The 70,158-nt window shown below is 45.6% G+C and overlaps 4 protein-coding genes across 4 annotated transcripts; 2 read left to right on the top strand and 2 right to left on the bottom strand.

Annotated features, from left to right (window-relative positions):
• Positions 1-16,474: 16,474 nt before the first annotated feature.
• On the bottom strand, positions 16,475-33,196 carry LOC116522349 (EH domain-containing protein 3). The gene is made up of 6 exons (XM_032237227.1): positions 32,870-33,196; positions 26,700-26,876; positions 25,267-25,364; positions 20,213-20,625; positions 18,091-18,255; positions 16,475-17,101 (listed from the first exon to the last, which is right to left on the bottom strand). Exons 1-6 carry the CDS (start codon positions 33,094-33,096, stop codon positions 16,574-16,576), a joined length of 1,608 nt encoding a protein of 535 aa, XP_032093118.1. The 5' UTR covers positions 33,097-33,196; the 3' UTR covers positions 16,475-16,573.
• Positions 33,197-33,969: 773 nt separating this feature from the next.
• NDUFA4 (NDUFA4 mitochondrial complex associated) lies at positions 33,970-39,568 on the top strand. Its single transcript, XM_032237992.1, has 4 exons — positions 33,970-34,154; positions 34,590-34,678; positions 38,450-38,510; positions 39,324-39,568. Exons 1-4 carry the CDS (start codon positions 34,041-34,043, stop codon positions 39,378-39,380), a joined length of 321 nt encoding a protein of 106 aa, XP_032093883.1. The 5' UTR covers positions 33,970-34,040; the 3' UTR covers positions 39,381-39,568.
• Positions 39,569-43,574: 4,006 nt separating this feature from the next.
• Positions 43,575-48,709, top strand: TMEM129 (transmembrane protein 129). The gene is made up of 4 exons (XM_032237803.1): positions 43,575-43,944; positions 44,782-45,259; positions 46,149-46,308; positions 46,822-48,709. Exons 1-4 carry the CDS (start codon positions 43,725-43,727, stop codon positions 47,068-47,070), a joined length of 1,107 nt encoding a protein of 368 aa, XP_032093694.1. The 5' UTR covers positions 43,575-43,724; the 3' UTR covers positions 47,071-48,709.
• Positions 48,710-55,391: 6,682 nt separating this feature from the next.
• On the bottom strand, positions 55,392-65,626 carry ADIPOR1 (adiponectin receptor 1). Its single transcript, XM_032237846.1, has 7 exons — positions 64,898-65,626; positions 61,393-61,509; positions 60,750-60,921; positions 58,915-59,101; positions 57,291-57,478; positions 56,993-57,186; positions 55,392-55,607 (listed from the first exon to the last, which is right to left on the bottom strand). The coding sequence occupies exons 1-7, from the start codon at positions 65,036-65,038 to the stop codon at positions 55,479-55,481; spliced, it is 1,128 nt and encodes a 375-aa protein (XP_032093737.1). The 5' UTR covers positions 65,039-65,626; the 3' UTR covers positions 55,392-55,478.
• Between the last annotated feature and the right edge of the window lie 4,532 nt (positions 65,627-70,158).

Here is a 70,158-nt window from a genome sequence, read left to right as displayed (position 1 = left end):
ATAAAATAATAAGAAGCTGATGAAACTGTTGATCACATACTCAGCTGCTGTAAAAAAATTGTGCAGGCTGATTATAAATTGCGGCACAATTCAGTAGCACAAATGATCCATTGGAATTTGTGCAAAAATTATAATATTGAAACAGCAACAAACTGGTGGGAACATCAGCCTGAAAAAGTCACCGAAAATCAGATGGTCAAGATCTTGTGGGATTTCCATATACAAACGGACAAAATACTGGCGCATAATACACCAGACATCACACTGGTTGAGAAAAATAAGGTCACAATCATAGACATCGCAAAACCAGGTGATAGCATAGTCGATGAGAAGGAATATGAAAAAAATCGCAAAACACCAGGACTTAAAAATCGAAATTCAACGACTATGGCACAAACCAGCAGTGGTAATTCCAGTGGTAATTGGCACACTGGGTGCTATTCCAAAAGCACTGGAATTACATTTAAAACAGTTAAAAATGGACAAAATCACCATCAGCCAAATGCAAAAAGCCGCACTGCTTGGATCTGCACGCATATTAAGAAAATACGTTACGACGTCCTAGGCCCCTGGGTGGGGCCCAACTAGTAACCAATCCCAAATCCGGCGAAACAACTGGCCGCTGTGATACAATTCTGTTGTTGCGAATAATAATAATAAAATAATTCTAGGAGAGTCCACAAATGTGGAATTCTAAGGAAGGGATCTAAATATTTTGCTTTATCCAAACTTTTCTAACAAACTCATTTATTGCCTCACGACAATGAACTATATAATTTGCCAATTCGAATGTTCGTGAGACTCCAACTCCCAGGATTCCTTAGTCTGGCATGCTGCCTGGGGAATTCTGGGAGTTGAAGTCCACCACTCAAAATGGACAAGGTTTGAAGAGCCCAGATTTTAGAAGACCAACATCGTATCGCAAACTAACCATCTTAGTTTTAGCCAAGAAATTCCCCAACTAGGTTACTTTTATAAGGTCCGAAGAGTCATGGGAATCGAGCCGGTGAACGATTTTCGAAACTGGTTCCGGTGGTTTCCTGAAAATGGCGGAAGGGATTCCTGGCGCTCAATTATGGAAGGAGGTAATATCATCAGTGCTAAAAGCACTGATGAGGTGGCGCAGTGGTTAAATGCAGCACTGCAGGCTACTGCTAGATCAGCAGGTCAGCGGTTCAAATCTCACTGGCTCAGGGTTGACTCAGCCTTCCATCCTTCCGAGGTGGGTAAAATGAGGACCCAGATTGTTGGGGGCAATATGCTGACTCTCTGTAAACCGCTTAGAGAGGCCTGAAAGGCCTATGAAGCGGTATATAAGTCTACTGCTATTGCTATTGCTATTGCTATTGCTAAAAGGGATTGGGATATATGGAGAAGAGAAGGAGGATTGTTCTCTTGAGGTGGATGGCTTTCTTACAGACGTTTCAATGACCCAGCTTGATACCATCATCTGTTAGTGGGGAGTGTGGTGTAAGGAAAGGAAGAGGTGGAGCTCAGCCAGCCAAGAGCATCAAGGACTCAACCATCCTCTCTACGCAGAATCAGACTAAAATCACAGAGCTTTTGCTTTCCCACGTAATATCCCTTGAGTCCATCACCCCAAACTGTGCCATCAAGTTGAGGTCAGTTCTTGGTGACCACACAGATAGATCTTTTTCTCCAGGAACTTCAGGCCCAATGAGGTCCTTCAAGTCTTCTACCCGATGGAGACCTTGTCACTGCTGTCCCCGAGTTCTTCCCTTTTGCTGTTGATGAGCCTCTTCTCTTCTACTGTCCCACCATCCTGAACCTTCTCCAGATGGTTCACTCTTCATACCATGTGTCTGAAGAAGGATAAATTTGAGCCTGTCCCTTCATGACTCAAGTGGGACTTCTTTGGGGGTCCGTTGAAGTTTCTTAGTGGTCTAGGACAGTGTTTCTCAACCTTGGCAACTTGAAGATGTCCGGACTTCAACTTCCAGAATTCCCCAGCCAGCATTCGCTGGCTGGGGAATTCTGGGAGTTGAAGTCCAGACATCTTCAAATTGCCAAGGTGGAGAAACACTGGTCTAGGATACCTTCAGGTGTCTTCTACGATAGGACAACAGACTTGGAAGGGACCTTCAAGGTCTTCTAGTCTGACCCCCTGCTTGAGCAGGAGACCCTTATAGAATCATAGAATAACAGAATTGGAAGAGATCTCGGAGGTCATCTAGTCCAGCACTTTGCTCAAGCAGGAGACCCTACAACATTCCGGAATATATGGAACTGTTGTAAGCCAAGGACTGTATTTTCTGATGGTTTTATCCACAATCTGGCCAGCAGATGGCAGTGTTTGACCGGTTTAATCCATTTTGCTGGACAAGGTTCTCATGCCATAAATCCTTATGACAGATTGATGGCTCTCTCTTCTCCGGAAACATATATCTAGATGCCTAAGCTTAAAATATATTTAACATATACATTAAAATAGATTTCAAGGCATAACATGAAATAGGAGGCACACTTCCTTCACTGGCAAGGACATGCATTTTCTAAAAGTCTTTTGTCAGTGAACAAAAAGGAACTTTGGATCAAACTTTTAAAGTAGGGATTTTTTGGGTGTTTTTTTCCCCCCAAGCATTCTGGATGATCTTAACTCAAGATGGTTAGTTTGTGCCAGAATCCTTGTATTCTAAATCAGGGCTTAACCATGGCACCTTAAGACCTGTGGATTTCAACTCCCAGAATTCCCCAATCAGCAGAGTTTTAAGGAATGTTTGGATTTTTCTCCAAGGTCAACTCTCACCAAATCTTTCCTGACGTACCAAATGCTTGTTGCCTTCAAACAGGATTTTCCAAAGTTAGAAACTTGTGGACTTTGTCACCCAGAATTCCCTACCTGGCTCCCAGAATCCCCCATGCTTGCTGGAGAATTCTGGGAGATGAAGTCCATCTATTCGTGCAGTTCAGCTGGTCTTCTAAGGCGGAGCCTCTCCAAAATTGGAAAGTTTAAAACTTGTGGCCTTCAACTCCCAGAATTCCCCAAGCTGGTCCCAGAATTCCACAAGTCGAAGCATACCGGCTGAGGAATTCTGGGAGTTGAAACCCAACCCTCTTAAAGCAATGCTGGCTGGGTGATTTTGGAAGATGAAGTCCACCAGTTGTTGTCACATCAGCTTATCTTCTAAGGATGGGATCTTCGACTTGGCAAGTTGAAAAGTTATGGACTTCAACTCCCAGAATTCCCTAGCTGGCTCCCCAAAAATCCCCCAATGCTGGCTGGGGAATTCTGGGAGTTGAAGTCCACCACTCTTAAAGTTATTAGGTTTGGAGATCCCTGGCGTATGAGGCCAGCATTGTGGCGCAAACTAACCAAAGTCACCCAGCCAACTTTCATGCCTAAGGCGGGACTAGAACTCCCAGTCTCCTGATGATTGGCCCAAAGTCACCCAGCCAGCTTTCATGGCTAAGGCGGGACTAGAACTCCCAGTCTCCTGATGATTGGCCCAAAGTCACCCAGCCAGCTTTCATGCCTAAGGCGGGACTAGAACACACAGTCTCCTGATGATTGGCCCAAAGTCACCCAGCCAGCTTTCATGGCTAAGGCGGGACTAGAACTCCCAGTCTCCTGGTGATTGGCCCAAAGTCACCCAGCCAGCTTTCATGCCTAAGGCGGGACTAGAACTCCTAGTCTCCTGGTGATTGGCCCAAAGTCACCCAGCCAGCTTTCATGCCTAAGGCGGGACTAGAACTCCCAGTCTCCTGGTGATTGGCCCAAAGTCACCCAGCCAGCTTTCATGCCTAAGGCGGGACTAGAACTCCCAGTCTCCTGGTGATTGGCCCAAAGTCACCCAGCCAGCTTTCATGGCTAAGGTGGGACTAAAACTCCCAGTCTCCTGGTGATTGGCCCAAAGTCACCCAGCCAGCTTTCATGGCTAAGGCAGGACTAGAACTCCCAGTCTCCTGGTGATTGGCCCAAAGTCACCCAGCCAACTTCCATGCCTAAGGCTGGACTAGAACTCACAGTCTCCTGGTGATTGGCCCAAAGTCACCCAGCCAGCTTTCATGGCTAAGGCGGGACTAGAACACACAGTCTCCTGGTGATTGGCCCAAAGTCACCCAGCCAACTTCCATGCCTAAGGCTGGACTAGAACTCACAGTCTCCTGGTGATTGGCCCAAAGTCACCCAGCCAGTTTTCATGGTTAAGGTGGGACTAGAACTCCCAGTCTCCTGGTGATTGGCCCAAAGTCACCCAGCCAGCTTTCATGCCTAAGGCGGGACTTGAACTCCCAGTCTCCTGGTCATTGGCCCAAAATCATCCAGCCCGCTTCCATGGCTAAGGCAGGACTAGAACTCCCATTCTCCTGGTGATTGGCCCAAAGTCACCCAGCCAGCTTTCATGACTAAGGCGGGACTAGAACTCCCAGTCTCCTGGTGATTGGCCCAGAGTCACCCAGCCAACTTCCATGCCTAAGGCTGGACTAGAACTCACAGTCTCCTGGTGATTGGCCCAAAGTCACCCAGCCAGTTTTCATGGTTAAGGTGGGACTAGAACTCCCAGTCTCCTGGTGATTGGCCCAAAGTCACCCAGCCAGCTTTCATGCCTAAGGCGGGACTAGAACTCCCCGTCTCCTGGTGATTGGCCCAAAGTCACCCAGCCAGCTTTCATGGCTAAGGCGGGACTAGAACTCACCGTCTCCCTCTTATGAACCAGATGCTTTAACTATTAGACCAAACAGATTCTCTGCTACAGTGAAATATCTGATATTTGCATTTTTTCAACCCTGTGTCCTACAATCAGACCAGTCAAAACCTTTTAAAACAAGCCATTTGAAAAGTTGAATTGTGATGAATTAAATTACTAATTGAATTCAGTGATGGTCCCTTTAATGGCTTTGCCAAGGGAAGTTGTACGATTCCACACAGGGGGAGGAGGAGGAGGAGAAAAAAAGTCATTTTTTTAAAGTGTGAAGGTCATGGAATTTTTCGAGTCCTTTTTATAGCTCCCCATTCATCAAGGAATATTTTTACTTTTATCTCCTGGAGGAAAGGGTAAAAAAAAAAAAGAGAGAGGAAATTTACTCCCATCGCTATCAGGAAGGTATTTTCGTGGAGCAGAACATTTTGAGATTCATCAAGAGCTGTCAAGTCTCCTCCTTCATCCCTCGGCTGAAAAGCTAAAAAAAATAAAAATAAAAAAATGTGCGACACACCCTGGATGGGTTCACACTCGTTCTGCCCTTGACTTCGACTCTTCTTGGAGTTCACGGCCTCAGAAGCAAACGAGGGCCAAAGAAGAACAAAAAATTGACACGAAACCTGAGCTGTTTCTTCTAGGGATAATAAAAGGAAATATAAGTAAGGATATTCAATGTATAATTGCTCCATATAATTATCGCAGCCAGAATCTCATTTGCCCAGAATTGGAAGGAAAAAAAAACCATTCCTTCAAATGCAGAGATCATAAAAAAAGTGCTAGAATGCATGGAAATTGATAAATTAATGATGGAACAACGAGAGGAGAAACAAGGGTACTATAAGACATGGAATAGGTGGTATAATTGGCTTGAAAAGAGTTGTAAAATCAGTGCATAATGAATACATAGAAAATATAACAAAAGATGCTATATATCCAGAAAATAATAGAAATATAATATAGTGTGTGTGTGTGTATGGTTAAAATTAGAAAGTATGAAACAAAGAGAATATGTATATGACAATATGTTGTACAATGGAAAACCCGAAATTAGAAAAAAGAAATACCGATAATAACTGGATTACTGTAACACACTCTACATGGGGCTGCCCTTGAAGAGTGTTCAAAGACTGCAGTTGGTCCAGAATGCAGCCGCGCGAGCGATATTGGGTGTACCTAGATACACCCATGTTACACCCATCCTCCGTGAGCTGCACTGGCTCCCCATTGGTCTCCGGACGCGCTTCAAGGTGCTAGTCGTTACTTTTAAAGCCTGAGAGACCGCCTCCTGCCACATACCTCCCAACGACCAACAAGATCGCACAGGTTGGGCCTCCTCCGGGTACCGTCAGCCAGACAATGCCAGCTGGCGGCCCCCCGGGGGAGGGCCTTCTCTGTAGCTGCGCCGGCCCTGTGGAACGATCTACCCGCAGAGATCCGGATCCTTCCCACTCTCCCTGCCTTCCGTAAAGCCGCCAAGACCTGGCTGTTCCGGCAGGCCTGGGGCTGTTGATCAATATCCAGCCCCACTTAGACGGAATGGATGGTGTGTTATTTTAATATTGTATCTTGCATTTCTAATTTTTAATGCTTTCTATCTTGTCTGTAAGCCGCCCAGAGTCCCAAGGGAATGGGCGGCATACAAATTTTATTAAATGGAAAAATTGAAATTGATAACGGAAAGCTGTAAAAGTGTAATTGTGATTTTAATGTTTGAATAAAAATATTATTTAAAAAAAAACAACTTCAACTCATGCGGTTTCTATTTGCCTCCCCCTTTCTTTCTGAGTGTGTGAAATGACGCAAGCTGTGAGCAGCAAGGAGCCCTCCGTTCAACCCCTAACTACAAATATTCTTCTATCCTTAACCCTCCTTCCACTGGTTACGACCCAGGCCTAGCTAGATGCCTTGAGATCGGTCCACACCCCTTGTGTAGTTGTCTGGTTGTGGAGACTCAACACTTTTAAACTGTGTATTTGGTGAAAAGTCAAATCTTTTCCTTTAGATGGCACAATCTCAAGATTAAAGGGAATGAGATATCACCACTTATATTTGCAGGAGTCATGTTCTTCTAGAAACAGGACCCACCCAGGAAAACTGAAGGCTGAATTTCCCCCCCCCCCCCACACACACACACATACAATACACCAAGGCTAGATTCCAAAATACACTGCAACACGGAGCAACCTGTGTGAAGAATTCCAGAGAGTTACAATGACCATTTTGTTCTCGGCATGTCCGCTCGCCAGCTGGTCAAAGGAGGTTGTTATTGAAACACAATATCTGTGGAGCCCACTCCCATTCCTTCAGAGGGTTCAAGAGTGTGATTGTGTTGGATGGAGGCTGGCTGAAGTCAACTTGCGACGTTCACCCACGTCTTCCTTGAGTTAACAGTTTCTAATGACCAGGAAACAGTGAACTCTAGTTCTGCCTTAGGCATGAAAGTCAGTGACTTGGGTGACTTGGGGCCAATCACCAGGAGAATGTGAGTTCTAGTTCCTGTTAGGGTTCCAAGGAACGCCCCCAATGAAAGAAGACTCCAAGACTTGAGTTTCCTCAAAGTTCCTTTTTATTAGAGTTGTCATATTGGCACATCTGGGGAATCCCGAATCTGAAAGTCTCCAGATTTTCCCCATCCAAATGAAAATTCAAGACCCTTCCCCAGCACCCACATGCCCATCACATGGTCCAATCAAACCAACTGGAGATGCCTCCCAGTTACACCATCACAGCTGCAGGGCAAGATGCCCTTGACTCTTGGAGAAAAGAATGTTGTTATGCCTAAATATTTCTACCAACCCCATGCAATCCCCCTCCCAGTTCCCCACAGCACTAAGTGTGGCTGCCCTGTAGATCCAAAAGAAAAGATGGCCTCCCGGCCTGACAGTTCCACCTTAGGCATGAAAGCCAGCTGGGTGACTTTGGGCCAATCACTGGGAGAAAATGAGTTCTAGTTTAGCCTTAGGCATGACGGCTGACCGGGTGATTTTGGAACAAACACCATCAGACGATGAGTTCTAATTCCATCTTAGGCTTAGACTGGCATCCCACCAGTCTTAAACTGGTGGGATGCCTTTCGGCCAATCACCAGGAGACAGTGAGTTCTAGCTCCACCTTAGCCATGAAAGCCAGCTGGGTGTCTTTGGACCAATCACCAGGAGACAGGGAGTTCTAGTCCCTCTTTAGACATGAAAGCCAGCTGGGTGACTTTGGATCAATCTCCAGGATATAATGAGTTCTAGTTCCATCTTAGTCTTGAAAACCGGTGGGGTGACTTTCGGCCAATCACCAGGAGGCAGTGAGTTCTAGTTCTACCTTAGGCACATAAGTTGATTGGGTGAACTTGGTGAATGACCAGGAGATGGTGAGGTCTGGTCCCACCTTTGTCCTGAAAACTGGTTGGCTTTGGGCTAATCACCAGGAGACGGTGATTTCTAGTCCCAACTTAGGCATGAAAGTTGTCTGGCTGATTTTCAGCCAATCACCAGGAGACAGTGAGTTCTAGTTGCGTGTTATGCATGACAGCTGGCTGGGTGACGTTCGACCTTAGTCCTGAACGCTCTCTGGGTGAGTGTAGACCAATCACTAGGTAACAGAGAGTTCTAGTCTTCTATTAAGTTTTTAAGTATTTAATAAATTTATAGGCTGCCCAATCCCGAAGGACTCCGGGCGGCTTACAGAAATACATTTTTAAAAAAAGAATAAAAAATTTTCAAAATAGAGAAAAAACAGATTAAAAGATCACTTCATGCACTCAATCTAGGCGGGGCTGGACCTCATTCATGAGGTCAACAGCCCCAGGCCTGCTGGAATAGCCAGGTTTTGGTAGCCTTTCGGAAGGCCGAGAGAGTGGGCAGGATCCGGATCTCTGGGGGGTAGATCGTTCCATAGGGTCGGAGCGGTTACAAAGAAGCCACCCCGCCGGGAGCCGCCAGACAACATTGTCTGGTCGATGGCACCTGGAGAAGGCCCACCCTGTGTGATCTTATCGGCTGTTGGGAGGTATGCAGCAGAAGATGGTCTCGCAGATATCCGGGTCCTAGGCCATGTAGGGCTTTAAAGGTAATAACCAGCACCTTGAAACGTGTTCGGAGACCGGTAGGAAGCCAGTGCAGCTCGTGGAGGATAGGTGTGACATGGGTGTATCTTGGTACACCCAATATCGCTCACGCGGCTGTATTCTGGACAAATTGTAGTCTCCGAACACTTTTCAGGGGCAACCCCATGTAGAGCGCGTTACAGTAGTCAAGTCTTGAGGTGACAAGGGCGTGAGTGACCATTTGAAGTGCCTCCCGGTCCAGGTAGGGCCGCAACTGGTGCACCAGGCGAACCTGGGCAAAGGCCACCCTGGTCACAGCTGACGCTAAGCACAAAACTAGCTGGTTGACTTTGGGCCTGTCCCTCCTTCTTAGACCTATGTCTGCATTGTCTTTGAATGAGCTTTTACCCAGTCACTTTCATCGGGCCTTCAAAGTTTGAGCTGACAATTCGACGGTCGCTAAAAGAATTGTTGTAAGTTGAGGACTACCCACAGCAAGTTTACTTTAGCAAACGGGAAATTATTGGCCCCGTAAAACCTGGGAGCAGAAGGAGACTTTGTCTGTTCCTAATCAATGGCCAATTATGTGCTATCTTTCTTCCGAATGAATGGCGACATACTGGGAAGTGTTGCGGTCGCCAAAAATACGCAAACCGATAAAAATACAAAGCTTGTGTTATCTTAACTTGGAAAAAAAAAACCCTTTTGGAGGTTTAAATAGCTCCCAGAGAAATTGCAAATGACCCCATAAATTCTTCCTTTCGCTTGGCTAAGCATGACATACAGGAAATCCACTTTCTGGACAAGATGCGACCACGCCGAACGTCCCCGTCGTAAATTTCGGTGTACGGGCACAATGGGTGAATTCGTTAGTGGTTGAGACTTAATCTTCAATGTCATTTTTCTCTTTCTGCAAGCTATAATCTCCTTAAGGAGAAATTAGGGATGACCAGAAGTGTAATATAAGTAGTCCTCAATTTATGACTGTTTTGTTTAGTGACCCTTCTAAATTAGTGCTGAAAAAAAGTGTCTCGTGACCATTGTTCATAGTTAAAACTGTTGCAACATCCCCAGGGTCATATAATCAAAATTCGGACTCTTGACAACTGGTTCGTATTTATGACGGTCGCAGTGTTCCCGAGTCACGTGACCCCTTTTCCGACCATCTGACAAGCAAAGTCAATGGGAAAGTCAAATCCACTTTAAAAATAGTACGTTTTTATTATTTTATTCATTTTATTTTATTACATTTTATTTTACTTGTTTCATTTTGTTTTGTATAATTTAATTTAATTTAGTTTTAATTTTATTTTAATTATTGTTTTATTCCATTTGATTTTATTTGTTTCATATTATTTTCTTTAGTATAATTTTGATTTGTTTTAATTATGTATTACATTCATTATTCTGTTTTATTCCATTTGATTTTACTTGTTTCATATCATTTCATTTTGTTTTATTCAGTATAATTTTATTTTCTTTTAATTTGGTTTTACTTTTTAAATTCTGTTCTGTTCCATTTTATTTGATTTGACACAATTGCAAACTTTTATTTTATTTTGATTGTTTTGATTTTATTCATTTAAATTTAATTTCACTTCACTTTACTATTTTATTTTATATTTTGTTTTCTTTTCTTTTACTTTAGTTTGGAAAAAAAAACCTTAAGCAGGAGAACTTTTATTTTGTTTCATTTTATATTTATTTTATTTCATTTTATTTTCTTATTTCTTCCTTGATTTTTATCTTGGTCGTTTCTATTTATTTTATATTATACTTCATTTTATTGCGTTTGTTTCTTGTTTTATTTTATCTTGGACGTTTTTATTTCATTTCATTTTGATCTATTTTCCTTTGCTTCTATTATATTTTATTTTGTATTTTTCATTTCATTTCCTGTGTTTTTATTACGGGTTATTTATATACATTTTAAAATTTATGATATTTGATTTCGGTTTGTTTTATTTTGTTTATATTTCCTTTATGTTATTTTATTTCGTGCCACTTTTTCAATAGGAAAACCCTCAAGCAGAAGGAGAATCTCAAAATTATTTTTCTTTCCCTGCTTCGGTTTGACACGAGTCAATTATTTTTTGAAGACTTCCAAAACAGGAAAAAGCTTTTATCAGCAGCTCAGGAAATTCCTATTATTCTTTTTTATTATCGGAGGTGGAAGTGGCCTGCCTGCGGTTAATGGATGGCTCTACCCTCAGCCTTGAGAAAAGATGCTGGAAAAGAGGGGGAAGAGAAAATATTTTCAATTATCTGGCTCTTCCCTTCCTTTTTGTGGCCGAGAATCTTCTCCCTTGAATGAAGGAGCTAATTAAGGAAACTCCTTTTTTCATTGTGAGCATTTTCCAACCGGAAGTGGCAAAACTTCTCTAATTTGGCTTTTTTTTTCCAAGCAAGCATTTTATGTTATTATTACCTTATATATTTTGTTTTATTTTACTTATTTCATTACATTTTGGATTTTTTTATTTCATTGTTTCATTTCATTTAATTCCACTTCATTTTGTTTTATTTAAATATTGTATTTACTTTTTATTTTATGTTAGATTATCTATTTCATGTTATTTTATTTTATTATTTTATTTTATATTATTTCATTCAACTTTATTATTTTATTTTATTCCACTTTATTTTTATTTTCTTTCATTATTTTAATTTCATTTATATCACTTAATTTTATTATTTTATTTTATATTATATTATAATTTTATTTTATTATTTTTATTTCATTTATTTCATTTTACTTCATTTTATTTTTTTATTTTATTTCATTCCACCTTATTTTTATTTTCTTTCATTATTTTAATTCATTTATTTCACTTTACTTTATTTTACTATATTATATTATTATTATTTTATTTTATTATTTTTTATTTCATTTATTTCATTTTACTTCATTTCATTTTATTATTTTTTCCCACTTCATTTTTTTCTTTCAATGTTTTTCTTTTTCCTTGTCTTTTATTATTTCATTTTACTTCATTTCATTTTATTATTTTATTTCCTTCCACTTTATTTCATTTTATTATTTTATTTTATTTCACTTATTTTATCTTTTTATTTTATTTATTTTATTGTATTATTTATTTTATTTCATTGTACTTTATTTCATTTCATTCCACTTCATTTTATTTTATGTTTGTTTTATTTTATTTATTTTAATATTAATGTTAATTTAATTTAAGCTGAATTTTTAATTGATATTTTATTTTATTTCATTTCTTTTATTTTATTATTTCATTATTTCATTTGACTTTATTTTACTGTATTTTATTTTATTTTCATTTGATTCCATTCACTTTATTTTATTTTTTTATTTCACTCTATTTTAGTTTAATTTTTCTGTTATTATTTTATTTTATATTTTTACATCTTCCTATATTTTATTTGAAAGGATTTCTCATTTATTTTCTCAAAGGAAAGACTCCGTGATTCTCGTTGAATCTATCTGGAGGCACCGTCCTGTCCCTTGGCCAACTCAAGACAACCTCAACAAGAGTTCAGCCTCAACGGAATGGATATATCAGCTTTTGTTGACTTGCCAAATTGTCGTTCCTAATTTTCTTTTTCTCCTGGGTTAGCCGTTTCCCAAAAAGCTGATAATCCTTCCGGGTCACTTCCAGGTGAGAAGAAGTAGGATATGACTCTTTTCCCAATCAGGAGACCATTGCTAGAAGAAAACGAGGACTGGAGAGCCAAGGGAACTCTTCTAATCCAACCTTCTGCTCAACAAGAGAGTTGGAAGGGACCTTGGAGTTCCTCTAGTCCAACCCTCTGCTCAGTAAGAGAGTTGACAGGGACCGTAGAAGTCATCTAGTCCAACCCACTGCTCAAACAGAAGACCCTAGACCATTGCAGACAAATCATTGTCCAATCTCTTCTTCTTAAAAACCTCCAGTGATGGAAAACCCACCATTATGTCAACGTCCTGCCAGGACAGGGCCACAATTTCAAGATGGCCAGCTAAGAGGTCCACTTTGAAAGATCCTCAGAATGTTGGGGAGATGAAGAGAGAGAGACTGCTAGAGAAACATTGTTCTGAGGCCTCTCAACTCTGGCAAATAACCCTTGGATGATGGGAGACCTAGCACACCCTTTCAGAAGATGGAGGAAGTCCAACTGAATACATGTATGATCCTGGATCTAGAACCCAATTGCGTGATATGAGACGTCCACACAACTGTTTTTGTCATTTTGTTGCATCTCTGGAGGGCTGTCCAGCGCCCCCATTTCATAGATCATGGACTCAATAAAGCTGGAAGGGACCTTGGAGGTCTTCTAGTCCAACCCTTGCTCAAGGCAGGAGGCCACACTGGTCAAATGGTTATCAGTATTGTCAAAGTGATGGAAGAACGACAACTCCATTGACTAACTAATTAGTTAATTAATTATTTAATTATTAAGGGGACACCCAATGGGAAAGGAAGGAACATCTTCAGATCTATAATTCCCTGGGGGAATTCCGGGAGTTGAAGCCCACAAGTTTTAAAGTTGCCAAATTTGAGGACTCCTGATCTAGGTGGTGTTTGAAGTTTTGCAGACTCTCACAGGAGGAGACAATCTTTTAGCATCCAATAGTCTCCTCCAGGCCACCTTTGTGTCCACCTTGGCTGGTCAAGGCTGTCCAGAAGACATGTGGTTGGAGTGACTTCAGTCCCCCCTGCTCGAGAAACCTATGTTAGATCCACCATCAATGTTCACCTGGTTCCCAATTGCCTCTCTTTGGGGGACGAGTAGGAGAAATGGACCCCAAGAACATTATGGGAGACCCATCAAAGAAGGACCTAGGAGGAAGGAGCTAGAAGCAAACTTGAGGACGAAGATCGAAACCATCTCCCCTTGGTTTTGCTTGGAAGATTGGAGAAGAGAGATAGATACCACTTTGATGTTCATATACCTTACAACAATTAAGTAAAATTTTTGGAACCGAATAGTGGGATTTCAGGGTTGAACTGTGAGGTTACTCAACTAGGTAACATCCTCAATGCTGGGAGTGTGGTTTCCTGTTTATATACTAGTGGCTTCCCGTTAGTGTTGGGCGGAAGTGTGGTTTTCTACTTGGTAGTTCCTACATTAGGGTACAGGTAAGTCATTGACTTATGACTACAATGACGCCCCAAAATTCTGTTTGTTCAGTGAGATCTGCCCCATTTGATGGCTAAGTGAACCCCTAGAGTTGTTAGTCACCCGGTTGTGGAGCGAGTGCGGCTTCCCCATGAACTTGGCTTGTCAGATTGCAAAAGGGGATCCTGACATCACCATAAATATAGTTGCCAAGACACTGAATTTTGATCTTAACTGACCTTGTGTGAAAATTGGTCATAAGTCAATTTTTTTCATTGCTGGATCACTAAATAAACCATTGTAAATTGAGAACTGTATTGTATTTCTTGTTCTCTGACTCTGTCATAAATGATAGTATAATAACCTGCAAATAAAGTAGTTAGTAGTTAATTAGTAGTAAATTATTAGTAACCTAGTAGTAAATTAGTAACCTAGTAAATTATTAGTACCCTAGTAGTAAATTATTAGTAATCTAGTAGTAAATCATTAGTAATATAGTAGTAAATTAGGGCCGGTTTTAGAAACTAAAATAGTTGTAAAATATTAATCAGTATTCAAGTAAGAGAGACAATATGTGTATATACGTGTGCTGGTTCTTTTTTGAATGCACTTTTTAAAAATACCTCTTTTGTTTTTTCTGTTTTTTCTTTGGAATTTTTTTTTGGGGGGAAAGAAAATAAAAACGGAGGTTTTTTTAAAAAAAGAAATTAACACACAGAGAAGGTTATGCCCCATTCTCTTTATTAATAAAGACACTTTATTTTTTTCTAACTTGTCGGTGAATTTCGGCTTTGCGAAACACATAAGTTTTGCCATTTCCATTTCAAATGCAAGACAGGATCGCACAAAAAAACTGGAAAGCTAGAGAGATGCAGAAATAAGCTAACGAGAGAGGGAGAGACCCACACATACACACAAACAAAGCTTTAAGGAATGGAAATTCTTTTTAAAAAAAATGCAAAATGTAAGGGTGGAAACGTTCCTCATAATTACGCGCTGGTCCAGAGATTTTTCACTGTGAATGCACTGATTTTTGTTCACTTCTCTGACTGTATTTTTAAATTTAAAGTTTTATTATTTAACCGTGCAACGTGTGTAAGACTTAAAATCTTTTCTCCCCGCTTTTTACGATAATAAAAACACTTTTTAAACAAATAAATGGGATAAACTAGCTTAAAACCCAAACCTACAGAAATCATGGATTCTTGATTATTCCATTCAAAACCCCTGGTGCGGCTTTCCTATTTTTTTTCCTATAAATCTGATTAATTTTCTTTTTTTTCCTTTACAGGTAGGTTAGTGATTGGGAAACACAGAAAAAAGAAAAAGAGCGAAATTGCAGAAAAATGAACAATTTCAGAAGTAACCGAAAATTCCTTCTGGTTGTGTACAACAAATGTTACACAAAAACTCCTTCCGGCCTTCGCTCCTTTCCTTTCATAATGCGGGGTGATTTTCTTTTTTGCTATTTTTTTTAGACACATGATAAATGCATTGCGATAAGGATATATACATCCTTATCCTAATATATATATATATATATATTTTTACACACACATGGGATATATATCTTTCTATGTATAATATTAAAATAAAATAAGTTATAGGTGTCTGGATTCTCCGATTGTCGCGCTCTTCAAGGGAAGGACAGTAGAAGTTCGTTCTGTCCGAAGCGACAAGAAGTTGTGGGTCTTAACACTCCCCTGCGCCCCCCCAATGAGGCTAACAAAATCACAAAAAGGGGTGTGAAATGAGAAGCAGGAGTTTGGCTCAGCTCTGGGTTCACAGTTTCACATTTTAAACCTCCAGCAGGGGGCGCTGGGGAAGGTGTAAGATGTAGTTCGACCCGCCTGAAGACCATCCAAAAGGCAGATGGTCTCCTCGCGGGACAGGTTCTTCGGAGGCAACATTGGGATAGGAAGGTTGCGTTTTATTGTAGGATTGGCCGACAACGAGCAGACACCACAGAGCTGGCATGCGGTTCTTAACAGTGTATATGTGTAGGATGAAAGGCAACGGTTGCAGGTCCATCTTATCTAGAGGGGAAGATCTAATTCATTTTATGGGTTGGAAGAGGTTGGCCATGACTTAAATTGGAGATATCCTGTTGACATCCATCATCTAGATGAGGTTCAACCTTCCAGAAACACTTTTGATCATGAACTTTTGGGGGTACACCAAATCCAACCTTTGTTGTTCCTTAAATCTTAGAGGCCTCCTTTTCATGACCAAGGATGAACCTATAAGTTCTAATTTCCAACATGGTCTTCTGGGACATCCCTAGAGGAGACTTTGCATCATCCTTAAAGATAAATGCAAGGAGAAGACATTTCTGATGGACCCGATGGGCTGAAGGCCAAGTCATGGGGTAGATGTATCGGTAACCCAAGTCTTCACCAAAGGCCAGGAATGTTGACCATCAAGACGTCTTCCCAATACACTGAACTCTAAATATGAAGTAAGTCCTGTATTTCATCCAAGGGGTTGACTTGGTTTACAAGGCTCAACTGGTTGAAGATGAATCCAGTCCAATTTAAGCCCTTGGTTGAAGGCCAACGGACGTTCTTCTTGAATTTTTACCATGACTTTCCTTTGATAGACATGGACCAGGCCACAAGATGTGATATCAAGAAGAGAGAGTTGCATAACATGACGACAAAGCACGGTTGAGGTCTATTTCCGATTTTATCTTCTCAGGTAGGGTTGTCCCCTCAAGAGGTGGACCTTGCGCATCTCCAGAGGTTCAAAAAAACCAAGACAGGAACCTTTCCCATCTCTCCCGACGCGTTCCAGAGGTCGGTCAATCTGCCATTTTCCTCTTGGACGGCGGGACAAGGTGAGGCGGTAGCTCGCTGGGAAGCTCATGGCCTTCCAACTTGACCTTGATGAGATGGTTGGCCAAGGCAAACTCTTCATCGTCCAACATCCCGTCTTTGTCGATGTCGGAGAGTTTCCAGATCTTGCCCAACACAGTGTTGGGAAGCTTGGACCTCACCATCTCCCTCTTGGCGTTGGCCCCGGTTATCTTCCCGTCGACAGGGGACAAGGTGTAGAAGATCTCGTCATACATGGGCTTGTCACGGGCCACCACCCAGGTGGCGTCGTCGATGCCTTCTCCGGCTCCTTCTCCGTAGCCGTGTCCGAAGGGGCCATGGAGGGTCCCTTCGAAGGCGCCGCCTTTTACCATCTGGGCTGGCCGCTGGGATTCTTCCTGGCGCACTAAGACCATCAATTGGGCGATGTCGTGGGCCAACATGTCTTCCACCGCGTCCAACAGCTTGGCCTTCAGGGGTTGGAATTTGCTGAAGTCTTGACCCTGGAGTTGGTCCTGGAGAAGGGAGGTTAAGAGAAATGGACACAGGCTGAGGAAGAGGGCGGAGGTGGCAGAGACTAAATAAAACCCTGGTCAAAAAGGTTACAGGGTCTCCTGCCTGAGCAGAGGTTGGACTGGAAGACCTCCCGGACCCCTTCCAACTCTGTTATTGTGAGGAGGAGGAAGTAAGGAAGGGAAAGGAGGGAGGGAGGGAGGGAGTAAAAAGGACAAAGGGCAGAAGAAGAAAGGAGAATGAGAGAGCAAGGAAGGACACAAGGCAAAGAAAGGAAGGAAGGAAGGAAAGAAGGAAGGAAGGAGAACACAAGATGAAGGAAGGAAGGAATGAAGGAAGGAGGGAGGGAGGAGGACACAAGGCAAAGGAAGGAAGGAAGAAGGAGGGAGGGAGGGAGGAAGAAGGATGGAGGAAGGAAGGAGACTGAGGGAGGAAGGAAGGACACAAGGCAAAGAAAGAAAGGAAGGAAGGAAGGAAAGAAGGGGGACACAAGATGAAGGAAGGAAGGAATGAAGGAAGGAGGGAGGGAGGAGGACACAAGGCAAAGGAAGGAAGGAAGAAGGATGGAGGGAGGAAGAAGGATGGAGGAAGGAAGGAGACTGAGGGAGGAAGGAAGGACACAAGGCAAAGAAAGGAAGGAAGGAAGGAAGGAAGGGGGACACAAGATGAAGGAAGGAAGGAATGAAGGGAGGAGGGAGGGAGGAGGACACAAGGCAAAGGAAGGAAGGAAGAAGGAGGGAGGGAGGAAGAAGGATGGAGGAAGGAAGGAGAATGAGGGAGGAAGGAAGGACACGGCAAAGGAAGAAAGGAAGGAGGGAAGGAGGAAACAAATGGGTGTAATTTGAGGACTGACCATGGGATGCTGCAAACCGTCGTAAATGTGGGCTGGGGCATTCTGGGTGTCAAAGTCTACACATCAAAAGACTGCTCCCTCCCCCTCCCCCTCAGAAGAACTAATGTCCCTTTTTCCCTCTTTTTTCCCATCACTCACTTGCATTTTCTTTAAATTGGGGAAATCTCCTGGCGAGATCTGATGCTCTCGCTCGATCCGGCCGTAAATCTCGCCCAGGTTGTTGACCAGCTCTTTCTTTTTGTTGTCTTTGCCAAAGACGGAGGGCATTTCTTTCTTCAGAGAGCTGATGATATAGGCCTGAACCTAGCGGAAGGAAATAAAAGAATTAAAATATAATAATAAAAAAATAAAAATTCAGATCGGAACAATATCGGTAGGCGGGGAGATTCTGACATTCTTGGAGTCCCTCTGTGAGGGAGTAGGTGTGGCTTGGCAGTCATGTGACCGGGCGGGTATGGACAACTTGACATCACTCACGCACACTCAGTCACATGACCACCCCCCAAGCCATGTGGCAAAAAATTTTGGGACTCCTATGAAGGGATAAGGGAAAATGTTCCAAAAATCGACAACCGGAGGATTAAGAGCCGGAATTAGGGAGATCGGAGAAGACAGGACATGGGGGAATCCGGGAGAAAACTCCTGAGCTTGCTGCTGTTGTCTTGTGGATTGTTCCACTGGACCTCTCCATGCTTCTCCGTTCACCGATCTATCTACCTAGCTACCTTATCTATCTGTCTGTCTGTCTGTCTACCTACCTACCTCTACCTACCTACCTACCTACCTATATCTATCTATCTGTCTGTCTATCTACCTACCTACATACCTATCTCTTCCTACCTACATCTATCTATCATCTACCTACCTACCTACCCACCTACCTACCTACCTACATCTCTCTCTACCTACCTCTACCTACCTACCTACCTTCATCTACCTACCTACATCTACCTACCTACCTACACATCTTTCTCTCCCTACCTCTACCTACCTACCTACCTACCCATATCTACCTACCTACATCATCTATCTGTCTGTCTGTCTACCTACCTACCTCTACCTACTTCCTACCTATATCTACCTATCTACCGGTCTATCTACCTACCTACCTACCTACCTACCTACCTCATCTATCTGTCTGTCTGTCTCTGTCTGTCTGTCTGTCTGTCTACCTACCTACCTCTACCTACCTTCCTACCTATATCTACCTATATCTACCTATATTTACCTATCTACCTATCTACCTACCTACACCTACCTACCTACCTACCTACCTACCTACCTATCTATCTATCTATCTACCTTATCTATCTGTCTGTCTGTCTACTTACCTACCTACCTACCTACCTACCTACATCTATCTGTCTGTCTGTCTGTCTATCTACCTACCTACATACCTATCTCTACCTACCTACATCTATCTATCATCTACCTACCTACCCACCTACCCACCTACATCTCTCTCTACCTACCTACCTACCTACCTTCATCTACCTACCTACCTTCATCTACCTACCTACCTTCATCTACCTACCTACCTACCTACCTACCCACCTACCTACCTACATCTCTCCCTACCTACCTACCTACCTACCTACCTACCCATATCTACCTATCTACCTACCTACCTACTTCATCTATCTGTCTGTCTGTCTCTGTCTGTTTGTCTACCTACCTCTACCTACTTTCCTACCTATATCTACCTATATCTACCTATCTACCGATCTATCTATCTACCTACCTCATCTATCTGTCTATCTGTCTCTGTCTGTCTATCCACCTACCTCTACCTACCTACATCTACCTATCTGTCTGTCTGTCTATCTACCTACCTACATACCTATCTCTACCTATCTACATCTATCATCTACCTACCTCCCCACCTACCTACCTACATCTCTCTCTACCTTCCTCTACCTGCCTACCTACCTTCATCTACCTACCTACCTTTATCTACCTACCTACCTACCTATCTTTCTCTCCCTACCTCTATCTACCTACCCACCTACCTACCTACATCTATCTATCTGTCTGTCTGTCTACCTACATCTACCTACCTACCTGTATCTACCTACCTACATCTATCATCTACCTACCTACCTACCTACCTACATCTATTTAACTACCTACCTACCTACCTACCTACCTACCTACCTATCTCTCTCTCTCCCTACCTACCTACCTACCTTCATCTACCTACATCTACCTACCTACGTATCAAAACATCCCAGGACACAAATCCTGGGAGCGATTTTCTTACCTTGGCCAGGCGGGCCCTTTTAATCAGGTCATTCAGTTTCCGGAGTGCCGCGTTCCTGGGGAGGCTCTGGATGTCGTGGAAGAGATCCTGCTCCTCGGCCTCGAAGAGTTTACGGTTATCCGGGATCAGCAGCGGGTGAGACCAGAAGGACCCAATGTAAACCCGGATGACTTCGGGGGTGTTGACGATCTTCCCCAGAGACCACATCAGGGCCCCGTAGACCCGCATGAGCTGCTGGGTCTCAATCTGGTCGGCCTTGTTGAGGACGACTCTCATCTTGTCCTCATGGTTCTTCAGGGCTTTGATGACCTCCGAAAACTCATCAGAGATGTCAAGCTTGTGGGCGTCGAAGAGGAGGATGATGCGGTCTACCCGCTCGGCGAACCACTCCAAGACGGCGGCAAAATCGTAGCCTGTCCAGGGGTGGGAGGGAGGAACATGAAAGAACCAGGCGTTGGGAGAGTTCTAGTTCTGCCTTAGACATGAAGCCAACTAGGTTTGACTTTGGGCTACTCCCACTCTCATAGGCCAGCCTACCTCACAGAGTAGCTATTACTGGGCACGAGGGTATATTTGCCTTGTTTAATTACTGAAAACGCGATAAAGTCCTCATATAAACAGGGAAATAAAAAAATTAAATAAACAATACAATAAAGTATTCATAATAAGTAATAAAATTAGAATGTTTTGATCATTCTATTTCATAAAGTGAGCATTTGCATCGGAATAGTCCTTTATTCTTCTAAACATGTAGTTTGTCTGTAGTGTTATCCTTTTTAAGAATATAAGCCACCCCGCATTCCCTAAGATGGGCGGCCAAGAGATTTCATAAAAATAAAGTAAAAAAAATTAAATTAAATTAAATAAAAATTAAATAAGAACAATGCAATAAAATTATATAAATAAAATAAAACAATGAATCAATTAAAAAAGTTAAATCAAATTAAAGTAAAAAAGGTAAATTATTAAATAGATTAAATTTAATAATTAAATTTAATAATTAAATTTAATAAATAAATTTAATAATTAAATTTAATAATTAAATTTAATAATTAAATTTAATAATTAAATTTAATAATTAAATTTAATAACTAAATTTAATAACTAAATTTAATAACTAAATTGCATAAATAAATTGCATAATAAAATTAAAATTAATTAAATAAAAGTACACAATTAAGTTAAATTACAGTTAAATTTAAATAAATGAAATAAAGTAATCAAATAAAATTAATTAAATGAAATGAAATAATTAAACAAAATAAAAACAAAATACTGCATTTTTTAAAAATCTATAAGGTGCTCCAGAGCATAAGATGCACACTAGCTTTACACGAGGAAAACTAGGGGGGAAAAAATCTTCCTCTGCCTACCAGCATCCATTGGTATTCATCTGGTTAGAGTCCTTGCAGGTAAATTAAATGAAAATTAAATTAAATTAAATTATTAAATTGAATTAAATGAAATTGACTGGAAGCTTTCCAAAAAAAGACTGAAACTGCCATCTGTTAGAAATGGTCTCCTGCTCGGGCGGAGGGAGGGCAATGCGTGTTTGGACTAGATGACCTTTAAAGGTCCCTTCCCGCTCCACTAGACCTCCACTAGACTGATTAGATCCCACAGATTAGGCCTCCTCCGAATTCCATCCGCCGGCCAGTGTCGACTGGCGACTACCCGGAGGAGGGCCTTCTCTGTGGCTGCTCCGACCCTCTGGAACAAACTCCCCGTGGAGATTCGGACCCTCACCACCCTCCAGGCCTTCCGCAAAGCCCTTAAAACCTGGCTGTTCCGACAGGCCTGGGGCTAAAGAGCTGTTGCCCCCCTCCTCGAATGGTATGGTTGTTGTGTGTTTTTAAATTATGTATTGTTATGTTTCGTCTTTTTATTTTTTGTCTGTACCCCCCCCTTCCCTGATTTGATTTGTTAGCCGCCCTGAGTTCCCTTCGGGGGAAAAGGGCAGCATATAAATAAAATCAACATTCAATATTCAACATTCAACATTGTTCCTTTGTGTTCTCTGTGTTACTATTGACGTTAAGTTCAATTAAATATTGATCAGCAATCCTGCTCCAAAGATCTGGAAGCTCTTATATCGGCTGGCCCTATCATAAGCATGAGTCACCCCCCTTAATTGAATTCCGTATGTCACCAAATTCCGGTAAATCTAATCATCAGAATGCTATCTATTATTTAATGAACCCACAATGAAGCTTTTGTAGGAAACAAAACATCGTCTTACATAATTTAGATTTTGGAATGAAACTCTCGGGGGGGGGGGGGCGGGAGAAGGAAATTTGCTGATTCAGAATTACACCAAGGGCAACATTAATAATAATCACTTTTATTCACTAAACATGAAACTTAGTCAACTGAACAAAAAAAAAATGGAAAAAATAGATCCAGGAAATTACAGACCTATCAGCCTGACCTCAATACCAGGGAAGATCCCGGAAAAGATAATCAAGCAATGAATTAGCGAACACCTAGAAGTAAACAAAGTAATAGCCAAAAGCCAACATGGGTTTGTCAAAAACAGACCATGCCAGACTAATCTTATTGCGTTCTTTGATAATGTGACAAACTTGGTGGACCAGAGGAATGCCGTCGATATAGTTTACCTGGACTTCAGTAAGGCATTTGATAAGGTAGACCATAACCTACTACTAGATAAAGTAGAAGAACGTGGGTTGGACAGCATCACCACCAGATGGATTCGTAACTGGCTGACCAACCGCACTCAACGTGGAGTCCTCAATGGAACTGCATCTTCATGGAGGGAGGTATGCAGTGGGGGACCCCAAGGCTCTGTTTTGGGCCCAGGACTCTTCAACATCTTCATCCATGATTTGGATGAGGGGATAAATGGGGAACTCATCAAATTTGCAGATGACACCAAGTTGGCAGGAATAGCCAACACTCCAGAAGACAGGCTCAAGATACAGAAGGATCTTGACAAACTTGAACATTGGGCACTATCTAACAAAATGAAATTCAATGGTGAAAAGAGTCAGGTTCTACATTGAGGCAAGAAAAATGAAATGCACAGGTACAGCATAGGTGGTACTTTGCTCAACAGTAGTAACTGTGAGAGGGATCTTGGAGTCCTAGTGGAGAACCATTTAAATAGGAGCCAGCCGTGCGCAGCAGCTGCCAAAAAAGCCAACACAGTCCTAGGCTGCATCAACAGAGGGATAGAATCAAGATCACGTGAAGGGTTAATACCACTTTACAAAGCCTTGGTAAGGCCACACTTGGAATACGGCATCCAGTTTTGGTCACCATGATGTAAAAAAGATGTGGAGACTCTGGAAAGAGTGCAGAGAAGAGCAACAAAGGTGATTAGGGGACTGGAGACTAAAACATAGGAAGAATGGTTGCAGGAACTGGGTATGTCTAGTTTAATGAAAAGAAGGACTATGGGAGACATGATAGCATCTTCCAATATTTCAGGGGTTGCCACAAAGAAGAGGGAGTCAAACTACTCTCGAAGACACCTGAGGGCAGAACAAGAAGCAATGGGTGGAAACTAATCAAGGAGAGAAGCAATCTAGAACTTAGGAGAAATTTCCTGACAGTTAGAACAATGAATCAGTGGAACAGAAGTTGCCTCCAGAAGTTGTGAATGCCCCAACATTGGAAGTCTTTAAGAAGATGTTGGATAGCCATTTGTCTGGAACGGTATAGGGTTTCCTGCCTAGGCAAGGGGTTGGACTAGAAGACCTCCGAGGTCCCTTCAGACTCTGCTAGTGTATTGTTCTGTATTGAACATTTTAAAATGTTATCACAAACATCATTATTATTACTATTACTATTATTAACATTTTATAGTATTATTATTATTGTTTAAAAAAACCTTGCCAGTCCAATGAAGAGAAATTCGTTTGCAGAATGAGATATATTTCCTGCAAAACCTCCCTCGCATTTCATGATCGATCAAGTATTAATATTCCGACAGTCCTAGCGGGAAGAAACTGATATCTGCTAAACGGAAGAGATGTAAGTCGCTACCCTACCCTTGCAACGCGAATAATTTAGCGGCCGTTCGAAGCGAAGGCAGCGCTGGGGAAAAAAAAGAGGGGCGTTTTTCACAGTGATGACCGTCGTAGCCTCCCCCTTAGTCCTGCGATTAAAATTCAGATGCTTGGCAGCGGGATCGTACTTACCACAGCGTCCCAGGGTCACGCAATCCCCTTTTGTGACTTTGCGATGACCACTAGACCCCCTTAACGACCATATTGCTAACTTTTCAACTGTAGGGATTCAGTTCACAAAAGTTGTAAATTGGGGCCAAACTCACTTAACAAATGTCTCCCTTAACGACGGAAACGTTGGGCTCCATTGTGGTCATAAATCGAGGACTGCCTGTATTGCCAATGTTCACTACAGGGATTTGCTTCCCTTAATGACCATGTTCCCGACATATCAACTGCATTCACTTAACAACGGTGGCAAGAAAGGCCACAAACTGACTGAAACAATGTCTTGCTAATTTGTGACTCCGTCGTGGCCGTGAAGTCGAGGGCTAACTGTAGCATGTCTGCCTGTTGATGAATGAAACCGCCAAGGTCTCCCCCGATGAAAATGAAACAGTGAGAAAAATCAGATTTTCCAAAATTGGACGACCTCACAATATGACCTGGTCACACCCACCCAGCCACACCGGAGACACTCAGATGGCCACCCCCACTCAGCCACGCTCACTCAGGAACACTCGGATAGCCACCCCCACTCAGCCACGCCCACCTGGAGATCACTCAGATGGCCACCCCCACTCAGGGACACGCAGATGGCCACCCCCACTCAGCCCCGCCCATCAGACCTGCTTTGGAGACAGGGTTTAAGACAAGCTTTTCAAAACTATTAGGGGAACGACGACAAACTGCAGGCTGGTTTACGCACCCCGCCCAAGCCGAGATCGAACAAGACGGTGGGGTACACAACTTCACAGCGTGCCAGATTTGCACGGCTGGACTAGATGACCGCCAAGGCCCCTTCCAATTCTCTCTTCCGATGAACTTGTCCTTGTTAAAAGGCAGAAAGAAAATGATAATCACCTCGGCTAATCCTTTGCTTCTCTCCGGAGAGGATTCCCGGGGTGTCGATCACACTGATGCTGTCGAGGACCGCATTTGGCAATTGGGCACACACAAATCTGAGGGGGGGGGGGAAAGGGGAAGAAAAATTTGAATTATTGGGAGGGAAAAGCACATGGCTCATTTGCACCATGGGAATGGATCGTTCCCCATAACCGCCTACTGCCACATACCTCCCTGCATCCGGTAACATCCCACAGATTGGGCCTCCTTTGGATGCCGTCAGCCGGACAGTGTCGGCTGGCGGGCCCCCGGAGGAGAGCCTTCTCTGTGGCTGCTCCGACTTTTTGGAATCAGCTACCCCCAGAGATCCGGATCATACCCACTCTCATGGCCTTCAGGAAGGCTGTTAAAACCTGGCTGTTCCGGCAGGCCTGGAGCTGTTGACCTCATTGTTGGGGGTCCAGCCCCGATTAGAATGAATGAATGTTGGGTTTTTGATTTTAAACTGTCTTTTTTCTTATTTTTTTTCTTTCTTTTTTCTTCTTTTGTAAACCGCCCAGAGTCCTTCGGGATTGGGCGGAATATAAAATTTAATAATAAATAAATAAATAAATAAATAATAACATTCTTGAGCATGACTGTTAGGAGCTTCAAGCTGCTTCAACGCCCAGAATTCCCCCAGCCGGCTATGCTTTAAGAGGGGAGGACTCCCACTCCCAGAATTCAACTCTATTTCGCCTGGGGATAAATCTGTGATTTCCCAAGTCTTAAGCATGTTATAAAAGCACTCTGGCTGGGGAATTCTGGGAGTGGAAGCCCTCCCCTCTTAAAGCAATAGCAATAGCAGTTAGACTTATATACCGCTTCATAGGGCTTTCAGCCCTCTCTAAGCGGTTTTACAGAGCCAGCATATGGCCCCCAACAACAATCCGGGTCCTCATTTCACCCACCTCGGAAGGATGGACGGCTGAGTCAACCCTGAGCCGGTGAGATTTGAACAGCCGAACTGCAGAACTGCAGTCAGCTGAAGTAGCCTGCAGTGCTGCATTTAACCACTGCGCCACCTCGGCTCCAAAAGAGACGGAGAGAAGAGGAAAGAGAAAGAGAGAATGGGAGATGGGGAATGAGAGAGGGAGAATGGAAAAGAAAAAGAGAGGAAGAGAGAGGGAGGGAGGGAGAATGAGAGAGAAATAGAGAGACGGGGAGAGAGAGAGAGAGAGAGAGTGAAAATTTCAAAATCAGGTCCATGTCCAGTCCAACTTTAGCCCTTAAGTGAGTGGTCATTAAGCGAGGACCACCTGCAGTCAGAAGTAATATTTCTGAAGCTGAAAATGAGTGATTGACAGATAAGAAAAACAAGAGAACCAACAGTAACTGCCTGACCCCGGGCCGCCAAAAACCAGTTTCCCCAGTCAAACCAGTTCAGAATGCCGCTCCAGTAGCCGACTGACCTGTTCAAGAAGGCGTTGCCGAAGGCGTTAAGCTTCCGGAAGGGCTTCTTGGGATCTACCACCAGGGCATTCCCAGGGATGATCCCTTCCACGTCCCCCTGCATCACTGCAATGAAGGAGTCCGTGGTGGGTTCGGGTCCGATCCGCATCCCGGGGAAATCCTGCTCCAGCAGGTACCTAAAAAACCAGATTTCAATCAGACAAACCATGATTGGTCCCTGAAAGCAGACAAGCCACCATTGGCACTAAACACCAGGCATCAAACAGATAGGTGGCAAGGCAGGTCATAAAGTGAGGCAAGACTCCCTTAACAAATGTTTCATTTTAGTGATGGAAACTTTGGGTTCCACCCTGGTCGTAACTCGAGGACTACCTGAAGTAAACAAGGCAGCTAAGATTTACTTAAACGTGCCACTCACTCAACCCCTGACAGGGATCCACTCAACAACGGTGTCGAGTGAGGGGGGTCCAACTTGCTTAACAATTGCCTCGCTCAGTGACAGAAACGGTCATAAGTTGAGGATGACCCATATTTGAGCCGAATCGGCAATGAGGAATGCGGCTTGTGTTGCAGCCAAAGGAGGCTGAATGGATCTGACTCAGCAGACAAACAGACCAGGTTAAGAGGAGAAGGAGAAACAAGAAGTCAGATTTGATTGAAGAGACTTTTCATTTTATTTATTTTTCCAGCAGGAGAAGAGCTGGAAAAGGCACAGCTGGAGAATCCCAGAGCCAGATGGGCCTCTCCAGCTGTGCTTCGCTGGCCTTAAAAAAACAGACCGACTCTGATCGCGGTTTCTCAGATACTGGAACAGGGTGTGTCCCTCTTGGCAGCTGGAAGATGGATGGATTTCCAACTCCCAGAATTCCTCAGGAAGCATATCTTGAGAAGCACAGATCCCTCTTTCCCTCTCCCCTTCCTCCCTCCGTTTCTCACATAAAGCCACATAAAGATGGGTGGACTTCAACTCCCATAAATCCTCAAGCAGGTTGAAAAGCACTTCTCCCTCTCTCTTCCCCCCTCCCTCCGTCAACCTTGGCCAAGATCAACTCCCAGAATTCCCCAGGCAACACACAAAAACATACACACACACTCTCTCTCTCATTCACTTTCTTTTCTCTCCATCCATCTATTCCTCAATCATGGCCAAGATGGACGGACTCCCAGAATTCCCCAGGAAACTCTCTCTCTCTCTCTCTCTCTCTCCATCTATCTATTCCTCAATCATGGCCAAGATAGACGGACTCCCAGAATTCCCCAGGAAACTCTCTCTCTCTCTCTCTCTCTCCATCTATCTATTCCTCAATCATGGCCAAGATAGACGGACTCCCAGAATTCCCCAGGCAACACACACACACACACACTCTCTCTCTTTCGCTTTCTCTCTCTCCATCCATCCATTTCTCAACCATGGCCAAGATGGATGGACTCCCAGAATTCCCCAGGCAACACTCTCTCTCTCTCTCCATCATTTCTCAACATGGCCAAGATAGACGGACTCCCAGAATTCCCCAGGCAACACACACTCTCTTTCTCGCTCTCTCTCCATCCATCCATTTTTCAACCATGGCCAAGATTGATGGACTCCCAGAATTCCCCAGGCAACTCTCTCTCTCTCTCTCATTCCTTTTCTTTCTCTCCATCCATCCATTCCTCAACCATGGCCAAGATGGGTGGACTTCAACTCCCAGAATTCCCTAGGAATGTTGAAAAGCACTGCTTATTCTCTCCCAGCCCCCGCTCTGTCCATCCTTCTATCTTTCCATCCATCCATCCTTGGCAGCCTTGGAGATGGGAGGATTTCAAACTCCCAGAATTCACCAGCCGACATGCTGGAGTCTGAAAATTTTTCCTTGTCCTCAGAACCCAGTTTAAAACCTGCATTAAGCAGAGATCTCTGCTCTCGGTTGTTTCCTCGGTTCAACTTAAAAGCCCCCCCGATTTATGAACTGGGGAAACCTCAAACCAGCAGGGCCCCCCTTCAAAGCCACTCAAAAGACCATCATCCTTATTCTGTGCAGTAGCACAGGGGGGAAGAAAATCTCTGATTCAGTGTTTCTCAACCTTAGCAACTTGAAGATGTCCGGACTTCAACTCCCAGAAGCGAATGCTGGCTGGGGAATTCTGGGAGTTGAAGTCCGGACATCTTCAAGTTGCTAAGGTTGAGAAACACTGCTCTAATTAAACCTGGTTTATTTGAATCCCTACATAACCTTCCGCAGGGCAATTGTACGTTGACGTCGTAAAAGATCAAAGGATGGGGGGAGAAAAAACACACACAAAGGTAAGCTCTTTTATTAATCACCACTAATTTGGCTAATCATTAACCGTGGTTAAAGTGTAGCCTGTACCTGAGAAAGGAAAGTTTCCAAGGTTCAAGTAGCAACAATAAACCTGGTTCAAAGATCACAAGAATTATAAAAGAATAAAGATAATAAGATTATCTGGTATTAACGATAAGGCTGGTTTTGTCATGGCGAAAACGCTGTTGCGCGGAATTGGGGACGTGCGATCGGAGCCGAGCTACTGCTGCTCGCTTAGCGAGAGCTTGATGTTACAACAGGGCTGACTTTTCACACTTACGACCCCTTGCAGTCATAACGGTCCCCGGGTTCATGTGATCAAAATTTGCGTGCTTGGCAACTGACTTGTGTTTATGACAGTCGCAATGTCCCGGGGGTCACGTGGTCTGGAATTTCGGCCTTATGATTGCGGTGGTAAAACGAGGACTACCACATGATGACTGAAGAGATGGGGGTTGAGTTTGATGGGGATTCATGGAGTGACTCGGCCCAGTCAGCCTCACCCACCTAAAGAGATATACAGGTAGTCCTCAAAGTTACGACCGTGAATAATATAAAGTCACAATAGGAATGGTCGTTCGCAGGATTCCCATCAACATCTGATCACAATTTACATTTGCGCTGAAAACCAGGAATTATTTCCAGTCCTTGGCAAACACACCCGCTATCCAACAATGGATTTGCTTAACGACCATGGTGCTCATTTAATGACAAAAAAGGATAATAAGAGTGGAACAGAAACTGGACCAGAACAGTTTAATGAGCAATTGGTTTGTGTTATTATCCTTTATTTTTTGCGACGGTCATTAAATGAGCACGATTGTCATTAAGCAAATCCATTGTTGGATAGAGGGTGCGTTTGCCAAGGACTGGAAATAATAATTCCTGGTTTTCAGCGGAAATGTAAACTGTGGTCAGATGTTGATGGGAATCCTGCGAACCACCATCCCTATTGTGCTCATTACGGAGGCACAGTGGTTAGGCTGCGGTCCTACTTGGCGGATCGAATCTCACCAGGCTCAAGGTTGGCTCAGCCTTCCCTCCTGCCGAGGTCAGCAAAACAAGGATCCAGACTGTTAGGGGAGGGGGGGCAAGAGGCTGACTCTGTAAACAGCTTAGGGAGGGGCTGTGAAGCGGTGTATAAGTGCTGTTGCTCTTGAATCGCAACCGTTGCAGCACAGCTCATGGTGGTCGTAACTCCAGGATTCCCTGTTTAATTTCAACCCAACGGATGCAAGATCGAAGCTGTGAGTGTCTTGTTTTAAGAAGAAACAGCGCCCCCACTCAAAAATTAAAATTATTTAAAAAAAAATAAAACGAACCAAATAAATGCAATGAAATAAATAAAACAAAGAAATGAAGTAAAATAAAATAATTTAATAAAAAGCAAAGAAACAAAACGAAACAGTAAAACAAAACAATAAAAATAAAAAACAAAGAAATGAAATAATAAAATGGAAATAAAATAGAATAAAAAGGGGAAAAAAGGAATGGAATAGGAATAGAAAATAGGGAATAAAAAGAACAGAGAATAGACTACAAAATATAGAACGGAAAATAGAATAGCATAGGATATAGAATAGAATAAGGAATGGAATGGAATAGACTAAGGGAATTGGAAGGGGCCTGGGAGGTCTTCTAGTCCAACCCCTCTGCTCAGGCAGGAAACCCTATACAATTTGAGACATCTAGTTTCTTCTTAAAAACTTCCAGTGTTGGAGCATTCACAATTTCTGGAGGCATTTAAGGTAAGAGTATGGAAATTCAGTTCAAATCGCCTCTTCTTCAACCAGTAATCTTCCGTTTATGAGGACGGATAGAGCGTTGCTTTTCGATATTATTCTGGCTCCTTTTTTATTCTTGCATGGATCAATTTTCCCCCAACCTCCATGGAGAGCACAATTGTTGTGAAAAAGAAATCAACATGGGGGGAGGAGAGAGAGAAAGAGAGAGAGAGAGAGAGAGAGAGAGAGAGAACACACACACACACAGAGTATCCATGCTTTGCGACAAAAGTATGTGATCGGGCAATGCAGGAGAAATTCAATTCAATCCGTTGGCTCAGTGGTGATCGGCGATTGAAACACATAATGGAATATCGCTCCTGCTGCCTTGAGTCCCGAAGCAGTTAGTACTGTAAGGAGCCCCAGACCGCTCCTGAGTGAAGGAGTGCAACGTCTGCCAGTTTGAACAGAGATAATGGAATGTGAGGCAACTGGCAGTTGGAACAGAGTTCTTTTCAGGTGGGGAGGGGGGGTAGAATGTCTAACTCCTTAGCATATTAATTACTACATAAGAAATACTGCTGATCTGATGGTCATTTCGAAAAATCCTTTCTTAGCGAGCACCTAGGAGCCAAGAAGAATATATGTGCCAAATTTCAAGTTTGTAGGCTTTACTATTCTGGAGATTTCGTGATGAGTGAGTGATATTTGCCTTTTATTTATATATATATATAAATGGAGATAGATGACATAAGCTAGTTGGGTTGAGACACATCTGCAAAAAAAGCCACCAAGCTCAGAGAGCACCCAGGACCCCACAGTCCGTACGTCCTTCCTTCCTTTTCCCCCTACGTCTCCTCCTCCTCCTCTCCACAAATCCCACTCTCTTCTAGCACTGATGATGTTCCCAAGCTGGGTCATAAAATGCCTAGAAGAGAAGCTCCCAGCTCAGGAAGCAGCAAGGAGGCCACTAACAAAAACAGAACCCAAAAATAATTTATGGCCCGAGTGAAAGTCAAAATGCTCAATTTTCCTATTTTATTGATTCTGTCTATTATGAGCATTTTTCTCCTACACCAGATATAGGAATTCTGGGAGTTGTAGTCTATCCCTCTTAAAGGGGTCCACACTTTGAAAAACATCAGGTGAGTTACCAATTGAGGGTGAAGCATTACTCCATAACCCAATCAGTCTATTCTCCACATCCACGCCAAATTTGGGTGTGTGTGTGTGTGTTATCATGGGAGTTGTTGTCCACCCCTCTTAAAAGCCATCCCCTCTTTTGAGAAACACTGGACAAGGGCAATCAATTGAAGGTTGAGAATTATCGTCAACTCCCACATCGCAACAAGGCTATTTGGCATCATTGATCCCAGCTGGGGGATAATGGGAGTTGTAGTCTCTCTACACCTATCTTAAAGAATCCAAATTTGGGAACTAACCGCTGAAGATCCAGCGTTATTTCATTACTCAACAAGGCTATTCTACTCACCCGTCCCATGGGAAGGGCGGGGGGCGGGGGGAGGATGAAGGGAGCTGTAGTCCATCCCTCTTAAAGCGGGGCACTTTTGAGAAGGCTTGAATGAGTCACCAAAGGAGGGTTGAGACAGTGGCTCTCAGCCCCATCACAACAAGCCAATCAATCTTAGCTGTGGGGGGGGAATCATGGTAGTTGTAGTCCACCCCACTGAAAGGGGGCCAGCTTTGAGAAACATCGGGTGAGAGTTACCCATTGAGGGTCAAGTGTTATTCTCCAGCCCACTAGGGTATTCCCCCCCCCATCGGTCCCAGCTGGGGGTGGGATCATGGGACTTGTAGTCCACTCCTCTTAAAGCTCCGCCCCCTTTTGAGAAAAAACTAGACAAGGGACATCAGCTGAAGGTCGCCCATTACTCCCCAGCCAACAAGGCTATTCTGCCCATTCATCAAAGCGGGGGTGGGTGGGTGGGTGATGGGAGTTGTAGTCTTTTAAGAGCCCCAATTTGAGATCTAAACACTGAGGGTCGGCCCAACGATTCCAAAGCCAACAAGGCAATTCTGCCCATCGGTCCCAGTTGAGAGGGGACGATGGGATCTGTAGTCCCTTCCTCGACAATGCTTGGCGATTTCCTACAACCCCCACCAAAGAAGGGCGCCCCCTACCGGATGAAGGTGGTCTTGCCGGTGGAGTACTGGCCCACCAGCAGCACCATGGGCTTGTTGTCGAAGTCGGCGTCCTCCAGGGCGGGCGAGTGGAACTCATGGAACTTGTAGTGCTCCTCCAGCGGCAGCAGCTTGGTCTTGTAGAGCTTCTTCAGCCCTTCGCTCACCGTCTGGAAGACCTCCGGGTCCTTCCGACGGCGGTCGTCGCCGCCCAGCCAGCTGAACATCGCCGCGGCAGCACCAGGGAGAGACGGAGAAGGAGAGAAGACTCAGCCGGGCGGCGGCGGCGGCAGTTTAAATGCCAGCCCTGCAAGAGGCCGGCCCCGGAAGCGGAAAGGGCCCGCGCGACGAAGGAGCACGCCGCGCTAGCAGGAGGCTCTCTCTATGGGCGGCGGCGGGGCTTTCCGGTTAGGGTGCAGAGGAAAGGGAAGCCGCGCTAGGAAGGAGACTCTATGGCGGCGAGTCACGTTTGCAGAGGGGGCTTCCAGTTAGTAAAGCACGGCGCCCTAGGAGGAGACTCTATTGCAAGGGGGCGGTTTTCCCCTCGGCCAAACAATTGAGTGGAGTTTTAAGTTTAGGGAGAGGAAAAAAGGACACCGCGCTCAGAGGAGACTCTATGGTGCTGGGGGGGGGAGGGGAACTTTTGGATCCATCACTGAGTGGGACTTGTGGGATAGAGAACACCGGACGCCGCACTAGGCAGTGTCTCTATGGTGGGATCGGCCGTTCTGGCCCAGCCCAAGCCGCGTCTTTTCCACCACTGAGGACTTCCGGTTAGGTAGAGAAGAAGCAGCCGCGCTAGGCGGAGTCTCTATGGCGGGGTGTGTCCTTATGGCTCAGCCCAAGCCGGGTCAGCCCCAACATTGAATGGGCATTTTTTTTCACCCCGCGGTCTCGGCTTCCCCCTAGCGGCCGAGCGGAGTGCGCAGGCGCGCTCGGAGGGAGGGCTGGCGGGCGGCCGCGCAGGCGCAGAGTGGTCTCGCGAGCCTGGTTCCCCTCTGCAGAGGTGGCAACTTCAGTGCGCACTTGGGGGCGGGAGGGAGGGGCGAGTAGAGAGAGACATTTGTCCGCCATAGCGCATGCGCACACCCGCCTCGTGAGGGGGGGTCCTCCGCAGAGGCGGCTACTTGAGTGCCTGCGCGGGTCCTGGCTTGACATTGATCCGGCCGCCATGTCGCAGCAGCAGCAACAGCCTCAGCAGCCCCGCGCCCCTCCGGCCGCCTCCGCCGCCTCCAACCCGGGCTTGATTGGCTTCCTCCGCCACCAAGTCACACATCGGCCCAGCGTGAGTGGCTCCCCGGGACTCCAGACCCCATCGTCCCCGGCAGGGGCGGGCTGCCCTGAGGGTCATTTGCACGCCCGGGGACTCCAGCTCCCATCATCCCCTGACTGGGTGTGCCCATCCCCGGGGGCCCTTTATATCCCTGCACTCCAGGCATCCCCCATCATCCCCGGCCGGTGCAACCCCACCCTCGGGGTCATTTGCACGCCTGGACTCCAGCTCCCATCGTCCCCGGCCCGTGATTCAAACCCCAGGCTCGTCTTTATGGCGGCTGCCCTTTCGCCCCCTTCTTGACCGGCCAAAGCCAATGGGGGGAAGAACGGATTCGCTTAACAACGGAAGGCAGACTTCTGACACTAACCGGCCGTAAATGCGAGGACTTCCTGCATTGCTCCTAATTTTTAATCCTAATATTTACTTTTTTTCCCCCTCTCGCAGCTTATTCCGCTTTTCCTAATCATGGGTACTGCGGTGGCCGGTGCTGGACTCTATTTGATGCGTCTGGCTCTCCTCTGCCCCGAAGTCAGGTATGTCTCGTCCCACACCCACATTAAACCCTGGTTTGTTACCCTACAAACCCTGGATTGTTGGGGATCGGAAGAAGCTGAATTTGTTCATTTGCAGCTGTGATGAAAACAACACTCAGATTAAAAGGGCCAGCCGTCTTTTTTTTTTAATGAACACTTAAATTTAACACAGGGACCCCCCCCCCCCTTGGGAGTTATCAATAGTTCATTTAGTGACCATTCAAAGTGAAATATAGCAATAGCAGTTAGACTTATATACCGCTTCATGGGGCTTTCAGCCCTCTCTAAGCGGTTTACAGAGTCAGCATATTGCCCCCAACAACAATCCGGGTCCTCATTTCACCCACCTCGGAAGGATGGAAGGCTGAGTCAACCTTTGAGCCGGTGAGATTTGAACAGCCGAACTGCAGAACTGCAGTCAGCTGAAGTAGCCTGCAGTGCTGCATTTAACCACTGCGCCACCTCAGCTCTCTCTGACCGTGTTTCATGCTATCTGGACTTCAACTCCCAGAATTCCCCAAGCGTCATGGGGAGGGGAGGGTCCTTGGTGCTCTCTGAGCTGGGTGGTTTTCGTGCAGACATCTTATGACCAAACTAGGGAATGTCAACAGTGCTAGAAGGAAGGTACGGCTTGCTCTTTATTTATACACAATCCTTTCCAGCACTGATGATGTTCCCTAGTTGGGTCATGAAATGTCTGCAAGGAAACCACCCAGCTCTAAGAGCACCAAGGACCCCACTGTCCTCCCCCTCCCCCCCGATCCCCCTTCGCAAAGCGTTCAAGCACTGATGACATTATCTAGTTGGATTATGAGACGTCTGCAAATAAACCACCAAGCTCGGAGGATCCAAGGACCCTAAAGTTGTTGTCCCCTTCTTCCTCCTCCTCCTCCTCCTCCTCCTCCTCCTCCTCTAGCACTGATGATGTTACCTGCCACGTTTCCTCGAAAATAAGACAGGGTCTTATTTTCTTTTGACCCCTGAAATAAATGTTTGGCCTTTTTTTCCGGGGAGGTCTTATTATTTTTCAGATACGGAGGGGCAGCAAGCCCGCTGGCCCCACCCTCTCCGTCCCACCACCTGCTTGACCCAATTTCTCTTTGCGGCCTGGCTTTTGCCTGCTTCTCTAGGAGGCCTCCCAGGGGACACAGCGTGCAAAGGAAGCAGAACGCAGCCAGTCCAGCCATCCTTTCTATTTGTTCCCCATTCCTCTCTCACCGCTTCTCCCTTCCTCCCTCCCTCCCTGGGAACCGTACAGACAAATTCTGCCAGAGCCCAGAATTTTATGGCAGAGAAGTGAGGACAAGGGGAGAATTTGAAAGACCCTGGGGAAAAAAGAGCAAAGCTCTTCTGTTTGCCATCCGAAGTGGGTGCCGAGGCCATCCCTGCAGGAAGTGATCTGCTCCTCCATGCAAAACCTCACAGTGGAAGGAAGGAAGGGAGGGAGAGTAAAAGATCAAACCTGTGTGTTTGTGTGTCTGTGTGTGTGAGAGAGAGAGAGAGAAAGAGAGAGCACCCACCACTTCCAGCTCTGGTATATAGTAACAAAACCTGGCTGTGCCGGCAGGCCTGGGGTTGATGAGTTCCCCTCCCCTCTCGACTGGTATGGCTGTGTGATTTTTCGTGTATTTTAATTATGTGTACTGTTGTTTATGTTCCCTTTCCCCCCCTGAGTTGTTCGCCGCCCTGAGTCCCTCCTGGAGAAGGGCGGCATACAAATAAACCAAATACAATACAATACAATACAACCCTCCGAGGTTGGATCCGATCTCGACCGCTCTCTCTCTTACCCAACCACCCCAGACAGACAGGTCTCGCACACACACACCTACACCCTCCAAGGAAGTCACATCCCTTCGTTAACTTGCTTTCCAGCTCTGTTTTCTGCTCCACCTGCAGGACAAGAGAAGTAATCTGTGTGACTGGCAAAACAACAACAACAACCACCCCTCCCCCAAAAATACCTTCCAACTTCTTGCAAAAAGAAAATAAAAAAGATCTCGCGAAATTGGAAGTCGTCCCACAAACTCCTCTTCATGCCCTGCAGGTGGCAGTGGAGGATGGAGCAGGAGAGGAGGTTAATGGTGGGGTGTGGCTGCCTTGGGAGGGGTGGGGTTAGGCATCCTCTCTCTCGCACACACTCAAACACACACACTGGCTGTCCTTTCCTTGGGAGCTGTGCACAGATTGCAAAGCTGGAGGCTTCGGATGGAGCATTTGGGGGGATGTGCACCTTCGCTGAGTTCCCAAGGAAAGAACGGTCGCCAGGAAAAGAGCAAGGAAGGGATTTTGGCCTCTTATCCTGTTTCTGAGTCTGTGCTGAGCTTTGGAACAGGGTGAGAGGAAGGAAAATCCCCCCCTCCCCATTTTCATGCGGTTTGCAAAAAACGCCCCAATTCGAGCCTTCTGTGTGAATATGCAGGTGAGAAGTGACCCCCTGTAGGCATGGAAATCCATACACCTGGGACATCGGAAGAAGCCCTGCGAGGAGACTCCGTTGCCGAAGTGCAGGAAATCTCCCAGACCACCCCCCCCTTGCAGATTGTCCTGTCAAAGAGGAGTTTCACCAGGACGAAGAGGCCTCTGGAGGTGGTGTTTGTGTCACCTTCATCCTGGTGAAACTCCTCTTTGAAAGGACGATTTGCAGGATGGGGGAGGAGAGATTTCCTACAATGCAGCAGCGGCATCTCCTCCTTCCGATGTCCGAAGTGTATGGATTTCCATGCCTTCCTTTCCTGGCAAAACAACAACAACAACCACCCCTCCCCCAAAAATACCTTCCAACTTCTTGCAAAAAGAAAATAAAAAAGATCTCGCGAAATTGGAAGTCGTCCCACAAACTCCTCTTCATGCCCTGCAGGTGGCAGTGGAGGATGGAGCAGGAGAGGAGGTTAATTCCGTGGACGGAATTGCTGGCTGTGACCGTCACCGTTACGTAAGGAGGGCGTGAGGCACGTGGGGTGTGTTGCTTGACCCCCCCGGCTTCTTCTGCAGCCGCAATTGGCTGTAAAAGCAACCGGCGCTTGCTGGAGGCAGAGGCCTAAGCAGCATCCGCCAATCAGCTGTTTTGTGAACGGAGGGGCTCAGCTGATCCGATTAGGGGGCCGAGAAGCCCTGAGGTGGGAAGGGAAGGGGGATTGTCTCCTCTTCTGGCCATACCCACCCCTTCACTAGGCCTTATTTTCAGGGGAGGCCTTATATAGCAATAGCAATAGCAGTTAGACTTATATACCGCTTCATAGGGCTTTCAGCCCTTTCTAAGCGGTTTACAGAGTCAGCATATTGCCCCCACAGTCTGGGTCCTCATTTCACCCACCTCGGAAGGATGGAAGGCTGAGTCAACCTTTGAGCCGGTGAGATTTGAACAGCCGAACTGCAGATAACAGTCAGCTGAAGTGGCCTGCAGTACTGCACCCTAACCACTGCGCCACCTCGGCTCTCAATATGTTTGCCCACCCCGAAAATTTGGCATGGCCTTATTTTCAGGACATGTCATATTTTCAGGGAAACACGATAGTTGGGTCACGAAACGTTAAACAAACATAACGTTGTTAAGTGAGTCCATTTTTACCCTCTATGGGCTTTTATGTGTCCCAAATGAGAAACAAAAGTCACAACCAGTAAAGAGGAAGAGAGGTTTGGCCATTAAAACTTTGGAAGTGGGTCTCGAGTGGTTCTGCAAAGGCCTGTCGTAACTTACAACTGAGCAACTGGTCATTAAGCGAGGACTGCCTTCATACAGTGTCCTGATTGTCTGTTTTCTCCCCCTAGATGGGATAAGAAGAATAACCCAGAGCCATGGAACAACCTTGATCCCACTCACCGTTACAAGGTGGGCCTTTTAATTGTTCAAATAAATTACATCGCTTGGTATGTGACAGGTTTTGCCCGGGCGTTCTGAGAAGGGGGGGTGGACTACATGACTTCCAGGGTCCCTTCCAAATCTACGATTCCGTTACTCTGCTATTTTAAGGGGCTCCCTCCCTCAAAAGTGTTTTATTTCGAATTTTACAGAGACCTTATATAATAAAGAATACGGATTAAAGGGCTGGGTTTAAATTAGCATTAGACTAACGAAAATAAAAACTTAAGACGCTGAAAGCAGGATTAAATTCTAAGGTAAAGTCTTTTACAATCTTGATTACAGGTCATATCTTGCTCAAGGACTAGATGACCTCCAAGGTCCTTTACAACTCTGTTTACTCTATTTAAGGTGGGACTAGAACTCGCTGTTGGCTGGTGATTGGTCCAGAGTCACCCAGTAGGTTTCATGGTTAAGGTGGGACTAGAACTCACTGTCTCCTGGTGATTGGCCCAGAGTCACCCAGCTGGCTTTCCTACCTAAAGCTGGACTAGAACTTACCATCTCCTGATGCCTGGCAATTTTTCACCCTGTTGCAAAGTTCCGTCCGTCCAGATATTAGGGTTTGCGGATTGACGTACAGCAGTGCTGTGCCAGTGAGTAGTAAGGCCACTTAGTAAAGGTGCAGTAATTCATATTTCGGTTGAAAAGTGGAATCCAAAGAAGTACGAAATCGTTAGGTGTTTTATTTATTTATTTTTCCGCATGTGGTTTCAAGTTGCTTTCTCCTTTTTTTGCAAAAGCGGCCACTTTCCTTTCCATCACTCTCTTTTCTTCTTCCAGTTCTTTGCCGTCAACATGGACTACAGCAAGCTGCAGAAAGACCGTCCTGACTTCTAAAACGAGGCGGGTTTCGTGACTGTCCTTGCAGAAGCTGTCCAGCAAAGGTCCTCCAGAAGCTGACCGCACAAACCCTATACACCCGTCACAATCCTTGAAATATGATTTTTGTGTGCATCGCCTTGAAAAATAATGTGTTGGAGACGTGCATGCTTAAAATTAATAAACAAACCACTTGAAAAATTAAATATTGGCGGGACAATTCCTACAATTCTCCAGCTGGGTTTATTAAACCTTAAAAAAACTTTTTAAATATTATTTATTAGAGATGGAAGCAAGATGATAGATAGATAGGTAGGTAGGTAGGTAGGTAGGTAGATACAGATAGATATAGATAGATAGATAGGTAGACAGACAGACAGACACACACACGCACACATACATACATACATACATACAAAGATAGACTAGATAGATAGATGATAGATAGATAGATAGATAGATAGATAGATAGATAGATAGATAGATAGATAGATAGATAGATAGATAGATAGATAGATAGATACAAAGATAGACTAGATAGATAGATAGATAGATAGATAGATAGATAGATAGATAGATAGATAGATAGATAGATAGATAGATAGATAGATAGATAGATATTGTGAGATAGACGAATGGACGGACCAACAGCAGATAGCTATGATTGAGAGAGAGAGTGACGGATGGATGGATAGGTAGGTAGATAGATATAAGATAGATAGATAGATAGATAGATACAGACTAGATAGATACAAAGATAGATGATAGATAGAAAGATAGATAGATAAAGATAAACGTAAAAAGTATCTGCAGCGGCAGATATAAATACCGGCTATTTTTATTGGCAGTCCTTGATTTGGGAGCAGAATTGAGCCCCCCCAGCAAATGTTTGTGAGACAGTTGTGAAGTGAGTTTTGCCTCATTTTATGACCTTTCTCGCCACCATTCTTAAGTGAATCCCCACCGTTGTTCAGTTAGTGAGCTGGTGAATCCCGCTTCCTGCTTGTCAGAAGGTCGCAAAAGAGGATAATGTGACCTCAGGATGAAGCCACCAGTCATAAAGAGAAGTCAGTTGCCCGGCTGGGGAATTTTTGACCAGGTGGTTTAAGTGTGAAAAACGGCACCCAGTCCCTTCTTTTCCAGGCGGTTGTAACTTTGAACGGTCGCTAAATGAACGGCTACCTATGTGTGGTTTTATAAAACATCCAAAATGTATACTCGTTAATTCGAGAGACAAACGTCTGATGTGGAAAGAAAGGAGGTTTATTGAATTGGGTTTGCAAAGGCCGCCCTCCACCTCCCTTCCCAAGTGGGATTGAGATCATGAAGCCGCTCTTCAGGTTCCACACAAGGCATTCAGACATGTTCCACGCAATACGCATCACGCCTAAGATCCGTGTTGCCTTACAATCCCTTACGTTCTGTGTTCATGAGAAACATGATGACCCCCTGCCTGGTTACAACAGGATCCGCCTTATCTTGTCCTTTACAATTTGCCCGTGAACGTTCGGCTCTCCCTGACACACACACAGTGATTAGCCTCTGGGTCGTTTGTGGTTTCGGTTTGGCCTTGCTGGTGAGGCTTCCACTAAGAGCCATTGATTCAGAGGGTTTTAGGATTCTTCTCATGCGTCTGATAAAGGAGCAACGTTCCATCCGTTCTCACAGGATGAAAAGGAAAGGAAAGAGAGATGAAGAGAGGGAAAGAAGGAAGGATAGAGGGAAGGTAGGGTAGAGACGAAAGAAAAAGGAGGAAGGAGAGAGGGAAGGATGGATAGAAAGAAGGAAGAAAAAAGAAAAGGAAGAGTACACGGGAGAGGAAATGGACAGAAAAAGAAAGAAAGAAAGAAAAAGATTGACATTTCTGAGCAAGCACAAACCTTGCAAAGCCCAGCTGCCACATCCCGAAAAACAGAATTAAATCCAAGTCCTAACTGGGCCCATACCTTGGATTAAGGACCACAATTGACCCCAAATCTTTGTGGCTAAGCAAAACATTTGTTAAGTGAACTTTTTCCCCATTTTTATGACCTTTCTTGCCCCAATGTTAAGTGAATCAGCTTCAGTTCATAAATTAATCATGTGGCCACTCAGTGAATCTGGCAACATGGCTGGTTGCCAAGCTGACCTAGAAAAGAGGTCTCTTGAGGTCTGGGATGGGACACCACCAGGAGAGCCAAGGGCCTTAGAATAAATTGGGAAGTTTAAATTGGAGGAGAATCTCGCCTCAAAGCTGAATTAGGAAGTCAAGCTTGATCAGAGGGCGGTTTGATGTAGCTCAGGTGGGGGTGGAGACCTGTTTGGGATTGGAGGCCATTAGGAGAGCCAAGATTAAAATGGAAAAATATATATATATATTCTGGGCTTGAAGGAAGCTTAAACCTTCATTAGAAGCCAAGCGTGACTGGAGGGAGGTTTGACATAGCCTGGTGTAGCATTAACAAGGAAAAAAAATGGCCTGTTTGGGATGGGAGGCCACCAGGAGAGCTAAGGGATTTAAGATAAAATGGGGGAAAGAAAGTTTCCCTGCAAAATCCCTGCAAGATCCAGAAACTGCTCAGTTTCTTTTCACAACAACTTCCTCAACTTACGACCAACAGTCGAGACCCAAATTTCTGTCACTAATCATGACAATTTGATGAGCTTTCTGGACACTGGTTAAGAGGACGGCTGCACTTGTTCAATTAGTGGGGCTGTTGTTAAGCGGGTTGTCCTCCTGGCTGGTGAGAAGATTGCAAAAGGAGATCAGGGATGCTACGACCGTCATAAAGATGAGTCGGCTGCCAAAAGTTGATCATGTGACCAGAGGGCTAATGCAACAGTCATGCAAAAAGCAGCCCCCCCCCCCCGTTTTCAATAACTTGGAACTGTGAGAGATTAAAACCCAATTCTTATGCTCAGAATGTGAAAGACGCACCTGGTTCACAATTCAAAGGTTTATTGCAAAGAAATGAAATAGTGGTGTCATGCGCAGCCTTCCCAGACTCCCAGAGCCGAGGTGGCGCAGTGGTTAAGGTGCAGCACTGCAGGCCACTTCAGCTGACTGCAATTTTGCAGTTCTGCGGTTCAAATCTCACCGGCTCAGGGTTGACTCAGCCTTCCATCCTTCCGAGGTGGGTAAAATGAGGACCCGGATTGTTGTTGGGGGCGATATGCTGACTCTGTAAACCGCTTAGAGAGGGCTGAAAGCCCTATGAAGCGGTATATAAGTCTAACTGCTATTGCTATTGCTATTTCCAATGGGTTGAGGAGCCCCCCCCCTCCATCTTCACAGTCATTCTTGGAAGTTAATTCAAATCTCAAGAGGTCAGCGTGACTCTTCCTGCAAATCCCTTTATCTTATCTCTGCCACTTTGTTATTCCATTCTAGGCAGCAGATGTTCCCATCTCGCCAACTGGTGTCCTTGTCTTCCGAATTATCTTTCTGCATTTCCAAGGAATTTTAGCAGGTCATCCTGTATTGTCGTCACCGCTTACACTTGTGTTTAATAATTGCAAGGGGAGGGGGGGGGAAACAACACCAAGAGTCTCACACCATTTTGCACTTTTATATAAGAGTAATTTCTTATTTTTCTCCTTCAGAGTGGCCACTAAAGGAACCGTCGTAAGTCCGGGACTGTATTATTAAATGTACAGGGCGCAAATCACTTCTGCGAGGCAAATTGGGCTGTTGGGCCCCATTCAAACCATCCAGGGACCCCCCCAAAGGGCAATTTGGCCCCGGGAAGAGGGCGAGATTTGCAAACCCTCGAAATCCAACTTGCAACAAAGAATTTCCAAGCGCTACAGAAGGAGCTGGGGAAGCGGGAAGAGGCAGGGAGACTTCAACTCCCAGAGTTCCTCGCGTGAGAAGTCACGCGCGCTAAAGCGGGCCTGAGGAGAGAAGGCAGACTACATCTCCCGGCATTCCCGGAGTAAGCACCCTCCCCTTTTTTTTCCCCTGTCAGGTCAATCAAACGGGAGGAGGGACTTCAAACACCAGAGGGGGCTCCGCGCGTCACTTCCGCCGGCGGAAGGCATTCGCAACTCGAGCGTATATACCTGGCCGAGATGAAGGACTTCAACCCGCCCAGAATGCCTCGCGCGTTGATTCCGCCGGCGGAAGTCCCCCCCCGCCCCTTAGGAGGGCGTGAGTCGGGAAGAGGAGGAGGAGGAGCAGAAGGAGGGACTCCAGCTCCCAAAATGCCTCGCGCCCTGCTTCCGCCGGCTTAGAGGCTTCGAGAGCGAAGAGCCACCTGCGACTGCAGCTCCCAGAGTTCCCCGCGCGGAAGGAGGACTTCGGGCGAGAGCAGCGGCGGGAAGAGGAAGCGGCGGAGTGCGGACGGACTACATCTCCCGCCGTCACCCGCGCGAGGGAGGTTTATGGGGGGCTCCATGGAGGCCCCCGCGGCGGCCACCTTCACGCTGGCCTACCTGGTGATGGCCTTCTGCTTCGTCTTCCCTCCCTGCGAGTTCCACCTGGCCGGCCTGACGGTGCAGAACCTGCTGGGCAACTGGCTGGGCAGCGAGGACGTGGCTTTCGTCCACTACCACCTGCGGAGGGGCACCGGCACCCTCCTGGCCCACGCCGCCCTGCCCTTGGGTGAGGGGCTTCCCGGGGGGGGGAGGGGGAAGGAGGGGAGGCACCTCCTCCTTGGAAAGGGAGTGCAGGCAGGGAGGGAGGGACCCCCCCAAGTGGGGGGGGGCAGGGAGGGGAGAAGGGGTGGACCGACCCCCTCCTTAGCCCCTGGGGCTCTGGGTCCTTTCATTCAGCTGCGGAGGGGGAGAAAGGGGAGGGGGGCCCCGAGGGAGGGAGAGGCGAGCCCCCCCCCAAGAGCTGGGACAGGGAGGGGGAAGGAGAAAGGGGGAGGGGGGGGTCACTGCCCCGCCGCCGCTTAGAGTCAGGCTCTGAACCCCCACATTCAGCTGTGGGGGGGGGAAAGAGAAGGGGGAACCCCAAGGGGATGGAGGGAGAGCCGCCACCAAGAGGGGGGGCAGGTAGGAGAAAAGAGAGATGGGGACGAAGAGTGAAGCCTCTCAAGGATGTGGGGGAAAGGGGGATGGGGGGGGACGGTCCGCCCCCCCCCCAACCACTGCTTAGGATCTGGCTCTGGACCCCCACATTCAGCTGGGGAGGGGCAGGAAAAAGAGGAGGGGGACCCCAAGGGGAGGGAGCGAGAGAATCCCCAAGAAGGGGGGGGGGAGAGGCAGGTTGTGTATGAAAGGGGAGGGGGGAACCCCAAGGAGGGGGGAGGCAGGTGAGGAAGAGGAAGGAAGGACAGTAAAACAGAATGAAGGTAAGGAAAAGGAACGAGGAAGAAAAACAGGAGGAAAGAATGAAGGAGCTAATGAAAGAGAAAGAAAGGAAAAGGAGGGGGAGAGAGAAAGAGAAAGGAGGGAGGGAGGGAAAGAAAGACAAACCGACCTTTCTCTTCCTTAGGCTACTACTTTGGAATGTGCTTTGCGGCGCCCGAAAAACAGCTGAGCACCATCTCCGAGGCGTCAGAGCTGTGGAAAACTTTCTTCGTGGGAGCCGTCCTCCTCCTGATCCTCGCAGTCACCTTCGCCTTCCTCTGGTCTCGGGACGGCTGGTCCCGCCACCCGCTGGTCCAGAACCTCTCCTGCTACGCCCTGGCACCCCACGGCACCTGGCAGACCGTGGCCTCCTCCATCGACACCGAATTCCGGCGGATCGATAAGTTTGCCACGGGGCCGCCGGGGGGCCGCCTGATTGTGACCGACAGCTGGATTATCAAAGTGACCACCTACTCCTTCCACGTGGCCCCACAAAGGGACATCCAGATGTCCGTCATAGCCTCGAGGCAGCAGGAGATCTTGCCGGAGGCTGGCATGCCGGCTCAGTTCCTCACCATCCGCGTGGCCAGCGTCAATCCCCACGTCAAACCCTTCGACATCCGGTAACGGTTCTCCATGGATTGGGGTGGGGGTGGGAGGTATTAATTTGAATTCGGAGCCGAAGAGATTTAGCAATCTGGAACGCAACGGTGGGTCAACTTCTCTGGCGGTTCCATTTATGCAGGCGGTCCTCGATTTACGGCCACAAATTTCTATTTTGTGGCTGGTTGAGGTTTTCCCCATATTACAACGGTTCTTGCCCCCAGTTAAGTAAATCTTCGCAGTTTTTAATCACACGGTTGTTAAATGAATCCAAGCAGGTTTTTATTACATGGTCGTTAAGTAAGTGACCGCATCCCCGCAGTTGTGAAATCAAAATTCAGACGCTTGGCAGTTTACTCGTATTTATGGCAACTGCAATATCCTTGGGTCACGTGATTCTTCTTTGCGACCTATTCAGCTATGTCAAGTGTGGAAGCCAGCTTCACTTAACGCCATGTGACTCACTTAACAACCGCAGATTCGCTTAACCCCTGTGTCGAAAGAGGCCATCCAGTGGGGCAAAGCTCACTTCACAAATGTCTGGCTTAACAATAGAAATTTGGGACTCGATTGTGGTCGTACATTGAGTCACATGGTCGTTAAGTGAATCAGCCTTCCCTGTCGCAAAAGGGGATCGTAGGAACCCAGGATGATCCGACTGTCACAGATTCGAGCCGCTTTGACTAGCCTCCGAATGTAAATCCCGTGACGGTCGTAAGCGTGGAAAAAAAGCTCCCGAGTCCCTTTTTTCTGTTTCCAGGGCCGTTGTAACTTGGGACCGTCCACAAAGTGAATCGCCTTTAACTCAGGGGCTGCCTGAGTTTAAAAACCATGCCGGTTTCTTCTTTATTTTGAAATTCAGTGTCGTTTATTCCCAGAATCGGGATCTGGTCTTTGTTTTCCCGACAGGCTCAACTCGTCGGAATACAGGGAGCTGCAGGACAAGCTCCGGGCCCCGATCCGTAACGCAGCCAACGTGGTCATCCACCAGACCCTGAGTGACCTCTTTCTGGAGACCTTCATCTCCCTGGTGGAGAAGAACCCTCCTTACCTGGTTCCCAGTGACCAGGTGAGTTTCCATCTGGTCCAGTTGACGGCGGGGTGACAGGCAGTCCTCGGCCCCAAGACCGATTTGGGCGTTGAGTGGATCCGCTTCCCCTTTTGACATGGGTTTTTGGAGAGGCACCTGGGAAGGGTGTTGGGGTTGTCGTAAATACAGGCCATCCTTGTTGCTGGAAGGGAGGGGGATTTTGCTCTCTGCTTATGCACACTCCCCTGTGCCACTGATGACGTTACCTAGTGGGGTCAAGAGATGTCTGTGACAAAACCTTGGGGAGCACCAAAGACCCCCCACCGTTCCTTCCTTCCTGATGTTCCCTAGTTGGGTCACGAAACGTTTTCTGCAAGAAAACCACGCAGCTCAGCCACAGTCCTCCTCCTCCTGCTCTTCCTCTCTCTCCACAAATCCCTCTCCCTTCTAGCACTGATGATGTTACTCAGTTGGGTCCTGAGACATCTGCACGGAAACCACCCCACCTCAGAGTCTCCTTAATGACCTCAATGCTTCTTCCTCCCCCTGCAGGAGCTGGACCTCTGCATCGGCTGCATGCAGTCCCCGGCCAACGTCAAACTGCTGAAGAACTGCGACGAGCCGGACGAGGGCATATGCCAGCTCTGTTTCTGCTACCCCATGTGGTGCCTGCTCTGCATGGGCAAATGGTTTGCCAGCCAACAGGACCAGCAGCACCCGGAGACCTGGCTCTCCAGCCACGTGCCTTGTCCCACCTGCCGGGCCAAATTCTGCATTTTGGACGTCTGCTTCTTGGAGTGACGGGGAGGCGCGCAGAGAGACAAGAGGAGAGGAAATATGCAATCGACTGCAGCGTTCGTGGTCTTATAGCTCCTGGGATTGTCTTTGCAGGATAGATATTTCCATAATCTCCCCCTTTTTGATGCCTTTTCAAACCCCATTCCGTTCTTCTCTTTTTGAATGCGGAGTTTTAAGTCTCCAGTATTTCACGAGCGCCGCCCCTTTAAAATGGGTGGACTTCAACTCCCAGAATCCCTGGAGTTGAAGTCCCTCCCTCTTAAAGGGGCCGAGCTTGAGAAACACTACTTTAGAATGCCAAGTCAAAAACAAGGTTTTTTTTTTTCTTCGCCTCCTAAATCGGGACTGGATTTGGTGAGTTGTTCCACACTCTGCCTTAGTCCGCAATTCCCTTTTTTTTTTTTCAAACTTTGTAATCCTGGAAACAGGAATGACGGCGACGGACTCGCTGCGACAAACTCTTAACGTTCTCATGCACTTCTCGGATTCAGACCACGTCTGCAAATCCTCTCTTAGCGGCATTAAAAGATAGATCTCTCTATCTATATATATATGTAGGATGATTATCTAAATTATTGCAGTGTTTCCGGAGAGTTTTTCTCGGGAAAGGAAACGGATTAACAGCCTGGGAACTGGTGGGATTAAAAATCACTTTTTTTTTTAGTGATTTATGAAGGCTGAACTTTGGGTGGAAAAAAAAAAGGGAGAATGATATACTTGAAATTGTCTTTTTCTGACGGTTTCTTAACTCGGGTTCACCAAGTGTATTATTCAGTCGGTATCCTTTGCAAAGGGCAAATGGAAGTGAAATTCCTTTATTAGTACAACAAATACAAGGCAACAATTGTTTGTCAGAGAGATGAATTTAAGTTTGAGCTGAAGTTGAGTTTTTGATTAGTTTCTATTTGTCTTTGGGTTGAGATAGGCGGGTCTAAAAATCTCAGGAACTTGAAAATAGGTGGACTTCACTCCCAGAATCCCCCAGCCAGCATGCTTTAAGTCTGGGAGTTGTAGTCCACCCCTCTTCAAGTGCCAAGTTTGAGAAACAACATGCTTATTATCTCAAGCAAAGAAACTCATGAGATTTTTAAAGTGCCCCTTAAGTGCCAGCTTCCCCCCCCCCCCCGTCTCCTCCACAAACATCCTTGTAACTTTTAATTAATTTATTTTCTTTAATTTTTTTAAATAATCAGTTCAGTTCCTGTCCGGTTTTTTTCCCCACACACGCGCACACCCCAAATTTCATGAATTCACCTTCGGTCTGGAGGAGGCACGCCAGCAAAAAGATGTTGGTTTCGCAAATGCAGCTGGTTATGTGAAAATGGGGCACAAACTGCACCTTAGAATTACACACCTAGGTTTCCCCCAGGTGTGTAGACTTTAATTCCCAGAATTTCCCAGGCTGTACAAACGCTGCTGAGAATTCTGGCTAAACCTAGTTGTTTTAAATCACACCCCCCCCCCGCCCCCTGGTTTGTACAATAGAACAGGAGAAATTTTTATTTGAAGAAGTGAAATAGAACTTATTAAACTTATTAAAAATGAATAATTTCAGTTGAGAATTTTTTGGAAAGTATTATCCAGTATTATATTTACGAGCGATCCTGTTTGTTCTACCGAATAAATTTTTTTGCCACTTTGAGCTCGAACAATTCTTGTGTTATTTTATTCCTCCGGAGTTTGCGTCCTGTTATTACTATTCCCTTCGATTTCAAATTCATTTATACAGGTGGTCTTCGACTTACGACCACAGTTGAGGCCAAACTTTCCGTTGCTAATCAATGATGTGAGTTTTGCCTGGCAGTTTTTAAGCGAATTCCGGCAGTTGTAAAGTTTCCCATGTGGTTGTCATGAGACTCCCATTTTCCCCATTTGCTCATCAGAAGGTTGCAAAAGAGGATCACTACAACTGTCGTAAATATGAGTCAGATGCCAAGCATCTGGATTTTTTTATCATGTGACGGGGGGATGCTGCCACAGCCGTGTGGAAAAATGGCCATAAGTTGCTTTTTTCAACAGTAGTAACTTCAAACAGTGATTAGATGATCTGTTGTACATTGAGGTCTGTTGCATTTTGGTAGCAAATAGTTTATAGGCGATGCAATATAAAGGAAACTTAAGCGGGAGGACGAGTTGTAAATTATATTTTTTTCCGGTGCTCTCATTTTGAACGACAGTTTAAGTAATAGTTGTAAACTCAGGGATGACGTGAAATTCTTGTTAACTAACCGCACCAAAAGACTTTCCTTGGGCAGAACAGAGTCTCAGCCAACAGGTCACAAGAATGGGCCGCAGACGCAATCTAATTTTAAAAGGGGCTTTTTTTTATTGCTGAGAAATCTCTTTACAATCTTGGCTAGTTTACAAACTGCAGAAAAAAAAGGTTCTTTGTTACGAAGGCATCGTCTCCGTCCAAAAAAGAAGAAAGAAATAATGCCGAATGCATCTGTTCTTATAATTGAACATTTAAAAGCTACATAATAATCCACATTATCCCGATCATGTGTTAATAAGATTTTTGCACCAACTATCACTTTAGTTCCTTTCATAAATATATATATATATATATATCTTGATATCTCAAGTCATTACATAGGTTTGACTACTTCTATTACCCGCTAATTGTTACCTTAAAATCCCACTGTAATGTTTTTTTAAAATACCGTCTGGATGGGCGGGGAGAGAGGGTTGCCTTAACAATATAATTTTCAGTAAACTTTCTATCTGGGTCCTTTATAGAAAGGGTCCTTGACTTATGACCACAATTGAACCTGTGGTTAAGCCAAGGCAAGCTGTTTTAAAGTGAAATTTGCCGTTTTTACAACCTGTTGTCATGATCATTGCAAAACCCGTGTGGTTGTTCACTGAACCATGTGGTCGTTAAGCGAATCTTGCTTTGCCCCGCTGACTCTTGCTTGTTGGGAGGGTCAGGAAATGGGGCCATAAAACATGAGCTAGTTGCAAAGTGCCTGAATTCTGATTCGTGATTGTGGGGATGATGCAGTGGTTATAAGTGTGAAAACTAGACGTTAAGCCAGTTGTTTCAGTGCTATCCTAAAGTCTGTCAATAAATGAATGGTCGTAAGTGAAGGACTGCCGGTATAGCTAGTGTCTGCAGAGCCGTTCAGGTGTTGATTGTATAAAAAAAGTGTCTAGCAGAATATTTGCAAGTCTTTTCCCACAAGCTACAAATATATATATATATATTTGTAACTTGTGGGAAAAGACGTGCAAATATATATTCTTTTCTTTAGACTGCATGAGATGGTTTTCTGCAAAGGGCCAGAAACACACAGCATCGAATGGTATCTTTATTCTGGGCACTGCCGAAGGAGGTGCGTTTGTGTGTGCCGCAGGGATGCCAACATGCACACATGCACTTGTGCACGCCTGATGTTTGAAAAGTCAGCAGCCACCTTTGCTGGGTGGCCAAAGGAAGACCCAAGATGACCACTCTGTTGGGCGTTTCATTTTGTGGCTGCAAATGGATGCAGCCCGCCTGCCACTAAACGCATCTTTTCCATGTTTGTGGTCGGGAACTTGTGTGACATTGTACTTTTATTAACTCCATTTAAAAACTTTTTTTCAGCTTTTTCAAGTCAGTCATTTCTATCTCTGGCTCCCAAAATTGACTCCGAAATTCAAAGCAAACATGATGTGGGAACAAGGCTAAGCAGTCCTCAACTTACAACCACAATTGGGATTGCACTGATGACGTTACTGTCATGGCTCGCCAGCAGCCTTAAGACAGTGAGCAGGTTGGTGGGGAACCTGGGCGAGTCCCGGAGTCTGGGGAAGGCTCGGATGAGGGCTCTGTGTCGGAGGCAGAGAGGGGGGCCAGGGCTGTCTGACAGTTATCAGCTGCTTTGGGGCAGAAGAACAGCTGGAGCCTGTTCCCAGTGTGCGCATGTGCAGAGCGGCCAGACGAAAGGAAGAGCTAAAGAACAGGGGCCGACTTGGGAATGAGGCCACAAGTGGATGGTGAATGGCCCCTCCCAGAGGAGATTAAAGAGGAGCGAAAGGGGAGTGGAGTTTGCAGGAGACAATCAGTTCACTTAATTCGTTTGTGATTCTCCGAGATTCCTGGCCAAGTTCTGCAGAGATCGGCCTGGCAGCTCTCCAAGCCAGATAAGGTCTGTGACTGTAAATCCTCCTTTGAAAGACTTTGCTGGGTGTGAAGGAGCAGAATTCACAGTCAATTAATAAAAGTTTTTTTTTTGTCGGAACAAGGAGTTTCCTTCAGGCTCTCGGGAAGCCTCGGTCAGAAGAGTTACCCAGTTTGGCCATGAAATGTCTCACTAGAGCGCACCAAGGACCCCAGATTAGAAATTTCCCATTGCCAAGCAAGTTGCTTGCTAAGTGAGTCACACCCAATTTTACCTTATTTTTGCCATGGTTGTTAAGTGAATCATGCACTTGTTAAGCAAATTGAGCTTTCCCCCAGTCACCATGCTTGTTGGAGGCTGGCTGGGAAGGTTGTAAAGAACAATAAACACATACCGTTGCCAGGTGCCTGGAGATTGATCATGTGACCACGTAAAATACTGTGACAGTTGTAAGTGCGAGGACCGGTCACATGTGCAAGGATTAGCTGCAAATCACTTTTTTTTTCAAATGGTAACTTCAAATAGTGGGTAAATAAATGGTTGTAAGTCGAGGACTACTTGAAGTGTTTTAAAAGCAAATTTTAATTATTTAATTTCAAAAAGGAAGAACAAGACGGACTTGCGAAGTTTACGTCCTTCCTGGGGGGGGCTGGGGCTGGGGGGTGGAGAGCTTTTATAATCAGCGCTAAAAGTTGATAATTTTTTAGGAAAGATTAGGATATTTGGGGCAAAAATGCAAATTGTTTAATCTCAGCCCGTCCTGCGGACTTTAAAAAAAAAAAAAAATCAACATGAAGTCCTTCTTGTGTTGATCAGTCACACAAAAGGAAATGACACCACAACGGATGGTCGCCCTGTGGGAAAATGTGCAGTGTTCTGTTCCCGGAATTGTCCAACCAGCATGTCAGGAATTCAACTCCCAGAATTCTCTATGTTGGCAGGGGAATCGGAGTCCACACATTTTTCAAGTTGCTCGATTTGAAGAAAGCCACCGTATGCCAAGTTGTGTGGACTGCAAGTGGTCCTCTGAAGGACTGACAACTTGACAACGGGTTTGGGCAGTGTTGAGGTAGCGCAAAATCTGTTTTGCTTCCGTTCTCCAATCCCCCAAGGAATACTAAATGAGAAGTCTTGGTAGTCTTCAACTTATAACAGTTCATTTAGTGACATCCAGCACCGCTTTAATGCTCATTAAGGTAACTAGATCTCAGCAACCTGTGCTGTTTCCAAGCTCATTAAAGCACCTACATCTCATCATCCCAGCACAAATTTGAAGCCTATGAAAACAGCTACATTTCAACATCCAACACGGCTTTAATGCTCATGAAAGCAGCTGTATTTCAATTAAGCTAGCACTAGTTCAAAGCTCATTAAAGCACTTCTGTCTCAACACCTGCTTTCAAGCTCATAAAAGCAGCTACATCGCAACAACCCATCACTGGTTGGAAGCTCATGAAAACAGCTACATCTCAAAATCCCAGTACCTGTTCCAAGCCCATTACAGCAGCTATATATTAACAATTCAACACTGATTTGCAACTTGTTAAACAGCTACATCTTAACACCCAACACTGTTTAAATTTTCATTAAAGTAACTATATCTCAACATGTACTGGTTCCAAGCTCATTAAAGCACCTACACCTCAACACCCCAGCACAAATTCAAAGCCTATGAAAGCCAGCTACATCTCAATCCTGCATTGGCCCCAAGCCCATTAAAGCAGCTGTATCTTAACCACCCAGCACTGGTTTACAGCTTGTTAAACAGCTAAAACATCCAAAAAAAAAGGGCTTTAATGCTCATGAAAGCAGCTATAACTGAACAAACTATACTGGTTCCAAGCTCATGAAAGCAGCTACCTCTCTTGCCAGGACAATGCGACCTCTCTGCATTTGACAACATCTTTTCCAGTTTGCAGCCAAAACCTTGCACACTCTTAACTGACCTTCATACAATAAAGTGCAACTTCAGCACAAGAAGCCGGAGACCTTAAGGTGACAAGTTGGAAAGCGCAAAGCCAGAATAGGCCGATTTGTACTTTCCACACCTGGCAAGCCTAATCTCATTTGTGTAATCCGTCTGAAATAACAAGAGGGACTTTGCTGTCAATACAACACAGTGCATGCCACCACGATTGTACGAGGGCAGAGCTGATATTGTTTGCTGAAAAAAGGGGGGGTAAGAAGTAAACTCACAGCCGGACTCGTCCTATCAGGAAATTGTTGGGAGATGGGAAGGATAACACCATTCTTATTATTCCCAACTCACAAATTGTGTTGAACGGCATCGGCTTTCTGGAGCTCCCAAAAGCTGATACTTTTTAATAAAATCTGTTCGAGTTGGAAAAGGGGCTATCAGATTATTTATTTTGGACACAGTACAGACATGGCTCTCCTCCCACGCAACCTACAGTTAAATGCAGAAGAAGGAACGAACAACAGTAGCACCTAATCGAAACAAGCTTTTAGGAAAACAAGAGGCACCCCTAGGAAATATCTGAACAAGCCAAGTAAAAAACACCGACAGATGAGAATATTTGTCCTTGGTGCTCTCTGAGCTGGCTGGTTTTCTTGGAGACATTTTATGACCCAATTAGGGAACACCATCAGTGCTAAAAGGGAATGATATGTGCAGAGGAGGAGGAGGAGGACTGTGGGATCCTTGGTCCTTTTTGAAGTCATCTGTTTTCCCACAGATGTTTCATGACCCAATTGGGGAGCATCATCAGTACTAGAACGGAAGAGTCTGCAGAGAAGAGGAGGAGGGAAGAGTGGAGAACAACTGTGGGGGGTCCTTGGTGCTCAATCTGAGCTTGGTCCTTGTTTTAGGCATACATTTCAGGACTCAATTAGGGAACGTCATCCGTTCTAGAATGAAGCAGGATTTGAGGAAGAAGAGCATTTGAGGTGGGGGGGGGGGAAAGGGGAGATGGAGGAGGACGTTGGGGTCCTTGGTGCTCTCTGAACTTGGGCCTTTTTTCGCAAACATTTCACGACCCAGCTAGGGAACATCATCAGTGCTAGAAGGGATTGTATATAAACAGAGGGCAAACCCCCTTTTCCTTTCAGCACTGATGATGTTCCCAAGTAGGGCCGTGAAACATCTGCGAGAAAACCACCAAGCACAGGTAAGAAAGTCGGATGGAGTAGGAGTAAGACCAAGCAGGGTTACTCCGGGAAGACCAGTTCAGGTGGATAATTCCCTCTCACAACCATTTGTCCGCTTAGATCCAAGCAGTATGAAGAGCCGAGGTGGCGCAGTGGTTAGGGTGCAGCACTGCAGGCTACTTCAGCTGACTGCAGTTCTGCAGTTCGGCTGTTCAAATCTCACCGGCTCAGGGTTGACTCAGCCTTCCATCCTTCCGAGGTGGGTAAAATGAGGACCCGGATTGTTGTTGGGGGCAATATGCTGACTCTGTAAACCGCTTAGAGAGGGCTGAAAGCCCTAGGAAGCGGTATATAAGTCAAACTGCTATTGCTATGAGACACGGCAACTTTATATATTTGTGTAAATTTAGCAAAAACCTTGCCATTACTCCGCTCCGTCTCTTTTTATCTGTCGGCATAGTCTGCAAACCAGAAAGTCAACCCCCTTCAAATGCTCCTCCTTTTCTTCAGCACAGCAAGACGAAGTAGCTGATCGGGAAAATCAACACGTGCGAATCGGATGGGACACGGGAAATCCAGCAAAAGGACCGTGTCGTCAGAAGCAAAATATCCAGGCCAAGACTCTGGATTGAGTAGATGCGTGCACACCTTGGAGACAACCCCCTCCCTCGACCTGATTCCCCAACACCCCATCATCCACAGCTTCAGATATCTCCACACCAAAAGTCGCAGCTCGGCAACGCCGAATCCCATCCCGTGCCCGGCTTGCAGCTCCCTCGACGATACATCAGGATCCAGAAGCCGACGGGCAGCACCTCGCTTGTAAAACTTCTTCTTAAATATTAAATACTTTCCTTTTTAGCGGTACTGATTTTGTCGAGAAAGACAAATGTCGGCAGGATAGCGCAGGGATTCCTCGTAGGAGCTATCACTGCCGAGCAAGACATTCCCGACGAGAAGCGAGGAATCCGACGAGCTGTGCACGGTGTTGTCAAGAATGCAGAGGAGCCTCAGGAATGAGCTCCCCTGCTTTCCTTTCTCACCAGGCGCCAAACACAAGGCGCGATCCACGTTGTGTTGAGTTTCATTTCTAATTTTTTTTTTTTAAAAAAAGCCATCTTTTGGTTTTAAGTCGAGAAAGACGAAGTCTGCCAGAAAAGCCCTTCGGGAACTTTTTGCAATCGTTTCCCGTGGTCCTTAGAGCAGCGAGTCATCTGTGCAGCCGCCTTCCAATCCGTACCGGAACTCCTGCAGGTTGGAGACGCCATAGAAGTGGACGAAGGCCGCGGCCACCACCAAGACGTGGAAGATCTGATGGGACTGGAACTGTAGAAAAGGCAAAAGAACCAGTTGAGGCAGGAAGAAGCATGATGGCGAGTATCGCGGTTTTGCCGAAAGGTACCCATCTCCCGACTTTACCGTATCCTGCCTAATCCCTGATCTGAAGTTCCGCCTGCGTGTTTAAGGGGTTGGGATCCACGTCCTAAGCTACCGCGTTTTTTGGTTGCTGAGACCACTAAATGTTATCCTGTCTACGAGACGGATGAGTTACCGGAGCCGCTAAAAACGGGCAGAGTTTTGATTTATGTATGGGTGGTCCCTGATTTATAACATTTCATTTAGCAACAGTTGAAAGTTACGACGTCGTTGAAAAAACTAACCATTTTTCACACTTATGACCATTGCCCCATGATCAACATGATCAAAATAAGGACACTCGGCAATTGACTGATACTTAGGATGCTCACAGCGTCCTGGCCTCCACACCAGGTTCATCCACTTTTGACACCTTCTGACCAGAAAAATGAGATTCACTTAACAACCGTGTTCCTAATTTAATAACAGTAGGCAATGGGGAAGCCAGATTTGTTTAATGACCATGTTACTGACTTAACAACTGCAGTGATTCCCTTAAAAAAAGTGTCATTAAATGGGGCAAAACTTCAAAACCATTTTGCTTAGCAGCAGAAATTTGGGGCTTCATTGTTGTCATAAATCAAGGACTCCCTGTATACTGTGGCTGGGATCTGTTCTGTTCTGATTCAAAAGGTTACTAACCTATTTAACTGCAGGGACTCCCTTAACAACCGCAGCAAGAAATGTTGTAAAATGGGACAAAAACTCAATGAACAAATTATCATTTAAAGAGATCTATTGTGGTCGTAAAATGAGGACTCCCTGTATGTTTTGACTAGGATTTTCCCGCTGTTTGCACCTCTGGTCGTGTGTGTGTGTGTGTCATCTCTGCAGGGAGTCCTCAACTTACCACAGTTCATTTAGTGACCATTCAAAGTTAAAACAGCACTGAAAAAAGCCAGTGACGATTGTTTTTCACACACACACGGCCATTTTCCAGAGCTGTGAGTTATTTTTCACTTACGATCACCGTCACCTGATCTACATTCTGATGCCGCATTCGAAGTTTACAATGGGATGGATACAAAAAGCCAGATTCACTTATTGACCAGGTTAGTAACTGATCAACTGCAGGGACTCCCTTAACGACGGTGGCAAGAAATGTTGTAAAATGGGACTAAACCCACGTAACCAATTCTCACTTAAGAACATTCATTATGGACTCCATTTTGATCGTAAGATGAGGACCACCCATATTGCTGGTTTTTTTCAACCCATCTAGATGGGTTGAACTACAAGTCCCATCACTGTCTCCTCCACCCTGTGAAAATCACCCCCCCTCAAAAAAAACTTACCCAGATGTCAAACTTGCCCGGGAAGAATCTTTCCGGAATACGAGCCGCGTAGAGTCCGGCTCCGGTGATGTACATCACAGCCATCAGGAAGAACCATCCCATTTGGCCCACCGTGGTGGCCTTGACGAAGCCCTCGGCGATGGTGAAGTGCATGGTGGGCACCACGCCGCTCAGGCCCAGCCCGAGGAAGACCCCTGGGAAAGGAAAGAGACGTCCCGTCGGTATGTGAGGCGGAAAACGCTCCTGTCAAAGCTTAGCCTCGAATGAAAGCATGCCGGATGGGGGATTCCGGGCGTACCTGCTCGGGTCTGCCTGTGCTTGGGGGTAGCAAAGCGATCCCACTGGGCCACGATAATGGCGGAGATGCCCAGGACGCAGACGATGGACAGGTAGATGAGTCGCGGCTGAGGCGAGCAGAAGAAGGAGTAGTAAAGCCACGGGACAAAACTTCCCATAATCAGCAGGGCGATTCCCGAGTAGTCCAGCCTACGATGGAGAGAGAGCAGGCCCAGTGCCATTAAAAAAAATAAAAACACAGGCCGTCCTCTCCTTACGACCGTTTGCTTAACGAACACGGGTGGCTACAACAGTACAAGGAGCCCCGGACTTACAACAGTCCCTTTAGTGACTGTTCAAAGGGGTTGGGACTAGATGACCTATGAGGACCCTTTTCCAATTTTCAGTTATTCTGACAGATTCACTTAACAACCACAAGGATTCCCTTAACAATCGCGGCAAGAAACGTCATAATATGGGACAAAACTGACTAAAGAAATTTTCAGTTAAGAATATTCATTATTTTGGGGCGCCATTACTCTGTATTTTTAAGCTGGGATTTTCGCGCTGTTTATACATCTCTGGCTCAGGGTGTCATCTTGACTTACAACAGTTCACTTGGCTAACCTTCGGTCACTAAAAAATGTGAGGCACTGAAAAAGGTGAGTTATGACCATTTTTCACACTTATGACCATTTTTTTGACTTACGGGCGATTTTCACACTTATGACCGTGGCCATGTGAGTAATTGACTCATACTTACCTCAGTCGCAATTCCAGGAGCCACGTGATCCACATTTGCAACCTTTTGACAAGCAATGGGGAAGGATATTTCACTTAACAACCATGTGACTAACTTATCAATGGCACTGATTCACTTAACGACAGTGGAAGGGAAGGTCACAAAACAGGGTAAAATTCATTCAACCAATCTCTCTCTCGGCAACAAAAAATTTGGGCTCAATTGAGGTCATAAGTCAAGGACCAGCTGTACTTAAAAAAAAAAAAAGGATTTGCCACTGGTGATCAAATCTCCAGCGCTGAGAAACTGGATCATATTTATGACGGTCGCAACATCCCAGGGATCCCTGATTGCTGTTTTACCTTGATTAACAATGGAAATTCACTCGAACTTCCTGGTTATAAGTCAAGGACTGTCTGTAAGTCTGCCGGGTCCTCGCACTTATGACCATCACATCATTCTGCTCGGCAACCGGCACGTATTCACAGCCAGGCCTTGACTCAGGACCACAATCGAGCCCACGTTTGACGTTGCTAAGCAAGACAGCTGTTGAGTGAGCATTGTTCTATTTTACAACCTTTCTGCCCCAGTCGTTTAGTGAATCACTGCTGTTGTTCACGGTGTCACATGGTCATTAAGTGAATCCAGCTTCCCAGTTGACTCGGCTTGTCAGGAGGCCGCCAAAAGGGGATCACGTGACACCACATCAGTCGTAAGTACACGTCGGGTGACGAGCATTTGAATTATGATGACATCATGGTCATAAGTGTGAAACACAGTCCTGAGTCGCCTTCCCCCCCCCCCTTCAAGTGATGTTGTGAATTGGAACAGTCGCTATGAGAACTGTCATAAGTCAGGCACCCCGAGAAGCGGGCCGAGGGAAGCCCATCTGGGCACCACTCACTTGGAGAATGTTCGCGAGACCTTCTCCGAATGACAGTAGACGGTGTGGAACAGCCAGGAGAAGCTGAGACATAGCACGGCGCCTAGGAAGAACATCCCGAAAACCACCTTCTCCTGCAGGGGCGCCAGGAAGTACATGTTGGGGCGCAGCATGGTCAGGACGCCGAGACACAGGAAGAGGACGAAGCCTGTTGGGGAAGAGGGAACAGGGAGGGTTAGGGAGAGGTGACTTTGGGCCAATCACCAGGAGACGGGGAGTTCTAGTTCCACCTTAGGCAGCAAAGCCAGCTGGGTGATTTTGGGCCAGCCCCACCCCACCTCTCTCAGCCCAACCCACCTCACAAGGTTGTTGTTGTTTGGGGGGGGGTGAGAGGAGGAGGAAGGAGCATTAGGGACGTTCGCTACCTTGAATCACTTAAAAAAATAATTAAAGGTGGATAAAAACTCTAATAAACAGACGTATGTGCGAGGACCAGTCCCAAGTCACTTTTTTAGCTATGTCCTAAAATGAATGGTTGTAAGTTGAGGACTGTTGACAAGGAGGAATAAGCCACCGGATGAAATAATCACAATGACTGTGAAATCAAGGTGACTTCCTTCGGCAGCTTAACACAGACTCCGAAGCCGGTAATCCACTCACCCACCCACCCCCACCCCCCATGCCGAGTCAGGCGCCCTGCGATCAGCCCAATGCTTTAATCCCCAAGGCTCTGTGTGTTTGTGTCTGTGTGTGTGTGTGTTTAATGCAATAGTGTTACAAAAAAAAGGAAGATAAACACAACAGGACTCAATAAGGCACCACAAAATTTGTGTTTGGCGTGAAATCCGCACAACATGGTGCCCATTTAAATTAAAAATAGTCCTCAGTTTACAACCATAACAGAATGTGCCTATCGCGGTCGTAAAGGTGTGGCAGTCGTAAAGCAGGTCGCCCCTGTGACCGATCCAATTTCATGATTTTGTAGTGGCCGTTTTAGGGAATGTCTCCCGTTGTTAAGGGAACCATCTGTTCTTTATATATAGGGTTCTATATATAACTATATATAGTTATATATAGAACCCAACATTTCTGATACTAAGTGAGACAGTTATTGAGTTTTACTACCTTTCCATCCAGGGTTGTTAAGCTAGTAACACGGTCATTAAGTGAACCTGGGTAGCCCAGTTGATGTTGCTCACCAGAAGATCGCAAAAGGGGATCACGTAACCCTGAACTACCATCGTAATTATGAATCGGAGATGCTGGGATGGCCGTAAGTGTGGAAAACGGTCGTAAGTCATTTTTTTCAGTGCCCTCGTAACTTCGGACAGTTGGCAAACGAACTCTTGTAACTCAAGGACAGCCTGTGTTCATTTAACAACCATATGAAGTTACAATGGCAGGGCAAAACATGACTGATGACCAGTCCTCACAGTTACGACCATCGACTATCTCTATGGTCACAAGAGCAAAATTCAGGGTATATTTACCAGGGTTGTGGCCCCCCCCCCCCGCCATTACATGCTCGCCGTCTGCAATATCCCAACAAGCAAAATCAATGAGGATAGCAAGATTCGCTTAGCGACCATGATTTGCTTAACGACAAATTTTTTAAAAAATCCCCATAATTGGGTTGCAGCTCCATCTCGATTAGAAAGGATCTCTTTCTCGTTTGTTCTTCAGGCTGGATGAAAAGGTCTTTGCCAGGGCAAGATTCGAACTGGGGTCTTGGCTGGATTAAATTCCTCGATTTCGGACTGACAAAGGAAAAGAAAGGGAGGAATGGAATTTATTTTTGGTGTGTGGGTGAATGTGTGTGTTAGTCCTTGCTTTGCGGGAACGATGGCCGGTCTCACCGAGCAGGTGGGTCCAGATGTTTCCAGTCTCGGTGTGGATGCGAAAGATGCTTTTGAAACAGGCACGGAACGATGGCATGGGCGGGCGGTGTCCGTGAAGCAGGTAATCGTTGTCCTTCAGCCAATCAGGCAGCACGTCATAGGGGATCACCCGCCACCGGCCTTCCCAGACCTGCGACGCACAAAAATCTGATTATTTTCACCCAGGACACTCGTAGGCTCGGCCTACCTCATAGGGCTGGTGTTTCTCCAGCTCTCTAGGCCTCAGCCTGGCCCACCCCATCCAGACATGGATGCCACAGGATTTCAGATCAGTGATGCGCCCAAACCAGCATTCCAGATCTTTCCCATGTGTGCTCGTGTGACATCAAGTTAGCCACACCCCGTTGGCTGCGAGCACCCTGGCCACACACCCCTCCCTGGAACACAACCACAATGCTGATGTGGCCCTCAATGAAATCGAGTTTCGCACCCCTGGTCTAGTGGAATTCCTCACAATCCCTCCTCCTTTGATGCTGCTCTGCGCTCAACTTTCTTCTCGCGAGAAAACTAGAAAACTTTTTCTCGCGAGAAACGCTCAACAATTCCGGCGGGAAGATGGCACTCTCCTTCCTCCATTTCAGACAACCGACCACCGAATTACCTTGTAGACGAATTCTTCCATCTTCTCCATGGCATGGTGGGCTTGCAAGGGGAGGGTTAAGACCCTTACTTCCTCCTCCTCTTCCTCCTGAGTAGCCGGGCATGGCTGACACGGGTTCTAGGGGGAGAAAAAGAGACCACGAAGGAGTGAATGCCGGATGAAAGGGCTCTCTCGGGATGCTCTCTTGAACCCGGAGCTATGCAAACTCGGCAGCCCCTCTGGGTTGATCAGCTGAAAAAACACTATGCAGGCAGTCATCGACTTACAACCGGTTGCTCAGTGGCCCTTCAAAATTATAATGGGATTGGAAAAAGCAATTTATGACCTTTTTTTGCACTAATGACTTCTGCAGCATCCCCAGGGTCAAAATTGTGAGGCTTGGCAACCGAGTCATAATTATGACGGTGGTAGTTTCCCGGGATCAGGCGATCCCCTTTTACGACCTTCTGACCTGCAAAGTCCATGAGGAAGCCAGATTCACTTAGCGACCGCATGATTAATTTATGAACTGAAGCTGATTCACTTAACATTGGGGCAAGAAAGGTCATAAAAATGGGGAAAAAGTTCACTTAACAAATGTTTTGCTTAGCCACAAAGATTTGGGGTCAATTGTGGTCCTTAATCCAAGGAGATGATGTATGGGCCCAGTTGGGACTTTGATTTAATTCTGTTTTTCGGGATGTGGCAGCTGGGCTTTGCAAGGTTTGTGCTTGCTCAGAAATGTCAATCTTTTTCTTTCTTTCTTTCTTTTTCTGTCCATTTCCTCTCCCGTGTACTCTTCCTTTTCTTTTTTCTTCCTTCTTTCTATCCATCCTTCCCTCTCTCCTTCCTCCTTTTTCTTTCGTCTCTACCCTACCTTCCCTCTATCCTTTCCCTCTCTTCATCTCTCTCTTTCCTTTCCTTTCCATCCTGTGAGAACGGATGGAACGTTGCTCCTTTATCAGACGCATGAGAAGAATCCTAAAACCCTCTGAATCAATGGCTCTTAGTGGAAGCCTCACCAGCAAGGCCAAACCGAAACCACAAACGACCCAGAGGCTAATCACTCTGTGTGTGTGTCAGGGAGAGCCGAACGTTCAGGGACAAATTGTAAAGGACAAGATAAGGCAGGGGGTCATCGTGTTTCTCATGAACACAGAATGTAAGGGATTGTAAGGCAACACGGATCTTAGGCGTGATGCATATTGCGTGGAACATGTCTGAATGCCTTGTGTGGAACCTGAAGAGCAGCTTCATGATCTCAATCCCACTTGGGAAGGGAGGTGGAGGGCGGCCTTTGCAAACCCAATTCAATAAACCTCCTTTCTTTCCACATCAGACGTTTGTCTCTCGAATTAATGAGTATACATTTTGGATGTTTTATAAAACCACAAAATCTTCCTTTCCCTTTTCTTCTTTCCTTTCCTTTCCTTCTCTTCATCCAATTCCAATCTCCTTCCCTTCCTTTCGTCCAATTCCAATCCCCCTTCCTATTCCAATCCCTTCTTTTCCCTCTCCTCCCTTCCCTTGATTGCAGGATTGTTCAACAAATGACTGAAGTTGTTAAGTGAATTGTGCGTCTGTTAAACGAATCGGGCTTCTCCTCTTAACTTTGGTGGGTGCGAAGGTTGCAAATGGCAATCACTTGACCCTGGGATGGTATGAGCTACGTAAAAATGTGACGGTGGCCAAGCCCCGAAATCTTGATCACCTGACCCTAGGGAATGCCATGATGGTCGTAAGTGTGAGGACCAGTCAAAAAAATCACTTTTTCCCACTGCCATTGCTTTGTTTAACGACCGCCTGGTTCCCTCAACAACCGCAGCAATTCTAACACGGTAAACAAGGTCCTAGAACGAGGCACCGCCTGCTGAATCACTGTTTAATGACAGAAAGTGTGGTTTCAATAGAGGTTGTAAATCGAGGATCAGATCTAGGTGCTTTCTTCCTTCAGCAAAGATGGAACAACTCATACTAGCAAACATTGGCAGCACATCAAATGTCAAAGACACACACACACACACACACACCTCCCCCTTTCCCCCCCTTTTTAGATTTCTTCCTGGCAAAACTGGATTTTTTTTAGGGCAGGAAAAGAAGTTTAAAATGCAAGCAGAGCGACTCGTAAAGCAAGCCAGGAACGGAGGCCAAAATCCCGGGATTTGCATTGGAAGACAATTTGATTTATTTGACGTTCTCGGGGGTTCCACCACTGGGGTTCGCGAGATTAGTACTTGCTCACAAATTTAGAAAAAAATGTTTAAAACAGTGCAAAGTGCAAAAAACAGACAGACAAATGTCACACAAGGGCAACTACAAGAATTCATTGCTTTTAAACCTCAGTTGAATATTGATGGCCAGATCTCCAAGTGAATAACAGAGCAAGATTACACACACACACACACACACACACACACACACACACACACAAGATTCCACACACACACCTCCCCCTACTTATATATCTGTTATCATCTCCCTCTCTTATCTCATCTTTCTCTATCATTCTTCATCCATAATCTCTATCATCTTTCTATCAACTGTATTTCTCTATCGCTAATCTCTCTATCCATCCATCCCTCTACCCTATCTATCCATCCTTGCCTTTCTGTCTGTCCATCCATCTATCTATTGCTAATCTGTCAGTTTCTCTCTGTCTGCCTGCCTGCCTGCCTACCATCTCTCTCTCATCTCATTTCTCATAATCTGTATTCATTCTCTCTCTCTCTCTCTCTCTCTCTCTCTCTCTCACACACACACACACACACACACACACACACACACACACACACACACACCCTCCCATCTTTCTATCTTTGTGAATTTCTGTTTGCAGGCTCCAGTTGTCAGCTAGGAGACTTTGTCCAAACCAGTTGTTTCAAGCTAGAACCCCAAGGTTTAATTTTAAATTTTAACTTTTTTTAATTTTCAGGAAGTTCTTTTTATGCACTTTCATTACATTCCTGGGTCGAAGGAGGGGAAATTTCTTTCTCTCTTTTCTTTCCTCCTTCCTTTCTTTCCTTCCTGCTCCGTCTCCCTCTCCCCCCCTTCTTTTTCCTTGCTCTCTTTCTGCCTTCTTTTTCGTTCCTATTTCTTTTCTTCCCTCTCCCTCCTTCCTTCCCTATCTCCTATCCCTCCATCCTTCATTCCATCCTCTTACTTCCCACTCCATTCTTCCTTCCCTTATTCATGTTTCCTTTCCTCTTCCCTTCTTTTTTATTCTTTTCCATATCTTCTTTTCCCTTCCCTTCCCTTTTCTCATTTCCTTTCCTTTCTCCTTCCCTTCCTTTAAATAATAAATGTCACCATTCAACGTTCTTTACAGCGAATTGGTTAATAACCCCCCAATGACAAATCCCAAGGGAGCGTTTCACCCCAAACGCAGTGGGCCCCCATCCCTCCTTCAGTCTCCCGTGAACTTCCATGGGGCTGTCTCCAAGGGAGCTTCAATCCTTGAATTAATCAAGCAATCCATACATTAATGGCTTGATTTTCCCACCTCCCTGGTGCGGAAATCTGTACTTACCTCAGCCGACCGGGACGTTCCCGGATTGGCTTTCTCCTCTAAAAGGGGCCCGAGCTCAGCCAGTTCCACATCTTCCCGGTCTCGGCCATTGACAACAGGCGCGTTTCCAGGACTGGTGGCCGATCCTTTGCGGGATGCCATCTGGTCACCATACAGGCACCAGGCCGGCGTGGGTTGAAAAGCTAAGATGCTTTGGGGCTCAAAGCACTCCAATTCTCCCTACAAAAAAATAAAAGTAAAATAAAGAAAATAATTTTCAAAATCGGTCTCACTCTGCCGCAAAAACAGCTTGGCTATTTTCTGGGAAGACAGATAGTCCTCCACTTATGAGGATTCCTTTAGCGACCGTTCAAAGATAGAAGCAAAAAAAAAAAAAAAAAGGAGCAATTTTTCACACTTAATGGCCATTGCGACATCCCCATGGGCACATGATAAAGAGTCCCGGCTTGTATTTATGAGGGTCGTAAGGGCGACCCCCCTTTTGCGACCTCCTGACAAGCAGGAAGACTGATTCACTTAATGACCTTGTCACTAATGGCAGGGATTCACGGAGCAACTGTGGTAAGGTCATAAAACAGAGTCAAAATACACTGACTGTCATCCATTTCAAGAGATCTAGCCACTTGGTTTGTTTCAGGAATTCAACTGAGGATAGGATGGATAAAAATCAATTTTTAAAAATAAAAAATGTTTTTTTTAAATTTGATTTTTTTATTTAAATTGATTTTTTTAAAATTTTTTAAATCAAATTTAATAATATGCTTTTGGAGTAAAAATTTAAAGATAGTTTTCTATTTAAGATACGTTAATAATTTAGTTTATTCAGCATGAACTGGAGCTTAGTTATGTAGCATGGGGCTGTATATTCTGCAATATTTAGATTTTTTGTAAACTCATTCAATGAATCCAAACTCTGCAAGCTGAGATAACATGCCCTGCATTGATGCATTCACACGATTTCTCACAAACCATGAGATAAATAATAAAACAAAGTTCAGGAATATTCCTTTGTCCCCTCGTTTTGCAAATCTAGGTACACTACAAACTGTATGATTGATTGAAGAGAAATGCATCTGTACCGTCAGGCTTTTAAGTGTGAGGAGGAAGGGTTAGGGTTAGACACATATAAACACATACATACAAACATATACACTACAGTGAGAACTGGACACGGAACCACTGATTTGTTCAAAATTGTCAAAGGAGTGCAGCAAGGCTGAATCCTGTCACCCTGCCTATTAAACCTATATGCAGAGCACATCATCAGAAAGGCAAGGCTAGATGAGTAAAAAGTTGGAATTAAGATTGCCAGGAGAAATACCAACAACCTCAGATAGGCAGATGATGCCACTCGAATGGCAGAAAGTGAAGAGGAACTAAAGAGCCTCTTGGTGCGGGTGAAGAAGGAGAGCGCAAAAGTTTGCTTGAAACTCAGATCATGGCATCCGGCCCTCTCAATTCCTGGCAAATAGATGGGGAAGAAATGGAGGTAGTGACAGATTTTACTTTCCTGGGCTCCAAGATCACCGCAGATGGGGACGGCAGCCAAGAAATCAAAAGAGGCTTGTTCCTGGGGAGGAAAGCGATGGCAAATATAGACAGCATACTAAAAAGCAGAGATATCACCCTGCCAACAAAAGCGCGTCTAGTCAGGAAGATGGTTTTCCCAGTTGCAATGGATGGCTGTGAAGGTTGGACTATAAGGAGGGCTGAGCTCCAAAGAATGGAGGCCTTTGAACTCTGGTGCTGGAGATGAAGACTCCTGCATTGAGTCCCTTGGATCTCATCCTCTGTCATCCCCTTCTCCTTTCACCTTCTTTCCCAACCTCAGGGTCTTCTCCAAGGAATCCTCTCTTCTCATTTGGTGGCCAAAGTATTTGAGCTTTAGTATCTGTCCGTCCAACAATCAAAATCAGGGTTAATTTTCTTCAGGATTGACTGATATGATATCCTTGGAATCCAAGGGACTCCCAAGAGTCTTCACCAACACCACAATTTGAAAGCATCATATACATTTTTTGCAATCTGTTTTTCCAGTTGCAATGGATGGCTGTGAAGGTTGGACCATAAGGAAGGCTGAGCGCCAAAGAATGGAGGCCTTTGAACTCTGGTGCTGGAGAAGACTCCTGCATTGAGTCCCTTGGACTGCAAGGCCATCCAACCGGTCAGTCCTAGAGGAGATCAGCCCTGACTGCTCTTTAGAAGGCCAGATCCTGAAGAGGAAACTCAAAGGCTTTGGCCCCCTAAGGAGAAGGAAGAAGGACTCCCTGGAGAAGAGCCTCATGCTGGGAACGATGGAGGGCAAAAGAAGAAGGAGGGGACGGCAGAGAAGGAGGTGGCTGGATGGAATCACCGAAGCTGTTGGCATGAACTTAAATGGACTCCAGGGGATGGGAGAGGACAGGAAGGCCTGGAGGAACGTGGTCCATGGGGTCGCGATGGGTTGGACACGACTTCGCAACTAACAACAAACATATTATGTATACAAAATATATATTTGGTATTATGCATATTATAATTTTTTACATTATTATTCTATTATACACACACAATTTTTTATATTTTTGTCTTATCACAGAGAGAATGTGTGTGTGTGTGTGTATATAAGTATATATACAAAGTATATATTATATATTTTGTATTTTATATATATTTTACATATTTTTGTGTTATTATTCTATTTTAGAAAAAAATAGTTTTGAATTCCGTATTCTCCATTTTTTTTTCTTCAAAAAGGGTTAAAAGAAAGCAGTACTGATTTAAAAATGCATCGTAACAGGTCGAGATTTCCCCAAATAGATTATAATGGACTATAATCTCCCCTCCGCCCCCCCCCCCCCATGCCCTTAAAGTCCAAATTGTGTTGTGCTGTGGGTTTTCTTTGTGTTACACAACCCACATGACACCATTCCTGTCCCGGCAACCGCATTTCACAAGAGGCTGCACAATCAGGGAGGCGTCCAGAAGGGGAACCCACAGTAACACAACAACACAGCTGAGTTGCAAAATTATTATCCACTCCCTCGGTAGTCCCTTCAGTTTGTTTAGCGAACAGCAACCGTGATCCCCTTTTCACGACCTTCTTCGGAGGAGCAGAAAGCCAGATTGGCTTAAGGACCGCAGGGATTCGCATAACAACGGCAGCCCGAGCAGTTGTGAAACTGAACAGTGCCACGCATTTTAACAACTACAGAGATTCACTTAACAATGGTGGCGACACAGGTCGTAAAACGGGGCGAAGTTCCATTCACAAGTGTCTCTTGTTAGCGATAGAAATATCGGGCTCAACTGCGGTCATAAGTTGAGGACCCTCTGTACAGTTAAGAGAACTGAGCACGTCCCTTCCTGGAAAGGATAAGTTGCAGATTGAGAGGTGGTTTTTTTTTTTTTGGGGGGGGGGGGAAGGAACACTAAGGCTAATGAATAGGGGGAGTTGAAATGGCACAGAATGACAGAGTGGGAAGGGACCTTGGAGGTCTTCTAGTCCAGGGGTGTCAAACTCATTTCATTGAGGGCCACATCAGGGTTGCATTTGACCTAAGGGGCCCGGGGGGGGGGGGGACATGGCCAGGGTTGGGGTGGCCAGCACAATGCCATTCATTAGGGCTCTATTTTCAACCACGGCAGCCCTCCTGGGCTCTGGGTTTGGCAGTGACGGACTCCTGCAGCCTTATGCTGCCGAAAATGGAGCGCGGGAGGGCTGCGTGTGGCCTCCCCCAGCTCTCTTTTTGCTGGCAGAGGTACTGTGGGAGGGTCCTTTGCTGTTTCCAGGGTGGGCCCTGGGGCCAGATCCCAGCACTGGCCTAAGATCTAAGATCCGGCCCCCAGACCTCGAGTCCAACCCCCTGCTGAAGCAGGAGACAGAATAATAAAATAACAGGGTTGGAAGGGACCTCAGAGGTCTTCTAGTCCAGTCCCCTTCTCAAGCAGGAAAGCTTTCCCCTCCTCCTCCTCCTCCACTTCACAAACACCTCTTACTGCTAACACTGATGATATCATCTAGTTGGGTCATGAAACTTCTACAAGGAAGCCAAGAGGCTCAGAGAGCACCAAGAACCCCACAATCCTCCTCCAGATAACAGTTAGAAGGGACTTTGGAGGTCTTCTAGTCCAACCCTCCTGCTCAGGCTAGAGACCCGTCTCTCTCTACTTCTCCTCTCCCCCCCCCCTCAGCCTAATAACAGGAGTCTTCAATCCGCTCCTCAAGCAGGAAACCTGACACCATTTCAAACAAATAATTGCCCAATCTCTTCTGAGCCAACTCTTCTTAAAAAAAAAAAAACAGAATTTGCTATCTGGAACACTTTGCCTTCTACCAGGACGCACCTGTCTGGATGAAGGAAACAGCCACTTTTGGGGAGAGGCCTGGCACACCTTTCCACCTGGAGCAAAATAGGAAATGCGTTCAGCACAAGCCAGCTGGGCTGTTTCTGAGGTCACCTGAGGCCCCCGCCCATCCTTCCTTGTCCTCCCCCAGGAAAAAAGTTTCTCCTCTCTTTTTGCTTTCCTTTGAGTTCAGGTTTCTTTTTAAAATCGCTTCTGATAAAGATTGGGAAGCTCCTTGCTCCTGTGGGCCCCCCAGTCTCTGAGATGGGCAGTTTTCTTGCAGATGTCTCGTGACCCAACTAGGTAACATCATCAGTGCCAGAGGGGAGAGAGGAGTAGAGGAAAGGAGACAGGAGGACTATGGGGTCCTGGATGCTCTCTGAGCTGGGTGGTTTTCTTGCAGACATCTCCTTGCCCAACTAGGTAACATCATCAGTGTCAGAAGGAAGTGGGATTTTCCGAGAGGGGCGGAAGGGGTCTCCTGCTTGAGCAGGGGGTTGGACTAGAAGATCTCCAACTCTTTTATCTGGAATGCTCTCTGAGTTTGGTGGTTTCCTTGCAGATGTTTCATTACCCAAGTAGAGAACATCATCAGTGCTAGAAGGGATGGTATATAAATTGAGAGCAACATCCTCTTCCTTCTAGACCAGATGATGTTCCCTAGTTGGGTCATGAAACGTCTGCAGGGAAACCACCAAACTCAGAGACCAACAAGGACCCCTTAGTCCTCCTCCTATCTACAAACCCCCCTCCCTCCTCGCACTTTCGACCATGTCACTTAGTGACAGAGTTCTAAGATCACAATTACCTTTCTGAAGTACCAGAATATCTACGTTACATACAGATTGGGAGGGGGGGGAGGAATTATAGGAAAATTAAAAAGTTAAGATCCCGCTTGAATGCCCAACTCAGTTTCCTTCCTTACAGTTTTGGAT

This window comes from Thamnophis elegans, chromosome Z, assembly GCF_009769535.1.
Source record: "Thamnophis elegans isolate rThaEle1 chromosome Z, rThaEle1.pri, whole genome shotgun sequence".
NCBI lineage: Eukaryota > Metazoa > Chordata > Lepidosauria > Squamata > Colubridae > Thamnophis > Thamnophis elegans.
The sequence above is the reverse complement of the archived record's forward strand: the minus strand, read 5'-3'. Positions and strand labels throughout refer to the sequence as shown.

Excerpts from the sequence above, each read along its gene's own strand:
- LOC116522349 (XM_032237227.1), bottom strand. The coding sequence starts at position 33,096 with ATGTTCAGCTGGCTGGGCGGCGACGACCGCCGTCGGAAGGACCCGGAG. Across the intron at positions 18,256-20,212 it reads AAAGGGCCCGCCTGGCCAAG|GTTCAGGCCTATATCATCAG; the intron begins GTAAGAAAATCG and ends TCCTTCCGCTAG. Across the intron at positions 17,102-18,090 it reads CCAATTTAAAGAAAATGCAA|GACCAACTCCAGGGTCAAGA; the intron begins GTGAGTGATGGG and ends TCCCTTCTCCAG.
- NDUFA4 (XM_032237992.1), top strand. The coding sequence starts at position 34,041 with ATGTCGCAGCAGCAGCAACAGCCTCAGCAGCCCCGCGCCCCTCCGGCC. Across the intron at positions 34,679-38,449 it reads CTCCTCTGCCCCGAAGTCAG|ATGGGATAAGAAGAATAACC; the intron begins GTATGTCTCGTC and ends TTCTCCCCCTAG. Across the intron at positions 38,511-39,323 it reads ATCCCACTCACCGTTACAAG|TTCTTTGCCGTCAACATGGA; the intron begins GTGGGCCTTTTA and ends TTCTTCTTCCAG.
- TMEM129 (XM_032237803.1), top strand. The coding sequence starts at position 43,725 with ATGGGGGGCTCCATGGAGGCCCCCGCGGCGGCCACCTTCACGCTGGCC. Across the intron at positions 43,945-44,781 it reads CCACGCCGCCCTGCCCTTGG|GCTACTACTTTGGAATGTGC; the intron begins GTGAGGGGCTTC and ends TCTCTTCCTTAG. Across the intron at positions 45,260-46,148 it reads GTCAAACCCTTCGACATCCG|GCTCAACTCGTCGGAATACA; the intron begins GTAACGGTTCTC and ends TTTTCCCGACAG.
- ADIPOR1 (XM_032237846.1), bottom strand. The coding sequence starts at position 65,038 with ATGGCATCCCGCAAAGGATCGGCCACCAGTCCTGGAAACGCGCCTGTT. Across the intron at positions 61,510-64,897 it reads GAACGTCCCGGTCGGCTGAG|AACCCGTGTCAGCCATGCCC; the intron begins GTAAGTACAGAT and ends TTCTCCCCCTAG. Across the intron at positions 59,102-60,749 it reads CATCTGGACCCACCTGCTCG|GCTTCGTCCTCTTCCTGTGT; the intron begins GTGAGACCGGCC and ends CTTCCCCAACAG.